At 43.2% G+C, this 72,089-nt stretch overlaps 1 protein-coding gene and 1 pseudogene across 1 annotated transcript; one reads left to right on the top strand and one right to left on the bottom strand.

Annotated features, from left to right (window-relative positions):
* Positions 1 to 23,748: 23,748 nt before the first annotated feature.
* On the top strand, positions 23,749 to 29,820 carry LOC109939765 (uncharacterized; annotated as a pseudogene).
* Positions 29,821 to 31,230: 1,410 nt separating this feature from the next.
* On the bottom strand, positions 31,231 to 46,594 carry LOC100284233 (26S protease regulatory subunit 6B-like protein). Its single transcript, NM_001157128.2, has 6 exons — positions 45,922 to 46,594; positions 42,618 to 42,848; positions 41,678 to 41,836; positions 41,232 to 41,384; positions 39,607 to 39,690; positions 31,231 to 32,010 (listed from the first exon to the last, which is right to left on the bottom strand). The coding sequence occupies exons 1-6, from the start codon at positions 46,420 to 46,422 to the stop codon at positions 31,876 to 31,878; spliced, it is 1,263 nt and encodes a 420-aa protein (NP_001150600.1). The 5' UTR covers positions 46,423 to 46,594; the 3' UTR covers positions 31,231 to 31,875.
* Positions 46,595 to 72,089: the final 25,495 nt, after the last annotated feature.

Below are 72,089 nucleotides of genomic sequence, written 5' to 3'. Positions count from 1 at the left end.
ATCATGTTATTATTTTAGTGTTGAAAGTAATATTTATGAAGCTTTTGCATGAGTCTGTATCAAGAAGAACATTAGTTTTCTTGTCATTATCCCTCCATTGCTTTATGAGTGTTGCACATTTTATCTCTTTTGAGAGGAGAGAAAAAAAGACATTATATGGCATGAGCACCATTTGCTTCACGTCAACAGAATAATTTTGGAGATTTCTAGTAGTTAGATTCTAGTGTAATAACAACCATGTTTTATAGTGCTTGAGACAGGTATGTCAGGTGTTTCATACATTGTCGATACATGGATGTTTGACCTTAGTGGCATTAACAAACGAGGTTGTTGAATTTGTTGATTGTTGTGCTTAGTGTTCTAATTAACCTCTTTGGTAGAGTGATATTTAAAGACTTTGTGGAGTTAAATCCCAGTTTGGTAGTGGAAAATCCTAGTGTTGATTGCACCTGTCAATGCCTTGGGTTTTCATTTTATATTGTTTTTTTATTGTTGTTAATGTGTTGTTTGGTTTTGGTAGGCATTTTAAATTAGTTGGAGGCTGAATAAGGCTTCACTTATCAAGAATGTTTTGTAGTATGTTTCTTCATCTTTCCATAAGATGCTTAATCACCCGGTTTGGTCTCCACACAATTAGGTGTCTCTTGCTTTACAATTCACTTAGAAGGTTGAGAAAGAGATGAAGAAAGCACGATTGCGAAAACCAAGCAACAACAGCGACAAATAACACACGGGTCACACTCTCTCAAATCACTAATGATCACTTGTCTAAATTGTGGAATGTTGGGGACTTGTTCTCAAATGCTAAGAGTTAAGAACAAGGCAACATAAAAAGTGTTAAGTGTTAAAGTCCTTCGTCCTTCGAAGCATTATGTCCCTTCGGGAAATAATGAGTTTCGGACGAAGGTCATAAGAGACATACCTTCGTAAACATAACAAGTAATGACGAAGGATTCATATAAAGCATGAAATATAATATAAGCATCATCATAGAATCATTTCTATTTTATTAACATGGAAAAATAGAAATGATTTCAAATTACAGATGTACCTTCGGTCCTGAGAGAAGGTAAAAAGTACAAGCGTGACGCAAAAGCAAATGCCAAGTCAGCGTGAACAGTACGGGAGTACTGTTCATCTATTTATAGACGCGGGACGCAGCCCACGTAAAATTACATTTATGTCCATTACATTTGTCAATGACTTATGGAAATCTGACAAGGCCCACGTAGTCTTTTCATCTTTAAGTCGGTTCCCCTCTCTGCTATCGCGACGAAGCTTCCCTGCGCACAGCTTCGGCTGTGCACCATCCTTCGTGGAGCTTGGTAATCAGCCCGTCCTTCGTCTGGTTCAGGCTTCGTCTTGACCGCACTTCATGTTCGTAATTCTGAGTCCGAAGGTACCTGTTCACATAATCCACTTGGAAAACATTGTCAAATCATGTTTTTGAGGACCTTCGGAGGACGAAGGCCCCCAACAGTAGCCCCTCGCAATATTAATTTGTTAATGATAAATTCAGATTGCGAAATGGACGAAGGCCTTGAGCCGAAGGTCCGAAAAAACACCTTCCCTTTGCTAGAATAGCAACTTTCACTGACAAGTGGGGTCTTTCAATTTTCAACGCCCTGGGCGTATAAATAAGATCATACCACAAACTCATTTGGTACGCACACTTGCCATCTGCTTCGGCCCACTAAATTTTTAGCTCTTGTGCACTAAGATTTGCTGATCTTTTTGATTTTGAAGCTTCGGCCTTGAAAACAGTTTTTTAGTGTTTCCGAAGATGTCTGAAGCTGCTAAGAAGGCTGCTGCTGAGATGAAGCTGAGTCTTGATGAAGAGAAGAACTTAGGGTTTCTTATAGCAATGTCGAAGACCAACACAGAAAAGATCACCAGGGAAATTCTGGAAGGGCTGTCTGAAGATACTGGTGACAGTGAAAGTTATGATGTGGACAGCGGTGGCGAAGACTCCGAAGATCGCCCCTGGCGACCAAGCCATTCAGTTTATGGTAAATCAACTATCAAAGAGAATCATCTTGTTAATATGAGAGGAAGGTATTTCCGGGATCTGTCCATTGTGAGGGCGGACGAAGGGGAAAAAACTTGTCCACACCCTGAAGAAAATGAAGTTGTGGTGTACCGAAGCTTTTTGAAAGCCGGATTGCGATTCCCCTTGAGCAGCTTCGTCGTGGAGGTGTTGAAAATCTTCGAAGTCTATCTTCATCAACTTACTCCAGAGGCTATTATAAGGCTAAATATCTTCGTGTGGGCCACGAGAAGCCAAGGTCTGAAGCCTGACGCAAGAAGCTTCTGTAATGTTCATGAATTATTATATGAAACAAAGCCTTGGGGCAAAGAACAGTACCATAACAACTTTGGCTGCTACAGCTTCGTCTCTCGGTCCGGGACAAGCTGTCCCGTACCAACCTTTCGGAAGAGATGGCCCGGGGATTGGATGACAGAATGGTTTTATGTGAAGAATGACTTATCAGCACGAGAAGACATCAAAGGTATAATTATGCGTCCTATTTGGCAAAGCTTCGGCCTTCGGAGGCCGAAGGTTGAAATGAACGAAGCCGCCGAAGAGTGCCAAAGAGCCTTCGGCGTTGTCTGCTCTTTTATAGGAACAAGGGACTTAGTACAAGAGCATATTGCCTTCAGGGTGTGGCCGCTTGCGGAGAAATGGGAAATGCCACAAGAAATCGTTAAAGAGGCCGACGAAGGTGGACTTGTCAGGTTTAAGTACACTTTTAAATTTGAAGATAAATTTATTGAGCCAGACGATGAGTGGTTGAAAAGCATTGACAATTTAAGTGATGAGCTGCTTGGGACATACTTGAAGGCCGAAGATACTGCAATGTCAGCAGCCTTCGGAGGCCGAAAAAAGAAAAGGCTGAATCGGGTATTTGATGCCATCGGGTTTGTCTACCCTGACTATTGCTACCCCATTCGAAGGCAGAAGAGAAAAAATACAACCTCTGCAAAAGAAGAAACTGCAGCTGCTCCTAGCGAGCCAGAACCGAAAAGGAAGAAGATAAAGGTTCTTACTTATCGACCGCGTTATATTGAACCAGCTTCGGTGCCTGAGTTTACCGGAGAGACTTCTTCGGCCACCGAAGCTGAAAAACCAGCCGAGCCAACTTTGCTGCCAGAAGTCACAGAAACAGCCGAAATACCAACGAAGACAAAATTGGAGCAATCAAAAATTTTGTTATCAGAAACGAAAGAGAAGGCCGAAGCGCCATTCACAGAAAGAATGGAAGAGGTAAAGGAAGCAACCGAGGACTCCAAAACATCAGAAGTTTTGAGTCCTGTGGCAAACATTGAAACAGTAAGTAATCAAAAAGTGCCAGCAGTGACTCCGAAAAGAAGGAGAATGGCTAATGTGCTAGATGTGCTGGAAACGATCAAATCTTCAAGCACCCCTCCGAAGAAGGCTGCCGTCACTCCTGAAACAACAGTCGAAGCTTCGGGTTCTAAAGCTCCAGAGCAAGATACTGAAGCCGAAGCTGGGCCCTCAGAGCCCTCAAAGGCAAAAACCTTGGAAAGTGAGGCAGAAAAAATAACGAAGCCAACTTTTGCTGAAGGAACTGGTGTTGTTACCCCCGAAGCATCCAAAATTCGTGATTATATTTTTCGTCATGCTTCGGGGAAAAAATTAACAGAAAAAAAAGAACAAGAGGCCCAACACTATGCCCAAAAGTTGAAATATCCAAAGGGGGCGTTGATATTTAATGGCAGTGGAGAAGAAGATTTCTTGTATTGCCTCCCCGACAGCAAGGAAATTTCTGTCTGTCGGGAGATGAGCAGAAGCTTCGGATTTCCAACTTTAGAAGACGGACTTTCGGTGCTGTCAAAGAACGATCTGGCTGACAGCCTAGCTTACAACAGTTTAAAGGTGCGACAAATGGAATTCTTATATTTTTGTTGAATTCAAAATTTTTCGTTTGTTTAAAACTATTGACACAGACATATTCCTGTCTGCAGGGCCTGATACTCAGCAATGCCCTCAGAGCACAGAAAGATGCTGAGGACGAAGGATGTACTATAGCCCTGAGCAACCTTCGTTCCGAAGTAATTGAACTGAGGAACGAAGGTCTCGAAAAAGACAAAATATTATACTCATTGATAGATAAAATAAAGGAGGACGAAGCTGCTTTCAAAAGTCAAGCTGAAGCTCAGAAACGCGAAATTGAAGACCTTCGGAAACAACTGGCCAGAGCCAAAGAAGAACGTATACTTGAAGAAACAAAGCGTGAACTCAGCGATCAATGGGCAGATCATCTAGAAGTGACTGTTGAAGAGCTTCGTTCGTCTAAAAAGAAATGCTACAATAAATCTGTAGATTGTGTTAAAAAATTAAAGGCTAGCTTCGCCAAAGTCGGCGCATTCTCAAGTGAAGAAAATTTTTTGAGGGGCAATCCCGAAAGTGTCATTGAATGGATTGACCACGAAGCTGAAGCCTTCGAAGAAATTTTAAATAGCCGAGGAGATATATGTGCCTTCTCTGGCGCCAGAGGGATTGCCACCATTTTAGAGAAGAAGGGCTGTGAGCATGTGAAAATTTTAGCACAGTCCGAAGCTGCTTTGTCCTTTGAAGATACAAAAGATCCTTCGGCCGAAGCTAGCATAATTGGTGGAAAGTTTTTTACTGATATCTGGGATAACGGTGGCCGAGAAATGGCAAGAGAAATTATTCAGAGAAGTGAAAAGGGCATCCATGATGCTAGAGAAGTAGCCGAGGCTGCTGAGAAAAACGCAGAGCCCGAAGGGCAAATAGGTACTAACGAATAGTTTTCATTGCATTATAACTTTTAATTTTATAGTTCGTTCGCGATCTGTAATAATGATGTAATAGTATCTCGTCCTCACTCAGATCCTACTAAAGCATCTTCGGGCCCTCAGCCTAAAGATGACGACGAAATTAAAAAGATGGCCGAAGCTATCATGGATCAGGTTGTCGATCAACTGCTGAACGAAGCTGCAGAGATAGAACTTAGGGAAGACTAAGTGCTATTGCAAAAAACATTTGATATATGATTTGTGTAATATTCTGTAATCCTGTATGTAATATACTTGTTTTATGATTCAATTCTTTACGATGCATGAAACTTTAAACACGTACCATTTTTGAGTCTTCGACGAAAAAACACCTTCCCTTCTTTTCATGCTTCGTGAAGAAGAATTTATCATTTATCACGACAATATCCATAGTGTTCTGATAAGAAATATCCAAGCTTCGTAAAAATAATCTCCGAAGCTATACCTCGAAAATCAATATTGTTTCTCCCTGTAACTTGGCATGATTTGCCCTTTTTCAAAGCATTTTCCGAAGATCGATAACATGCCCCCTTCTTGTGCCACATGCAGCATGATGTATGATGATTATGCTATGCAAAATGATGTGATGATGTTATGTTATGCAAAATGATATTTTGTGCCGAAGATACGCACATTCCTGCAATGGGGCACAATCTTTTGTATCAATACTGACTTTTTCATTATAAGCCTCCCTTAGGAGCTTCTTCGCCTTTTACTTCAGCGGAATCAGCGTTTATTTTTCGCTGTAAGTTCTGCATCCCCTTAGGAACGTCTTTGGAACTTCTTCGCCTTTTACTTAGGCGGTATAAGCTCTGCATTCCCTTAGGAACGTCTTTGGAGCTTCTTCGCCTTTTACTTAGGCGGTATCAGCGTTGACTTTTCGCTGTATGCTCTGCATTCCTTTTGGAACGACTTTGGAGCAGAAAACTTACACTGCGCTCCCTTCGGAACGACTTTTTGTGACTTCGTCAGACTTACTCTGCGTTCCTTAGAACGACTTTTTGTTGCTTCGAAGGATTTTCGATAGTCCGAAGGTCCTTTTTATTATCACAAACCTGTGAAGAAAACATATTTTTCTTGTAAGAATCAACGAAACTAATTACATGAAACCTAAACAATGTCCTTTATTACAAAAAATAAAACTGAATGAAAAAGATTGCTATTAAGGTAGGATATTTGTCAATAGATGTGTTTTGACTCTGGCACGGTGCTGTTGACCGTGCGAGCTTCGGACTGTTCTCTGAAGTCCCTTTGATGTGGAGCATATTGGCTCCCTTCTGGCTGCTGGCCTTGTTGCAACGGAGGTGGAGGCGGGGGCTGTTGCCAGGAAGCTGAAGGCTGACTTGCCGAAGCAGCAGAGACTGCAGGATGGTTGCCCACATATTCTGGGATGTAGGGCGAATGATACGAAGCAGTGTGCATGACCTGCTTCAGCTGAGCCTGTTGCGCGGCAGCTTCGGCTATCTCTTTTTGCTTCTGAATGGTAACATGACACATCCTGGTAGTATGACCTTTGTTTTCACCACAGAATAAGCAAAATATTCTTCTGGGTTGATCCCCGAATCTTCCGCCGAAGCCCCTGGCGCCTCTGCCTCTTGGAGCTGGTGGTCGGAAGGAGCTTTGCTGTTGCCCCGAAACCTGTGAGGAGTACTGTGGCCTTTGCTGCTGGCTCCCCTTATCATCATTTTGATTGGAATTATGAATTGATCTGACATGCCTCGGATAGAATCTTCCTCCGAAGCCCCTGGTCATCTCAGAAAATCTGAAGGCCTCCTCCCTTCTTTGGCGAAAATCATTGTCAGCTCGAATATATTCATCCATCTTCTGGAGCAGCTTCTCCAGCGTTTGTGGTGGCTTCCTGGCAAAATACTGCGCTGATGGCCCTGGCCGAAGCCCCTTGATCATGGCCTCAATGACAATCTCATTGGGCACTGTCGGCGCCTGTGCCCTTAGACGCAGAAACCTTCGGACATATGCCTGAAGGTATTCTTCGTGGTCCTGGGTGCACTGGAAAAGGGCCTGAGCAGTGACCGGCTTTGTTTGAAACCCTTGGAAACTAGTTATGAGCATATCCTTCAGTTTCTGCCAAGAAGTGATTGTCCCTGGCCGAAGAGAAGAGTACCAGGTCTGAGCAACACTTCTGACGGCCATGACGAAGGATTTTGCCATGACTGCCGTATTGCCACCGTATGAAGATATTGTTGCCTCGTAGCTCATTAGGAATTGCTTCGGGTCTGAATGGCCATCAAATACGGGGAGCTGAGGCGGCTTGTAGGACGGAGGCCAAGGTGTAGCCTGTAACTCAGCGGACAGGGGAGAAGCATCATCAAAAACAAAATTCCCACGATGGAAATTGTCATACCAGTCGTCTTCGTTGTGAAAGCCCTCCTGATGAAGGTCTTGATGCTGAGGCCTTCGGTGCTGCTCATCCTGAGCAAGATGACGAACTTCTTCAGAGGCTTCATCTATCTGCCTCTGCAGTTCAGCTAGCCTGGCCATCTTCTCCTTCCTGCGTTGAACCTGTTGCTGAAGGATTTCCAGATTCTGAATCTCCTGATCTAGATCATCCTCCGGATGTGTTGGACTGGTAGCCTTCCTCTTCTGGCTTCGTGCCTCTCTGAGAGAAAGGACGTCTTGATTGGGGTCCAGCGGCTGCAGCGTGCCAGCCCCTGGTGCTGAAGCCTTCTTCGGCGGCATGACGAAGCTGATGCTTGCCGAAGGTGTCGAAAAGCTCAGGAAATGGAAGTGAGTTCACCGGAGGTGGGCGCCAATGTTGGGGACTTGTTCTCAAATGCTAAGAGTTAAGAACAAGGCAACATAAAAAGTGTTAAGTGTTAAAGTCCTTCGTCCTTCGAAGCATTATGTCCCTTCGGGAAATAATGAGTTTCGGACGAAGGTCATAAGAGACATACCTTCGTAAACATAACAAGTAATGACGAAGGATTCATATACAGCATGAAATATAATATAAGCATCATCATAGAATCATTTCTATTTTATTAACATGGAAAAATAGAAATGATTTCAAATTACAGATGTACCTTCGGTCCTGAGAGAAGGTAAAAAGTACAAGCGTGACGCAAAAGCAAATGCCAAGTCAGCGTGAACAGTACGGGAGTACTGTTCATCTATTTATAGACGTGGGACGCAGCCCACGTAAAATTACATTTATGTCCATTACATTTGTCAATGACTTATGGAAATCTGACAAGGCCCACGTAGTCTTTTCATCTTTAAGTCGGTTCCCCTCTCTGCTATCGCGACGAAGCTTCCCTGCGCACAGCTTCGGCTGTGCACCATCCTTCGTGGAGCTTGGTAATCAGCCCGTCCTTCGTCTGGTTCAGGCTTCGTCTTGACCGCACTTCATGTTCGTAATTCTGAGTCCGAAGGTACCTGTTCACATAATCCACTTGGAAAACATTGTCAAATCATGTTTTTGAGGACCTTCGGAGGACGAAGGCCCCCAACATGGAACTTTGAGAGATTTAAAGCTTTGAGTGTGTTTTAGAGTGGATTGCTAGCTCTTGTATTGAATGTGAAGGAGTGGAGTGCTTGGATGAAGTGAATGGAGGTGGTTGGGGATGTATTTATAGCCTCCAACCACTTCCTAGTTGTTGCTTCTTTCTTGCCGACCGTGGACGGTCTACGCCCCTGGTCCAGATAGTCCACCCCTGCACATCAATGGCTGAAATCGCAACGGTCAGCAGTAACGGCTATATCAATGGCTATAGAGCATTTAATGCGTCGTAAGAGATCAGATAAAGCAGTCGCGAACAGTCCGGTTGTGCACCCCGGCCGGTCCGCGAGGATGCTAAAAATACATTTTACTGAACCCGTCACCTTCAGGTTTTTCTGGTTTTTCACCGACCGGACGGTCTGCGCTGGAGGCCGGACGGTCCGCGCTGGAGGCCGGACGGTCCGCGCTTGGTCTCGGACGGTGCTCACATCTCCATCAGACAGTTCGTAGTGTTGACTTGCATTTTTGCAGTGTTCCTGTCTGAGGCACACCTTGGTGTCGCGGACGGTATGCTGCAAGGGCCCGGACGGTCCACACATAAGTATTTTTCCAAAAATCTTCTCCTGTCCGGAATAATCTACGATATTCTGGACAGTCGACTTAGAATAGTTGTAGATGAACTTATGCACCTGAGAAATGATTAACTAGGCAACCTGGTTAGTTCACAAGGTTTGTGATGGTCGTCAAACACCAAAATTGATTATAGGAAATATTGAGGCTATTTCCCTTTTACTATCAATAGCCATCTGGTGACAACCTGCTTTCCTAGGCTCGGGCGAGAGTAGCTCAGTCACCACTTCTTCTACTAGTGGGGACACCAACTTAATTGTCCTCTTATCACAGCTGATAACTACTTGGTACTTATCTAGCCAATTTATCCCTAGGATAACATCTATTCCCTGAGTACCCATTACTATGAGGTTAGCGGGAAACTCTATCCCCCTTATTTCCACATTTGCATTCAAGCAAACACTATCGGCTCGAACATTACCACCGGCTAAATCAATTTGAATTGGTGTTGACATGGTGGTTGTTGGAAGATTATGTGCTTCTACCCAAGATGCAGTAATGAATGAATGTGTTGCTCAAGTATCAAATAACACTTCTGCAATATGGAATTCGACTGGAAACATACCTACTATCATGTCTGGTGTTTCCTAGACTGCTTCAGCCTCCAAATGGTTCAGTCTCCCATGGTTGTAACGTGTCTGGGCGTGATTGTCTGCTCCTGGCTGAGACACATTCTGCTTTGCTGGGCACTAGGGCCATACTGCTGTTGAGCTACCTTCTTTGGACAATGCATCACCCAATGGCCTTGCTCTCCACAATAGAAACATGCTCTACCTCCGCCTTGCACTGGGGCTGCTTGACTGCTCTGGTTAGTTGCTAGGGCAGGAAGACGAGGTGCCTGCTGATTCTGCCTCTGGACTAATTTCCTCCTGACTTACTGTTCTGACAATTATGCTACTGATGCTAAGGGTATTGCCTCTGAAACTGCTGTTGTGGCGGGCGCTGATTTGCTTGAACTGCTGAGGTGGGTTGCTTGAATAACGGGTGCGATTGCTGCTCCCAGGCTGAGGTCCACCAATCTTGCGCTTGTGATCCTCCATCTCCTTGCGCTTCTTCTCTGTCATGATTGCTCTGTCGATCAGGTGCTAAAATATGGGGAAGGTATGGTTCATCAACTAATAGTGCAGGGGATTAACTAAGCCTCTTAAGAAACAATATTGCCTCTTGGCATCTGTGTTGACATCTTTAGGAGCATAGCAGGATAGCTGCAGAAACCTATCTCGATACTCACTGACTGACATCGGCCCTTGCTTGAGCACCAGAAATTCCTCTTTCTTCATTGTCATCAGACCTGCTGGAACATGATACTGACGTAAAATATCTCTGAATTCCTCCCAAGTGATGGTGTCAGGGTTGGCGTGGGTGGCGAGGTAGGACTCCCACCAAGACTAAGCTGCTCCCCTCAATAGACGGGGACCATACAGAAACTTCTCTCTGTCGTCACACTGAGCGGTGTGCAACTCCCGCTCCACGGTACGCAGCCAATCTTCAGCATCCATGGGGTCAGCAGAGTGAGCGAACACTGGGGGATGACCTCTTATGAATTCAGCACGCTTGTCTCTGGGCATCTATGGCATCTACACTTGCATCTGAGGTTAAGGTGGGGGGCTGATACTGCTGCATGGTGGCTAGAGTCTGACCACTAGCTTAGACTGCCTGAACCTGCATTAGAAACATCTGCTCTATTGTCATCGGGGGCGGTGGTGGCAACTGCTGCTGAGGTGCCTCATCTTGTGGTGCTTGCTGCTCCTGCTGAGCATACCTCCCTCCTCTGCGCCTGTTGTCTGACATCTGCGGAATATAATCACACATCAGAACTGATCTTGCAAATCTTGCAGCATAAGAAAAGAGTATAGAATTCTTCCACAATGCTGAACAGATAAGCATCTTCAGTGACTCCCAACACAGGCAAACACAGCTTCTCAGATAAAGAGGGAAGTAGAATAAAAGGCTTCCCAACTAGATAACTAATTTTATTAACATTAACAGGTAAACCAAAGTGCAGGGTACCCACACTCTGGTGACAGTCATTACAAATGTGGCGGAACCGCCCGATTTATTCCAACGTAAGTGCCTAAGTCCCGCCCTAGAGGCTAGACCACACTTAAATAGAAATAAAACATCAGTCCCTCGGATCTAGTCTGACAAGGCCACTAACAGGATCAAGTACCACGTACTCACTCGAAGGTGAGGCACAGAGCAAATACAATAAAACATAAAACCATACATTAAGGGGTACTTAATTTATTACAACATCATCTGAGTTTATCAAAAGTAGTGATCATTGTTCGGAATGCAGCAGAATATAACTAACAGAAATCAAACGGAGGGATGGGGAAGCCTGGCCCATCACTCCTCATGCTCCTCCTCGGCTGAGGTAGGGTCCCACTCGACTGTCCAGCCCGGTGGCAAGATGGACAGCCAAGTCACTCCAGCAACCATATCCTCCAGAGAACCTGTAAAAATTATGCCACAAGCAAGGCTGAGTATACTAATACTCAGCTAGACTTACCCGGTGTGAGGAGTCTACTCCTCTACCTCTAGACATGCAGCTGTTTGGCTGAGGGGTTTGGTTTGCCAAAAGCACTAGCTGAGTCTAAAATCAAGTTTTACCTTTTCAAGTTTTAGTATGATCCTTTTTAAACTAGATGAGTACCTAGCTATTCATACATGGTATCAAACATTTTATCAATCAACATCTTTTGCAAATCAACACATTTCCACTTATTACTCAATGCAGTACAATGGATCAAGCAGTCTCATTAGCTGCGAGAAGCAAACGATTCGAATCGAGTTTTTATCCTTGCAAGGTAAACCTAAACACACGACGTGGCGAGGCACTCCGTCCCCACACACATCAACCATCCCCATCGATTCCCTGTCAACAGATCAGGGCTCACCGCCTTGGCGTATAATGCCTCACTGACCCTGACTGCCGTCGTGCAGTGACCGCACTTGTACCCACCATAATCGGAATGGGAGACCACGTCTCAGGTCGCGTGAGGGGTAAAGTCTGCGACCAGGTTCACTCATGTACTAGGCTTACCGATTTACCATATCTCTCGGCATGTGCTTAGTACGTTCAAACGCTTGACACAGGTATCCGCACGTTAATCCTTATTCCAATTTCCGTCTCGTAAACAATGAATCCCCATGGATTCGTGTCCACAGACCATCATCATTCTGTTATCAAAGTGGATACAACCACCTCGAGCGAGTGCTAGAAAAATCACTCAACTTCTACCGAGATCCCTAATTAGCAAAGCAGCTACTCGACCTAGCATACTAGTATCCATCACAAAGGAAATCCTGAGTTCATGCAAATAAGGTTTCAGTCAACTTCTACACTTAAGTGCACAGTATAAGCCTACAAACATTAAGTGCAGTAAAATAGCATATAAAGTTGGTTATGCATAAAACCGGGGCTTGCCTTCCAAAGCTGGGGCAGGCAGATCCTCGATGGCAGGCTCTGGTGCTGGCTCTAGGACTACCTCCTGAGCAACTCCTTGCTCCGGAACGAGGATGTACTCTCCATCAGCGAGATTACAGTCTATCAAATGCAATGAGTAAGATATATGCATATTAATAAAAGTGCATTTTGTAAACACTAAGCATAGGGAAATAGTACTAAAATAGTGGTACACTAGGGTTTCCTTTGTTGGCCTTAAGGGTTTCATACATTCATTTTTTTTGGGTCTTGAATGCACTTAACATTTCAGTTATCCCTTGGATGTTTGTTTTGGCTCTTGGAGGATTTGAATTTTGCACACCACTAATTTCTCCCAAAAATTCTCATTCTACTTTCTATTTTGCCTATTATTAAGTGCTTTTGAACTATCCTGGCAATTTGGAATTTTCTAAAAATGTTACAAAAATTACAGTGGGTAAACATTGACCTCTGGGGTTTATCCTAAAAATTTGAGGTTGAAAATAATTCAGATACTCCTTGTGCAAAAATGACAAAAGTAAGGGTAAAAGGGCACTTTATACTATAGCTCTGATTTAGGTGAGGTTTCTGGACTAAACTTTATTTTTGCTAAGATCCATAGGTGATAATAGGCCTTTGTGCTAAAAATCACAGAAAAAGACCCACTGGGTATTTAGTTGTGATTTTCTAAATTTTAATGCCAAAAAGGTACTTATAACTAACTTGTTATTTGAAAAATGTCAAACAACAGAACTTATATTTTTCCTAGATTCATATCAGCATTTTATTAGCTATCCCAAGGATTGGGGTGGGTTCTTCTTAGGATTATTTTTATAGACATTTTCTAAGTTTTCCTTGTTTTCATGAAATAAAATGTGGTGTATTTCTTTTGTATTAACAAAGGGCTTAACAAAATTTTCTAATGAACTATGTTAATAAAGTAAGCTAGCAAAAATGTGGTTGCCCCTGGTTCTTATTTTAAACTCCCTTTTCTATTTTCTTTTACTTCGAACCAAAGTAAGTTTAAATGGTAAACCCTTCCCTAATCTGGTGTACTGAGGGGTTTATTATTTTTAAACAGGCTAAATAGTGGTTAAGTACCTCTCTAATTTTTCTTAACCCCAGTCTAAAAGTGTAGCTATTTTTCCCTTCTTTATTTAGCTTTTGCTTAGTTTACTATTTAAATCAAAACTTTAAAATATCTTGCAGTACTTAGGGTGTTTGGCATTTTTTCTAAGTAGTTCGTATTATTTAGAACCTAGCAAAATTAGTTTGACCAAATTTGGTTGGATAAAACTGAAGTTATGAATTTTACAAGCTCTATCTACCATTAAATGAATAATGTTTAAAAGGTTTTATGAAAAACCAGTTTACACCGAGACCCCTGGGCTTTTCCTTAACTAAGTCTTTAAACTATACCCCTGCAGGACTATTCATCTGAGTCACTAACTGTTCAAAAAGCCCCTCGGCTTCTTCTTCTTTTCCCCCGAGCTCCCTCCCCCTTTGAAACAGTAACCGCGGGGAATAAACAGGGTGGTGCGGCTTACCGGCGGCGAGGAAGGTCCGGTGAAGGGCGGGGTTTGCTCCGGGAGGTCCTGGCGGTCACGTCGAGGTGCGGCTTGTCGACGGTGATGGCCAGAATCGGTCAGGCCACGTACGCAGGCGGTCGGGCTCGTTGGTGGCGTATGCTCCAGCCTGCTCACGACGGTATTGCTCAATCCAATGGCATAGGAAGCTCCACGGGGTGCTACAGATGTTACTAGTGCAAGGAATCGAAGAAAGGCTCACCGTGGAGCTCGGTCTACGTGCGTCGGCAGTCGGGTGAAGTCCGGTGATGTCGATCTGGTGTCTCCGGTGAGGTAGAGTTCAATCCCCGGCTCTGGAAGCTTCACCGAGGTCCGTAGAGGCTATCCCGAGGGTCGGACGAGGCAGGGAATGGCTAGGTTGGCCGGTCTACGGTGGTTGTGGCTTGCGCGGCCGTTGGCACCTTGCTCACGGGGCGAACTCCGGCGAACTCGAGCTCGGGTTGGGTCAGTGGCGCGCGGGGATGTACAGTCGAGGCCGAGATGGCTTTTATAGGCACAGGCGCGGGCATGGACGCAAGGTTGGCGCGGCGCGGGGCTGCGTGTGTGGGCGGAGCGCCGAGGGCGTGCTTTGGCGCGCCAGAACGCGTCGAACACGTGGGTGTTTGTTTCTGCCTCTGCTCAAGCATTTGCAGAGATCACAAACGTACGAATCTTGCCAAGGGTCTTGTGCAAATCTCTTTCTGGCACCTAGGGCTAGCTAGTTTGTGTGAGTTCCAATGGGAGATATGCCCTAGCTTGTGAGATATGCGGGTGCCAAGTTGGGTCTGTCGGCACTGTTCAACCCGAGACCAAACTGATGTCAAACCTTGTCAATTGGTCTTGGTTTCGGTTCAAATTTTTCCAGGGCGTGCCTTAGGTAGTTTGGCCACTTTTTGTTATTTGGACCAAGGGGTTTTGGCGCCAGCACAAAGGTGAACACCTTTGATCTTTAGTCTAGGGTGGTTTTTGGGACTTAAAGAGATTTTTAAAGGCTCAAGTGTGCTTTCCACTTGTTGAACTATTTTGAGGTTTTTGTTGGGCCTTTTTGCAATACTTCTCTTACTAAATTTTGTAGCTTTATTAATATTCTTCATCTTTAGTAAAGGTTTCTTTTTATGTTTTGATCATTTGCCCACTCTTTCCCTTTTAATCCCATGGTTAGGGTTTAAGGGCTCAAGAAGGAATTAGGGTTTTAGAATCTTGTTTGTGGGTGAACATTGTATGAAGGATAGAATTTCTTTCTTGTTATGGTTAATGCTTAGCTTAGCCATGATTCTAAAACTTTTATTGCCTTCACTCTCCATTTTAGCATAAAGTTTAAGTAGGACCTAATGTGCTTCTTTGGCCAGGGCTTTGGGTAACACCAGGGGTGTTACAGCCCTCCCCCTTAAAGGAATCTTGTCCCGAGATTGGGTAGGGATCCTTTAGTGGGGTACCAAGTAGGTGTGTGTTGGTGTGTTGCAGTTTCCTTTAAACAAGTTTCTCTAGTTAACTGCTCTTCGAATGTCATTCTCTTTGCAACTTCAGAGGGAAGTCCTTCTAGGCTTATTTTCACAACTTACTCTACTCTTTTTAACTAGGTTTCTCTTATATTTAGATTCAAAGGGCAGGTGGGGTGGGTGTTTTTGGGTTACGTACCGACTCCTTTAGGCAGAAAGTCGGGGAAGCGAGAACGTAGAAAATCCTCAGTCTCCCACGTGGCCTCTTCTTCTGAATGGTTGCTCCACTGAACCTTATACATTTGAATTGACCTTGCTTGAGTTGACCTTTCCTTTTGGTCCAATACCCTGACGGGGTGCTCTTGGTAAGACAAGTCTGGTTCTATTTCCAATTCTGGTTCAGGTAACACTTTCGTGGGTAAGCGGACACACTTCCGTAGCTGAGATACGTGGAACACATCATGAACTGCTGACATATGAGGTGGTAACTTCAATTGGTATGCTACAGGTCCACAAGTTTCTTTGATCTCATAGGGCCCAATATAGCGAGGATCTAACTTGCCCTTGATTCCAAACCTCTGAACACCTTTGGTGGGTGACACCTTAAGATATACATGATCTCCCACTTCGAATTGTAGAGGCTTCCTTCTCTTATCATGATAGCTCTTATGCCTGGCCTGAGCAGCTTCCAAGTTCTTCTGAATGACTCTGACTTTATTCTCGGCTTCAAGTACTAGTTCATGTCCAAATATTTCCCTCTCTCCAGCTTGTGACCAATTTAGCGGTGTTCTACACCTTCTCCCATACAAAGCCTCGAAAGGTGCCATCTTTAGGCTGGATTGGTAGATGTTGTTATACGAGAACTCCGCCAAGGAAAGGCACTTATCCCAATTCTTACCATAGTGTAACACACAGGCTCGCAACATGTCCTCGAGAATCTGATTTACTCTTTCTGTCTGACCATCTGTTTGAGGATGGTACGCTGAGCTTCTAATCAAAGTGGTTCCAAGTGACTTTTGGAACTGCTCCCAAAAACGTGCCACAAACAGTGCTCCTCTATCAGACACAATAGTTCTCGGAATTACATGCAAACGCACTATTTGGTCAATATAGATTTCTGCATATTTCTCTGCCTTGTGGGTGGTATGTACTGGCAAGAAATGAGCTGTCTTGGTTAATCCATCCACAATGACCCAAATAGAATCATGGCGTCGGGAGGTGTTGGGCAATCCCACAATAAAATCCATGCAAATATCCTCCCATTTCCAAGATGGTGTGGGAAGGGGCTGTAAGGTATCGGCTACCTTCAAATGACTAGCCTTGATTCTTTGGCAAGTGTCGCATTCAGATACATACTTCGCAATTTCCCTCTTCATTCTGGTCCACCAATACAAAGATTTGAGATCATGATACATCTTGTTACTGTCGGGGTGCATGGAAAATTTGGAAAGATGAGCTTCATCCAATATTTTCTGCCTGAGGAAACAACTTCCATGTTCAACTTGCACAACTCGTCACACAGAGTGGCGATCTTAGAGTCCATAGTTACACAGTTGCACTGGGCCTTTTGACTTAAGGCATCTGCCACGACATTGGCCTTGCCCGGATGGTAATGCACCTCCAAATCATAGTCCTTGATCAATTCCAACCATCTTATCTGCCTCATATTAAGATCAGCCTGAGTGAAAATATACTTAGACTCTTGTGGTCAGTATAGATATTACAATGAGCTCCCATTAGATAGTGTATCCATATCTTCAGAGCATGAACTACGGCTGCTAACTCCAAATCATGTGTGGGGTAGTTCTGCTCATGAGGCCTGAGTGCTCGGGATGCATAGGCAATAACTCTGTTGTCTTGCATCAAGACACACCCCAATCCAGTGCCTGAAGCATCGCAATAAACATCGAAAGATTTGGTGTTGTCAGGCTGTGCTAGCACGGGTGCTGTTGTTAGATGCTGCCTCAATGTATGAAAAGCATCCTCACATTTCTGACTCCATTCATAATTTACTCCTTTCTTCAACAATTCAGTCATTGGCTTGGCAATCCTGGAGAAATCCGGAATGAATCGCCGATAATACCCTGCCAATCCTAGAAAACTCTGAATCTGCCGCACGGTGGTAGGAGGCTTCCAATGCATCACCTCTTGCACCTTCTCAGGATCAACTGATATCCCATCCTGAGAAATGGTGTGACCCAAAAATTTAATTTCCCTCAGCCAGAAATCACATTTGGACAATTTAGCATACAAGCGATGATCGCGCAGTCTCTGAAGTACTGTATGCAAGTGCATAGTATGCTCATGTTCATTTCTTGAATATACCACCCTTTTCTACGAGTGACTCTACCATGGTGAGGGCACAAGAATGGGTACAACCCTGGTTAGGCAAGTACAATGTGATTTCTCCACAAAAAGGTGAGTGTATCTTAATAGCCCTTGCTGCTACATCAATTATTGCCTGATGCCTTGATAACCAGTCAGTTCCTAAAATGATGTCCACACTATCCAATCCCAAGATAAGGAGGGTGGTTTTAATTACAAGACTACCAAATTTTATAGGCATAAGCCTGTTGATTTGATAGGTGGCAACCCTACCTCCTGGTGTTGAAATTGTAATGCCCCCATTTGTGTGATGAAAAGGTAACTGACATTTGGCACTAAATTTTGCACTGATAAAACTGTGTGATGCACCCGAATCAAAAAGAATGACTGCAGGATAATTCAAAACGGAAAAGATACCAGTCATGACGGGTGCTCCCTCTGGAATGTCAGCTAACGTGGTGAAGTTCAGCCTGCCTTGCCTCACTTGCACCTTCTGCCTCTTGCCTTGGTTCTGATTTGAATTCTGCCCCTTCCTCTACTGGTTCTTGGGGCAATTCTTGGCGTAGTGTCCAGTGCTGCCCCAAGTGAAACATCTGTTGTCATTGGCCTGACGGTACTGCTACTGTGGCTGGTTGTTGTTCCTCTGAACTGGGGGCTGAGAGCGCGGTTGGGTGCCTGCTGCTATTGTTGTGGTCGGATCACCCACCGTCCTTGCTGCTAAGGTCCCCTACTCTGAGTGTCGGACACAATCCTGAAGCGCTGAGGCTGAGCTGAAGGTCCTGCCATCGGGTTCTTCCTCTTCTTTTCTGCCTGGCGGGCTGTGATGTAGTCTTCTTGAGAAATGGCCATGTTGACTAACTCATTTTAGCTATTGGACCTGACAGTGTTGAGACGGTCGCGGAGCTTAGTACTAAGGCCCCTCCTGAACCTGTCCCTCTTCTTCTCGTCCGTGTCAGCATGATAGCCTGCGTACTGACACAGGTCACTGAAGGCTTGGGCGTACTGTAACACTGTACGACTCCCCTGAGTAAGTGCCAGAAACTCATTAAGCTTGTGGTCCATGATGTCTGCTGCTATGTGATGTCCTCTGAATGCTGCCCTGAACTCTCCCCACTCAACCACGTGATCAACCAGCTGCATAGCGAGGAAGTGATCCCACCATGTTCGCGTGGGTTCACGAAGCTACTGGGTGGCGAAATGAACCTTGGCCACATCTGAACAAACTCCATTAAGCAGTGGGAATTTGGATTCCACCACCCTGAGCTATACATCAGCATCAAGTGGATCCTCTGCCCGAGTGAACAATGGCGGCTGAGTGCTGAGGAACTCCTGATAAGTGGACGCTGCTAGGGGACGCTGATGGTGATCACCACCACCATAGTGCTGGGGTGGCGGCTGACGCTGAACTAACTATCGCAGAATCTCATTCTGCTGAGCCATTAGTTCTTGCATGGTAGGAGGCGGCGGCGGTGGCAGAGGAATGTGTTCATTCTGGCCACGGCGCGCTCTTCCTGCCATCTAAAAATTTAGGATGCTCTTAGTATCATACTTTGGAAATCAGGGGTTGCACATGGTAAGAGATTTTAAGGACAGGGTTGTAAAATGCCAAACATTTCCTTGCATTTTCATAAAAGTTACCACATGACATAAATTTCCTCATAACTTAAAATAGACATCATCCATCAATCCAAAAGAGTTTTCTAACGGTTACAGCAGTGTTCAAAATACTCGACTCTCTCTAGCCTAGTACCCTAATGGGGCAAAAGCTAAGCTAGTTTTCGAGGAGTTCTACTGTTGCACACTTCTAAGCAGTAGTGTGAAAGCTAGTTTTCGAGGAGTTCTACTGTTGCACACTTTTAAAATAGGCACTGAGCAGTAGTGCGAAAGCGCACGCCGTGCGGCATCTTGTATGGCTGCCTCAGCTGAGTCCCTCTCAAAGATAGAATAATGCTCCGAGCAGACCTCCACACCCCGGAGACTATCCTCCAGACGGCGAACCAAACAAGTCGCCTCCCAGCGGTCCGGGTAAACCCCACGACTGTGCTGGAAGACAACACAGCGATACTCGATGGACCAAGTGCGTCGGTCAAGTGCCTGGCGTAGCAAGGTGTCGAGCGCATCATGGAAGTGACACCCGCGAGCGGCATCACGAGTGATGGGCCGAGCAACCCATCCCTCCAGCTCCTGCTCCTCTAAAAAGGCGGTGCTATAGCTCGAGCTATTGTCATCACCTCCGTCGTCGAGGTCTCCTCCAACAGCTACTCCAGCGGCTGGGACGCCCAGTGGTGGTGCAGGGGGCGCCTCACAGGCTCTACCTCCTGCTGAGGCGAAGAAGAAGAGCCTTGCTGCTCCAACTCCTGTCACTGACACTCCTGCTCCCCGTGCAGTCGGTGGTGCAGCCTCTCCAAATGGCTAGACTGACCAGTCATAGGACGGCGAAGCAAACGCTCCACGAGACGAGAAGGCGAGAAAGGAATGACTGACTTTTGTGCGGTGTGTCTAAGACGAGCCATCTACAAAGACACCGTAAGCATAAGAGTGAGAACAGAACTAGTATGACCAGCAAGTAGACCATAAGAAATTAGGAAAAAGAATAAAAGAAAATTTTTAGCAAGGTATAATATACATAATAAAATATAGAATTGGTCGATATGACCAACTTTTGAAGGGACAATTATGGGTTTAGGTTAAGGTGAGAATAGGGGTCTATAGTCCTTAGAATGACCATTCTACTCTAGGTTAGCGGTCCTACAGTCAGCACGGCTTTGATACCATTTATGTCACACTCGATTTTAGAAGGCAAACCAAATGTGAACCATGTACGTGCCAGGATCAGCAATTCACGTACACAACAGTTACATAACCGGACATCATAACACAGTGCTCAAATAATAACATAAAAGAGGATAATAGTTGATTACATCATGATGTCCGAGACATCCACATAGTCATTAACAATTATCGAAGTGCAAAAATGAAACGTAGATAAACATGGCCTTCACAGGCAGCCGACTGGGGGTTTGCCGCTAACCCACGTCTAGAACTCATCATACTCTTGGAACTCCTAGAAGTCCTCCACCACGACTTCATCTTCTCCAGAGTAGTGGTTGCAACGTGGACAACTTGGGGGTGGTGTGTAAAGCAAGGGTGAGTACACATCAACATACTCAACAATTGCCCCGTTTGGCTGTAGTGGACTAGCTTTATGTGGGGTTAAAGTCAAGCAGTTGCTTTTAGTTGATCATGTTATTATTACTAATAGAGAGCCAGGTTTTAGCATTAACCCAAGTTGTTAACCCAAAAGTACCCTTTCCAAACGGAAAGAATACCAAAAACCATAATCATAGTCACAATAGAAACCAATAATATCCTCATCATCACCTGTAAACAAAGCATCTCTGATCAATGTTTCTCTAATCAGTGGAGCTCCCAAGGCCGCTCATAACCGCAAGCACGGCTGATATATTAGTTTCATAACACTCTGCAGAGGTTGCTCACTTTACCCATAAGTCGTGATTCCCTTTTGCCTAAACATAACCATATTTTGACAATCACGCTATGCATAAAATAAAGTTACGCTACGCGTTTAAATATTATAAATAATTCAAGGTAAATTTAAAAGGGTTGTCGCGCGTCGAAATGCATAACGGCACACGCGAACTAAACCGAAAATTGGGACGAGTTACCGCTCGACGAAGCGCGCGACAGCACGCACGAACTAAGCTAAAAATAAAATGAGTCGTCGCGCGGCGAAACGTGCGACGCAACACTTTAGATAATCTGAAATTAAAATGAATCGTCGCGCGATGCAGCACACTAATAAATCTGAATTTAAAATAAATCATCGCGCGACAAAGCGCGCGACACAACACGCTAATTAAACTAAATTTAAAACTAATCAAACTGAATTTTAAACGTCGCGCGCGCTAGGGCTGCACGCGGGGACGAGACTGCACGAGAACGCGCTGCGCGCGCCGGGGGCGAGCCACGCCGGGGGCAGGCCGCGACGGGGGCCACCGGGCGAGCCGCATCGGGGGCCACGTCGGGGTTGTGCTGGGGCCGCACGGGGAGGGCCGGACGGGGGCCACGCGAGGGTTCAGGGGCGCCGCCGGGGAAGGGCCGGACGGGGCCGCGCGAGAGGAGGGCAGGGGGCGCCGCCGGGGAGGTTGGAGGGGACCACGCCGAGGAGAGGGCAGGGGCACCGCCGGGGCCGGACGGGGCCACGCTGAGGGCGAGCGGGTAGGTGCGCCGCGGGGGCCGGACGGGGTCGCGCCGAGGGGAAGGGTGTAACACCCCTGGTGTTACAAGAACTAAAACTTGGGCATGACATCATATGCATTGACATTTCATTATGTATGTTACACCTAGAGTGCATCCACTAGGCTAAAAGTTCAAAACAAGTGTGATGTGATGATTTGAAGTGATCATTAACCCTAGGGTAGGGTACTCAACCAAGGGATAGAGGTGTGTGTGTGAGTATGATAACAAATTGAGTTTTATCTCAAAAGTTAGTGGAGATGTTCATAGGATACTAAACTTGGAGAGTTTGAGTGGCACAAAAAACCCTAGAGCACTCAAAACCCGAATAAGAACCCTAGAAACCCTAATTAGAACCATATAAGGTTATTTCAATTTCTTGGCACTTTTGGACCAAAGTGCATATATCAAAGTGGTAGAGTATCAAAAACTAAGCAACTTTTACATTGGAAGATTTTCAAGTGTTGTGGAACAAATTGGAGTAATTTGCAAAAGTTCCCAAGGGCACCCATGTCTTAACTCTGAAAAATAGTGTAATTGGGCTGACTTTGGGACCCTGTATCTGTTAATCCATGAAGATTTTGCTATAGGTCACTACAACAAATTTGCAGAGCTACTATAGGGGTACAAGTTTGATTAAGTAGTTAAGCCCTAGAGCTACCCAGAAATTGGAATAAAATGCCCTAGAAGTCGGATTGTCAGACAACTTCAGTTCTGAAAATTGGAAGTTCACTGACATTTGGTCAACTTTGAAGACAGTTTGTGACTAATTCAGTAGAATTAAGACCAGGGTCACTGTGGCAAAATTGAAGCCCTAATATTAGTGAACAAACTTGTTATACTGAGCTTGGCCTGGTGCTGTACAATTTTTGGAGTAAATTGCTCCCAATCTTGGTCTGTCAGGCAGCTCGGGATGGCGTTCAGTGGTGAACAGTGGACTGAACAAGATCGCCCGATTCAGTGAATTTTGCCGTCGGTGATCTTCACGCCGTGATCCGCGCCGGTGCTACATTCGTGCTCTGTGGCGAGTGGATAGTCGCGGGGGGGTAAAAAGATCTGAAGGAGAGTGGATAGAGTCAGCTTTGCCGTACCCACTTGCCCCGCGGCGTGGCCGCGCGGCCGTCACCGTTACCCTAGATACGCCACGCTACTGACCATGTTACCACGTCGCAATGTGTCGTGTGAAATGGTTAGTTACCACCCCAGGACTCTACCCTAGTGAGTGCCACGTTGAGCGAACTCCGGTGACTCACCTTCGCTCCGGCCGCAAGCTCATCCATCCCAAATTCTCGAAACCCTCGAGTGGTCTCTATAAATTGAGTGTTCGGCCTACTCCGCTATCTTGTTATGAAGCCAGTGCACCGCTCCTCACCGCCAATTAGCCACCACCGCCCCTGAATTCCTATTTTCCCCAATTCGGTTAGTCGCGCCGCCGTGAGACACCTCATTGTGGCCAGCCGATCTCAGGTCCGTTCATGTCCCTCTGACCCATGTTTCTGCCTCCTCTGATGCTAGTGAAGCTCTCGGTCTCGGTCGATTGAACGCCACCACATCGTAGCTTAGGGAACGTCGCATTAATGTCCAGGAACGCCATCGCGGACATGGCTCACGTCGACCGGCCGTTCCTGGTAGTCTTTGTCCAAAATTGTGCGAGCACCACAGCCTTGGTAGGTCCCTAGTTTGTGCTGCATCCTTGAATTAAGCTAGACCGGTTCGGGTAGGACGGTACTGGCATGGCAGCGATTTGGTTCCGCCATTACCGCAGACAGCTAGATATTAGCGGTGCTCAGGTCAAATTAAGCGTGTAATTGTGTTTGGGTCGCATCTATGGGGGTGTTCGAGCGCTCGCCCCCACCGGATCGGGTCACCGCCGGCGAGTACACACGATTCTGGTCGGGTATTCGCGCGGGGGATGGCCAGGGTTGTGGTTGGTGAAGAAACATAAGTAGAAGGGCTTTTATGCAACTATCAGTGAAACAGATGAATAGTGTTGGGCTCTTTACCGGTTATTCAAATGGTCAGGGACCTTTGCGCAAAACCAATCACGTGAGCGCGGACGTTGGCGCGTTTCCCTGTTCGCGGGTCGACCCGGGCTGATCTTAGCCCATCACTATTCATTATTTTTCCTTTTCTTTTTACTGCTAGATTAAGAAATTTGTAGAAAATAGTAGAAAATTGGTAAAATCATGAGACCAATTTTGCTAGACTCCTAAAATCACATAGTATTTGATAAAAATAACTCCAAGATTTTTATCCCAAACCTAGAATTATGTAGCCTTTAATGGTGTTCAAACCAAGCCTTTTAGAATTTTAGAAATAATTTAATAGCTCCAAAAATGGTAAAACTTTTTGGGTAGGCTTAGTATGATGATTGAAGACCTTGGATGAAAATTGAAATGATTTGGACAATGTTTGGTCACAAACCAATAAACTAGCCTCCTAGGGTTAAGTTACTTAATGCTAATAGAATACCAACTTAGGAAACTCTAGTGATTAGTGTATACCGTGAAGGAAAGTTGTATTCAATATACAACTTAGTATGTTTCTATTATGTAACTGCATATTCATGACATCACATAAGCAATCATGTACATGTATTGTCATGTATAGAAAACGAGGAAGAAATTGTGGTTGAAGAAGAAGTTGTCACTCAAGCTGAGAATCCTCTAGCCGAGAATAACTTCTACTTCGACATCTGTGGAGTAGACCCAGAACCTCCTGCAACACAAGGCAAGCCCCGGTGCATTATCCTTTTCCTTGTTGTTTTAAAATCTTTATCACCTTATATGATGCATTAGGTGATAGGAGTTGTGTGCTAAACAATTGATGCATTTCCTTCCTTGCAAAATTGATTACCATTCCTTGATACCCTTTTATGAAAAGGATTTTTATGATGCTTAGCTTTGCTTTAGAAAACAAAATTTTTTGTTTTAAACAAAAAGGTGATGCTTCATACGGGATATGGAGTTTTACAAAGAAAAGACTTGTGATGGTGAATCCATCATGGCCATGGAGGGTTCAACATCTGAAAAGATGTACCTCTGTCAGGTACCAAACTTTGGGTTGAAAATGATAAAGACGAGACTGAGCAGGTGACTTGCACGAGAAGGAAGTCTCGGTGTAGTGTCTCCGTCTGAGTCGCTTAAGGACCGAGCTGATGTAGACCTACTGACAAAGGACCTTTTAATTGGCCATATGCCTCGTCATGGGTAAGCTTTGCCTCAGTCGGACCAATACCAGAAAGGCCACCACGCAATGGGAGTGGAGAGATGGCGAGAGTAGCGTGTACCCTCCGCGGCAAGAGGCTAGATGGTGGTGTATCTGTGCTCTCGATTGGCGTGAACCCATTCTGATCTTGAGAAACCCGGTGGCGAGTTGACATATGCAAGGATTAAGTGCTACATATGTCGTGTGGTTGGAGATCCCCAGTTGGGTATTAATCGATTCGGATCGACGTTACTTCTCGGACATGAAGATTTGGTCACTGACTTACACGTAGCAATCTAGTGAACTGAAGAGATGATAAAAGATGGCTAGCATAGGCCAAGTGCCTGATCTAGGATAGAGAGAACTCTAGATGCAGGTAACTTCTTAACCTGATAATAAAAATGGATTTTAAGGATCCACTCATAGTAAGCTTTTCTGCAAACAGAGTGGAGGCCCTCTAGGCAAGGCAGCTTAGCCAAGTCTACGTCCCCATGTTAACGTGAGCTGCCACCACTGCCGACCCCCCCTCTTGCCCATAGTTCAGGAAAGGTTGCTAGGTACTAAGCGTATTAAGCTAATTACCAAAGCCAGAGCCATGATAGCACTCGTGCTTGCACTGTTATCCTAGGTGGTCACTCCATGTTATATTTAATATGAAATGATCTTGTTTAACCATCGGGTTTACATCATAATACAAACTTCATTTTTAGAACAATAGTATCATTAAAGAGTGACATCATAATTATCAAGTTGAGCAGTAGCACAAATTGCTAAGCATAGTGTTTATCCCAGAGTAATCAAGGAATAGGATTGGTATTTCTAGGAAATCCTATTTAGGCAAATCCCATCAAATTTATGCAAATATCCAAAAGTAAACATTATTATATGCATTTTTTGGGTACAAACAAAAATGCATAGGGAGAATCCACTTGCCTTCCTCAAACGTGTCATGTGGGTCGCCTTCGAACGTATTCGGTTCTTCTACCACACAGTCGGCTTCTAATATAGATTCGCATATCGTACATACAAAAGAAAACATTCACCAAATAAATAATCATACACCATTACAGGAATAACATTCACCATTACATGAACAAACATATACCATTACATGTATAGACTTATGCCAAAAAACCATACTTATAAAAGGGCCTAGAATAAAACCTAATGCATACTCACTAGTGAAAGTTATATGGACATTTGACTACGAAAGTATTTTACATAACATAGCTTATATGTAATGACTTAACCAATTCTACAGAAATAAATTAATTATCAATTAATTATTTCTACTATGAACAATGATTTCATTATAATAATCAGAGGTCAAAACATTTTAATAATAAAGTACCACTGATTAGACTATAATATTTGAAATATTATGAACTCTATACCACTTTATGGTTGACTTATAAACTTCTAGATTAGAAAATGTTATTTAAATTATTATAAATTTCGTGCTAAGAAAGTTTCTATTATTTATTTAATGGGTCTAAATGAACCTATAATTATAAACTTCTAAATTAATTCTAAATTTATCATAAACAAAATTAACTGTGAAATTACTTATCTAGTGTTTTATTACCAACACGTGGTCTACCAAATTTTGCCATACTTCTTTCAATTCCCAAATTCTAAAGTAATCGTAAACCAATATTATGTCTAATAACAATTCACTAATTCATCGCATATATACTTAAAATCAATAGTTCACATACACATGCATTCCAAATCATAATATTCCCAAATTACAACAATAATTACAAAATTCATGAAATAATTCAAAATGTGATTTTGAAAATTAATGAAAATCTGGGTTGTCTTCAACATTGGATGAAAGGACAGTTTTGGTCACAGCGAGGCACGACCGGGACGACGGACGGTGGCGGCGGATGGTCCGGCGAGGCAAGGGCTTAGCGCAGGCGTGGCCTGGACGGCGAGGGCTCGGCGCGCGGGCGCGGTCGAGGACAGCGGGGCTCGGCGCGGCGAGGGAAGGAGAGCTCAGCAGGGGAGGGAGAGAGGAACTCGGCTGCCTTTTATAGAAGCAGAGGGGGAAAGGAGAGGACGCCAGGGGAGAGAGAGGGGTGGCGGTCGGCTATAACTCCATTGATGGCGGGAGTTAGAGAAGGGGAGAGGGTGGGGGAGAGGAAGGGGAAGGGGTGGCGGCCGTTACAGGTGCAGGGGAGGTGAGGGGGCGCTGGGGCACGGTCGACTCGGCCGGGGCAGGACGGCGTGGCCAGGCGCGGTCGCGCGGCCAAGGCGGCGGCACGAGGAAGATGAAGGGGGCGGTGGGGCCCGCGTGTAAGTGAGAGGGAAGGGGAGGGAATGAGGGCGCGCGGCTGGGCCCTAAGTGGGCCGAATTCGGCTAGCGCTAGGATTTCGAAATATTTTTTCTTTTCCAATAAAAATATAAATAAATATATTTTTAAATATTTCTACAAATCTTAATAATTTTACCAAACATATTTATATCTAAAATATTTATTTTTGGACCAATGTTTCTATACTAATTAATCGGGTTTCATATAAAAGACATTTTATAAAAACAATCATCAATCAATTATAAGAAAAATTCATTCTAAAGATAAATAAAATCAAATAGTTGATTTAAAAAAACTTTATTATACTCTCTACTACAATTTAAAGGCATTATTTTTAATACCTTCTTCTTTGGTAAGCCTTACACTTCACATGAGCCCCCCACCGTAAGTGAGCACATGCACATTATTCCCCACAACTTGTTGAGCGATGAACGTATGTGAGCTCACCCTTGTTGTACTCACATGCCCCCAAGTCAAGGATAGGTACCACAAGATAAGGAGCATAAAGGATGTTGGATGAGTTCGTGAGAGGTCTAGGCCATCGTGTCCCAGTCAACTATGGTTGCGGAGGATCGTTGTCTTTGTATGATGTAAATATTTAGTTATTTTGTACATAACTTCTATTATATAGTAAAGATGTGACATTCGTTTCTGTACCATGAGTCATCATATGTGTGAGACTTGATCCTAGCACACATTTGATTCGCGCCTGGATTTTCCCTTAAATCCGGTGTGACATCCAGGTCGTGGACCATTCGGATGGGGTCACCGGAACGTTCGGGGAAAGACGTCGGACCGTCCGACAAAAGCAGAAACGTCGCCTTAGTAAATTCAGCTAACGATATCGTCGATGTAGTTGATTGGGGAATGCCTTTGATTGTATACCTACGTAATTGAGATGTTAGGACAAATAGGAACATTCGACGGATAGCTTTCAGGTATATTTTAATTGATGATGAACTTTATCGCGAACTCATAGTGATGTCGTTCTTAGTGCATAGGCCCTAATGATGTTATATTAGCTATGGCCGAAGTAAATGAAGGAATTTGTGGTACTCATCAATCGGCTCCAAAGATGAAGTGGCTCTTGAGGAGATCTGGGTTTTATTGGCCTGATATGATAGTCGATTGTTTTAAGTGCAACAAAGGATGTCAAGTATGTTAGAAGTTCAGTGATATGTAATTAGTTCCTGCCACCGAACTTCATCCTATCACCAAATCTTGGCCATATAGGGGATGGGGTTTAGACTTTGTAGGAGAAATCCACCCTTCGTCATTAAAAGGTCATCAGTTTGTGCTAGTTGCCACAGATTATTTTACCAAATGGACAGAAGTCGTTGCTTTGAGAAACATGACACATAGGGAGGTAATTGAGTTTGTAACTAAACATTTCATTCATAGATTCGGCATTGCCCAGACTTTGACTACAGATCAAGGGACGTCTTTCATATCAAAGGAGGTATGTGAGTTTGCCGAATTATATAAGATTAAATTGCTCAACTCATCTCCATATTATGCTCAGGCCAATGGTTAGACCGAGTCTGGTAATAGGACATTGATTAGTCTTATTAAAAAGAAGATATTTGATCATTCTATGCATTGACATAAGGTTTTGTCTGAGGATTTATGGGCTCATAGAATATCTAAGCACTGTGCTACTAAAGTTTCTCCTTTTGAGCTTGTATATGGACAGGAAGTTGTTTTGCCTGTAGAGATAAGTCTGAATGATATCAAGTGTGCCAGGCAAAATGATTTAGCTATCGGTGGCTATCATGATTTAATGATGGATAATATTGATGAGGTGACCGATAAGAGATTTACAGCTCTGAGAGAGATTGAGAAAAACAAGATCATGGTTGTCAAGGCCTACAACAAGAAGGTAAAGGCTAAATCATTTCGAGTTAGAGATCTAATTTGGAAGACAGTCTTGCCATTAAGAAGCAGGGACCGGAAGTTTGGCAAATGGAAATGGTCACCAAGCTAGGAAGGGTCTTACAAAGTTAAACAAGTCATATCTGGTAATGCATACATGTTACAGACACTGCAAGGTGATGAGCTACTTAAGGCATTAAATGTTGTTTTCTCATGCAATATCATCCTAGTGTATGGCAAGATGCTTAAAGAACCGATGAATTTACATCAGGTTATTTATGGCTTATACCAGGTGCTTTTGGTTCGCTTAACCTTACCCAAAAGGTAGGGGCATGTGTTGAGCACCATATATGGTACCAGGGAAGGCCGGACGGTCCACGCCCGGACAGTTCGCAGGTAGCCCAGACGGTCCGCGATAGAATTAACTCAGGTGAGAAAACCCTGTTTTCCATGCGTGCTTATCTATCTAATCACGCAGATTCTGTTGAGGAACGCCTAGAAACGGGTCCTGACCTCCCCCTATATATATGAAGGGGTATGACTGATTGCGCGCACCTACAATCGGACCAATCAACCAAACATTATACTTCCTTTTCTTTCTCGTCCTAGGAGTAGCAGCAATCTAGTCTTAGTATTAGTCTTGATCGACCTATTTCTTCATCCCTAGACGACTCTACATCGTCTGGGGATGCCCCGGGTGACCTGCCGACCCTAGAGCACCCCTAGAACTCTCCTCTCTGATGGGTCCGGGAGGCGAGATCTAGGGTTCTACGTCGCCAGAAGACGCTCTTTGCCATCACAGACCGCTTGAACCCTGCGTGCGAACCGTCTGGTGTGAGGTATGAGGAGACGCTCCTGCGTCGAGGTCGTGTACCGTCTGGCTCCATACTAAACCGTTCGTGCTCCTTAAGAGAACACCGTCAAGAGGTACATCCGTACATCCCTAATGCTTGGCCCCAAATCGAAGCCAACAATCACATTTTGTATTACTTTTCTATCTTCTCCCTTTAGTTAAAAGTTAAGTGTGAAGAAGAAGATTGATTCATTTGTGTTGTCATGTTTCTCCTTCAGGTGTAAAAAACGAGTGTGGTTCATATTCACTTGATAGAAATCAAAAACACGCACTACTGCTACAGTGCTACTAGATGTTACATTCATAAACCAAAAACACGCACTGCAGCTACCAGGTATTACGTTCGTATCAGTAGTACGGGTAAATGAACCGACGAGTTAGTCAAAAACAAACCATTTGCCAGTATAAGAAAATAAACCAGCAAGTTAGCAAAAACTTTTTAAGGAAAATAAAATAAAGCAAAGTCAATTATATAGCCTATATATATTAACTATTAAGATTCTAATATGAGCACCTGGTACTACCATGCCTTCATCTTTCACTAACACTCTATCCATCTCACGCGTCCCGCCTCGACACCGTGACCCTATGGGCCCATGCCCATCGCTCTCTCCGGCCTCAGCTACTTACGCCTTTCCAATAATTATATAAAAAATAAAAAATAAAATTTAAAAAACACTCGAATCCACGACTCATTGCTCCATAAATATGAGGCTAACCATCAAACCACATGTTTCTTAGTGTCTAAAAATACACAATAATTATATTTTAATAAATATTTTAATAACTATTTATATGATATACAAAAATCGTAGCAAAGCATGGGCAACTAGCTTTAAGTTATAAGCCTTTATATTTCTTCACCGTTTTAAAAGTACGTTTGGCTTGGCTCAGCTGTAGATTCTTAAAATTTTAATCTTAGCAGTGATGAAAAGCTAAAATATATATTAGGTAATATGTTAGGTTCAAACAGCTGTTAAATATAGATTCTGTAAAATATTGATACTTTGGTAACATAGATAACAAAAATCTAGAAACCTTGGGAGTAGAAAGTGATTCTGAATTGAACTATAAAAATCTATAGATTTTCTATACAATCTATCCTGCCATTGTACTTGGTTCAGATTGTAGATTTTTAGAGCGAACCTAGTTCAGAAATCTAAACAAAAAAAACATACATAGTCTTTGTTATCTAGTTCAGAAAGCTACACACACACAAAAAATGCTGAGCTCGTTGATTGCACTCTTCTCTTCTAACCTCTACAACAGCATAACTCTCTTCTCACCTCTACCTTAGCATCAACTATATCACTATTACACTTGCTCTCAGTAATAAATGAACAGGCAAGCTTAGAATACAAGATCTGCGCAAACGTAGTTTTTCTATTGTCTTCGGCATAATTTGGTTGAGACAGACCAGATCTGCAGGTATTAGTATCACCAATGAGACATCACATCTGGTGATTGATTGGTAAGATTGGCTTAATGCCAAATCCAAGCCCCACCGTGTCGGTAAAAGGTTAATCCACCCTACATAATCATAACTTCCATAACACCGCTGTACCTTCAAGTAAAAAGATTGACTCAAGCATTACAGCCATCAACTTCGACATTTGATATTGGCAACTATCCTGAAACTCATCTTTATGCTAAAACATATTCAATTGATAAACAAGAAACGAGCTCAACACTCAGGTTGCCTCATTTGTAGAAATCGAAGTCCGTCTCAGGCTTTTTCACGTTGGTTCGGTAGCCCTTCTCAAAGTCCTTGGGGAGGATGACATATCGGTTTTTGCGGACAGCATGCATGCCAGCTTCTTGACAGATAGCAGCAATCTGTAAAAACATAATGCGAGGAGCATTCAGGGTGAGGAAAAAAAGGTTACCTAATTTTACATTGTCAGGTCAATAACCAATAACTAATGCAAGGAGCATTGAGGGCTATTGTGATTAGCATAAAAGTATTAACTATTTCAAATTACCAGGTGCTCTAAGTATATATACCTACTACTGTAGAAGTGAAGAGGAAAACAATTTACTAATATGTGCATGGTTATAAGGCGTCGCCTAGGCGTCCAGGCGCCGAAATCTCCTGGATGTCGCCTCACCTTGCCCTGAACGAGTAAGGCGTCCGCCTAGGCGCTGTAGGCGTCGCCTGGATAACTTAAGCATCAATTTCGACCGCCCTACCATGGATGCCTTGTCTCCAAAAAAACTGGGCGCGTAACCATTGGCGCTATTTCCTTAGATGTGCGGGAGGATTAAGGAAAGGAGAAAGAGAAGAGAGAGGGGTATGATCTTTCCTGTTTTGTTTCCTGGCAGCTCGTCGCGGCAGAGCACCAGCAGGCGGCGGTGCGGCAATAGCAGGGTGCGGCGCAGCGAGCCAGCGGGGCGGCGCAGCGAGCCAGCAGGCACGGTGCGGCTTCCTCTCCTCCCTACTTTCTCCCTTCTCAATCTGTTGTGCTTCCTCTTGTCTCAACTCTCAATCATTCTGCCTCCTCTGTTGGTATGGTTTGTGCAGAGAAGAGTACAGACTGATCCCAAGACAGAGACAGGCAGATAGCACAATGGCATCTCCAATTGCAAATGCAACTTCTGAGACTGGTGAGTACGTGACCCGTAGAACGATCCAGACCAAAAGCCACAGAAGTCAGCTGATCCAGGATGGAAGTACGGATTTTAGCCAGATCTTCAAATCAAAGAAAAGGTGGAATGCACCCTGTGTGGTCAAGTTGTTAGTGGAGGGATAAAAGAGGTTGAAGCAACATTTGGCAGGGGCAAGGCTAGCAGTGGATTAAGGAGATGACAAGTTATTTGGAGGCAAACAAGAGGAAAGACCAATGTTTCTAGATAAAGATTAAGTGGTGGAAGTGGCAGCAGCAGATGAAGAGAATGATGCATCTGTTGCGGTGGAGTCTCAAGCATCCAAGGTGCAGCCTAAAGCCCAGTTCTGGTATAGCAGCCAAAAGAAAGACAGTCAACCTTGCAATTCAAGGCAAGTAGTAAAGCACAACCAAGGACAAACAAGTATGTAGTTGAGATGTTGCGGAAAACACCAGAAGAGGTGGTGGATAAGAGATTTTCAGTCTCTTATCAGCCCACAATCATGGCTAGTGCAAAAGGTAAGGAGGACATGCAGTGGGCTTTGTTCTTTTATGAGTGCGGTGTACCTTTCAATGCTACAGCAGCTCAGCAATTTCAGATTGCAATTGAGGCCACATCACAGTTTGGTTCAGGGTATAAGCCTCCAACACTTTACCAACTAGGAGAGCCATTGCTTCAAGGGGTTGTAAAGTCAACAAATACAGTGAGGGAGGAACATGAGTGTGTATGGAAACACTATGGCTGCAAACTCATGTCTGATGGATGATCTGATAGGAGGGGACGCCATCTGATTAACTTATTAGTGAACATTCCGGAGGGCACTTACTTTTTAGAATCCATTGATACATCAAGTGAAGTACATGATGCATACATGCTTGCTGATTTGCTAGAGAAAAAAGTTAACGATATTGGGAGAGACAATGTGGTACAAGTTGTTACTGATAATGGTGTCAATTACAAGACTGCAGGCAAGCTTCTAATGGAGAGGATTTTTATATTATCTTGGAGTCCATGTGTTACACATTCCTTGGATCTAATGTTGGGGGACATAGGAAACTTGAAGGAATTCAAGAAAGCAATTGCGCGTGCAAGGCGTGTGACAACTTTCATAGAGTAATGGGAGAATCCTTGCTACCATGAGAGAGAAAATTGGTGGGGCAGATCTTGTGAGACCCGTTGACACTCGTTTTGCTACTTTCTCACATTAAAGAGCTTGTACAAGTACAAGGATGCTTTGAAGTCTTTATTTGGAAGTGCTGTTTGGACTGATAACAGATTGGCAAAGACTAGTGCGGGAATGGATGTATATAACATTGTCTTCTCCAATCTCCACACAATTTTGGAATTCAGTAGAAGATTGCCTTAGAGCTTCAGGATCACTACTTATTGTACTTAGGGTGGTAGATGGATATAAGAGGTCCACTAAGGAGGTCCAAACATTAATGAAAACATGCAAAGGAAAAGATCAATCGAAGTTTTGTTGTCCAAAGCAAAAAGAGTTTCTCAAAAGCATCATGGCTATAATTGAACGACATTGGGAGAAACAAATGGATCACCCACTGTATGGGGCTGCAATGTATTTGAACCCAGGAAAGTTGCATCCTCTCATAAGAAATGATGATGATGCTACTGTTGGGCAGCTAAGAGGTTGCTTTCTTGATGTGCTTGCAAAAATGGTAGATGATGAAGAAACAAGAGACAAGATCAATTCTCAAGCAATGGATTGAGTATCTTAGAGGTGCAGCTTTTTCAAATAAGATAGCCAAAGATAACCTTCAAACTATAACCCCATGTAAGTGTTGTTGACTGCTAGTAGCTACTGTTTGTGGCTGCTAGTACCTGCTAGTTGCTAGAATTCAACCTCATGTTGGTTGAGAACCCTAGCAGCTGCTAGCTACTGCTCTTGGCTTGCTAAATTGTTGTGTTGTTGCAGTTGAGTGGTGTCGTTCGTATGGTGGTCGTGGTATTGAGTTATAGAGATTTGCTAGGTGTTTGGTGAGTCTTTATGCAACATCATTCAGATGTGAACGCAATTGGAGTAGCTTTGTATTTGTAAGTTACTATGTGTGTCTCCTCAAGTCCTCATCCACCTACTTGGCTACTTTTGTAACCAATATTTCAGGAATTAGTAACTAGGTGTTTTCTGATTTTGTAGATCCATACAACAACGACAATAAAGCCTTTTTGTCCCAAGCACGTTGGGGTAGGCTAGAGATGAAACCCCATATGAAAACCTCAGAGCTCAACCCCCAAAGAAAAGAAAAGGGAGACAAAGGCAAAGGAGAACCGAAAAACGACGAAACAGGGAAACACATAAAAAGAGATAAAACCCACAACAACCAGCAAGATCTAAAGGGGCACAAGAAAAGGTCAAACGATTAAGGAGGAAAAGCGAAACTACAAATCAGGGTTCTGGCACGTGAATTGCACACTTCCACCCCTTCCTATCCACAACGAGCTCTTTATCAATATTCCACTCCTTCAGGTCCCTCTCCACAGCCTCTGTCCACGTCAAGGTTGGTCGACCTCTACCTCTCTTCACATTCTCAGGACACCTAATTATTCCGATATGCACCAGTGCCTCTTCAGGTCTTCGTTGGATATGTCCAAACCATCTCAAACGATGTTGCATAAGCTTCTCCTCGATTGGCGCCACTCCTACTCTCTCTCGTATATCATCATTCCGTACTCGATCTCTCCTTGTGTGGCCGCATATCCAGCGCAACATACGCATCTCTGCCACACTTAGTTGTTGGACATGTCGTCTTTTAGTGGGCCAACATTCTGCTCCATACAACATAGCCGGCCGGATTGTTGTCCTGTAGAATTTGCCTTTTAGTTTGTGTGGCACCCGGGGGTCGCATAAGACAGTCGCAGCTTGCCGCCACTTCAACCATCCAGCTTTAATTCTATGACTGACATCCTCATCGATGTCTCCCTCCTTCTGAAGCATTGATCCTAAGTAACAAAAAGTGTCTTTCTTGGGTACCACTTGCCATCAAGACTAACATCGCCATCCTCATACCCCATGGCACTGAAATCACACTTCATATACTCTGTTTTAGACCTGCTAAGCCTAAAACCTTTTGCTTCCAGCGTCTGCAGCCACAATTCTAACTTTTGCGAAACACCACTCCTACTCTCCTCAATAAGTACCACATCATCGGCAAAAAGCATACACCACGGTATATCTCCTTGTATGTCCCTTGTGACCTCATCTATCACCAAAGCGAAAAGATAAGGGCTCAAAGCCGACCATTGATGTAGTCCTATGTTAATTGGAAAGTCATCGGTGTCTCCATCACTTGTTCGGACACTTGTCACAACATTAGTGTACATATCTTTAATAAGATTAATGTACTTTGTTGATACTTTGTGTTTTTCCAAGGCCCACCACATTACACTCCTAGGTACTTTGTCATAAGCCTTCTCCAAGTCTATGAAGACCATATGCAGGTCTTTCTTTTGTTCTCTGAATCTCTCCATAAGTTGTCTTGGTAAGAAAATGGCCTCCATAGTTGATCTCCCAGGCATGAAACCAAACTGATTTTGGGTCACGCTCGTCATCTTCCGTAGGCGATGTTCAATGACTCTCTCCCATAGCTTCATTGTATGGCTCATGAGCTTAATTCCACGGTAATTAGTACCACTTTGAACATCTCCTTTGTTCTTGAAGATTGGTACTAACATACTCCGCTGCCACTCGTCGGGCATTCTGTTTGTCCGAAAGATGGTGTTGAAAAGCTTAGTCAGCCATACTATCGCTATGTCTCCAAGGCATCTCCATACCTCGATAGGGATACCATCAGGGCCCATCACCTTTCCTACCTTCATCCTTTTTAGCGCCTCCTTAACTTCATATTATTGTATCCTTCGTACAAAACCCCTGTTGTTGTCATCGAATGGTTCGTCCAATTCTATTGTAGAACTCTCATTCCCTCCATTGAACAATTTGTTGAAGTACTCCTTCCATCTGTTCTTGATCTCTTCATTCTTCACTAATAGTTGGTTTGCTTCATCCTTGATGCATTTGACTTGGTTGACATCCCTTGTCTTCCTTTCACGAATCTTGGCGTCCTATAGATATCCTTTTCTCCCTGCTTTGTGTCCAACCGTTGATAAAGGTCGTCATAGGCTTGACCCCGGGCTCTACTAACCGCTCGCTTTGCAGACTTCTTCGCTATCATGTACTTCTCTATGTTGTCTGCACACTTGTCATGATGTAAGCGTTTGTAGCAATCTTTCTTCTCCTTGATAGCCTTTTGGACATCTTCGTTCCACCACCAAGTGTCTTTAACTTCCCTTCTGTTTCCTTGACTCAACCCAAACTCTTCTAAAGCTATCTTTCGGATGCATGTCGCCATCTTCCTCCACATGATGTTTGTGTCTCCCTCTTCTGCCCAAGGGCCCTCCTCGATAACTCTCTCCTTGAAAGTTTGGGCCACATCCCCTTTAAGCTTCCACCACTTTGTTCTAGTGACCTTGTTATGCTTATTCCGTTGCAAACGAATCTTAAAACGGAAGTCAGCTACGACAAGCTTATGTTGGGTTACCACACACTCTCCAGGTATAACCTTGCAATCTAAGCAAGCATGCCTGTCCTCTTTTCTCAAGAGGACGAAATCAATCTGGCTAGTGTGTTGTCCACTACTGAAGGTCACCAGGTGGGATTTCCTCTTCCTAAAGAAAGTGTTTGCTATAAACATGTCATAGGCTAGGGCAAAGTTCAGGATTTCCTCTCCTTCTTGATTCCTAGTCCCAAAGCCGAAGCCTCCATGCACACCCTCGAAACTGGTGCTAGTGTACCCACATGGCCATTGAGATCTCCTCCTATGAAGAGCTTCTCGCCAACTGGCACACTACTAACCATGTCCTCCAGGCCTTCCCAGAACTCCCTCTTTGAGTTCTCATTAAGGCCTACTTGAGGAGCATACGCGCTGATAACATTGAGAACCAAGTCCCCAAATGACCAACTTGACTAGGATGATTCTATCTCCTAGCCTCTTAACATCTACTACCCCATCTTTAAGGCTCTTGTCGATCAAGACGCCAACTCCATTCTTGTTTGTTGCAGTCCCCGTGTACCACAACTTGAAGCCTGTACCTTTCACTTCCTTCGCCTTCCGTCATTTCCACTTGGTCTCTTGAACGCATAAAATATTTACTCGTCTCCTCACCGCAACGTCGACTATTTATCGTAACTTACCTGTTAAGGAACCTACGTTCCAACTACCTACACGGACCCTAGTTGGCTCAACTAGCTTCCTTACCCTTCGCACCCGCCGAGGAAGATGCAAAGACCCTTTGCTCATTTTCCACTACACCCGAGCGCCGATGTAGCGCGCCACTAAGGATGCGACGACCCGATCCTTGCTCACTTATCACCGGCTCCAGATCAAGAGACAGCGCGTCACTTAAGGGGTGACGGCCCGACCCTTGCTCATTTAACACCATACCCGGGTTCCGATATGGCGCGTCGCTAAGAGGGTTACTCCCCAACGATTTTCTTTGTGGTTTCATCTCCATAAGATTTGGCTGGTTTTTACGTTGATTTGCCGGACCTAACACAACCCTCCTCCTTTATCGGGCTTGGGACCGGCTATGTTGAAACGACTCAAGAAAGTCTTCCAATCAACATAGGCGGAGTGGGCTGATTCTTTGCATGTAGGCCCTAAAGGTGGGCGTGGATGTGAGTGTGACACTGTGACCTTACATGTGACTTTGTGGATAATGCCATTGGAGCATCATAAGCACTTTGTGACCAAAACTATCCAAGAAGAGCCCATAATGTGTATTCAAGAAAAAAAATCTGTTGTTGCACAAAATGTGTCAGAGTCTGAAAAGGAAGATGAAGAAAATGATCCACATGATGATGCATAAATCACAGATTGTGGAGATGAACCTGATGGTGGAGAAGGGGAGGCACCCAATATCCCAAGAGAGTTTGATGATGATTTTTGAGAGATGGGAAAGTAGCTATTGCTAGAATGCATTAGCATATTTACTGCATTAGCAGCTGCAGCTAGTTACTATTAATTATGCCATTTTAAACTGTCTATGTTGCTATTTCAGATTTGATATTGTGTTGTTTTATATTTTGTGACTTCTATTATTCCTTTAGAGACTACTTTGTGGCTATTTCAGATCCACTATTGTGATGATTTATAGTTTATGAGCTGCTGGTAGCCAGGTTGCCTGGTTGTATATATTGGCTATCAAGGTGTCGCCTAGGCGCCCACCTAAGTTGCCTAGACGTCCAGGCGGTGGCTGGGTGCCTAGTTCCGGCTTGCCGCCTTCAAAACCGTGAATCATAAGCATTACCAATGTAATGCAGTTTGGCGACCTCCATTACAAAAAAAAACCATTGCATTGTTGGATCCAGAGATTACTGGATATAGATTTTTCTTAATACTATGTTACTTTCAATCTTTCAAAATGGAATGTGACCTAGAAGCGGTGCAGTCTCTTAACAACACAATTTGAACACTAGTATCTATTATATTATTATAATTCTAATAACTATGAAATTGATATCATATGAAAGTGCTTTCAATATTAATGAACAATAGTAAATTTGTATGGTACAATCTAAAAATCATTGGAATCCTGTGTTGCTCAAACACCTTTAAAAATTAAAATAATTAAAAAAGGAGGGAGTATGATACAAGTGTACTAGCTATGCAGTAGAAACCGCAGGAGCACTCAATTACAGGTCAAAAACTATGGGAGAAAGTGGCATGGGATGCAATGCAACAGTGTACTCCAGTAAATGAATTTAAAGTGTATTTGTATTATTGATTTAAAACGCCACAATGAAACGAGACTCACATCAGCAGCACTGATCTTATCCGGTCTGGAAACATAGTCTTCCAAATCAACCTCGTCACTCAGGTTCATTTTGGCAGTGCAGACCTGAAGAATTAGATGAGCATCGAGTGTGAAAAAGAGAGACACAGAAAACCAAAACCAAACAGCTTGAATTGACAAAGGAATTTGTAAAACAGAATTGTAACAAGGAAAGTGGAATTGTTTGTAAATCCTAGATAGATGCACCATAACATAGAAAACAAATAAACTGTTACTTTTTATAGCATGAAGATAATTTAAAGATGGTACATTATACATCACAAAGCTGTGGTTGGTATGGCAATCCCACTGCATGTACAATTATCACATATAGAATATAGAATAATGAACAATGCTACATTTACAGCCCATAACGCAGAAGGCAAATAAAACCTTCCCAGTGCAAGGTTCTATTACACTGTTTCAAAGGGTGAGGTGTGGGTGCTTAAATGAAATAAGACCCACAATGCGCAGTTTCATAAGCCTTATGTATTTAAATGTTGCGTATTTTTTAAAAATGAAATGCTCGCGCTGGAGATCCGCATTTTCCAACGTGTGGGTGAAACAGACTCCCCCCAGTAAAATTCCTAATGCATTGGAAATCATGTGCACTGAGTTTCATCAATCTTCTCTCATAATTCCCATGCCACATCATCATTTTTTCGGATGTGTCACACTGTCACTTCATTAAATGGGAATGAAACTCCCACTGGAACTGGCCTAGCAGTCTCAGAAATCATCCACACGGGATCACCAATGAAGCAACTCTAGCAATCGTATCTAGGACATGTAATAGAATGCATGGTTCCTTCCACAAATAATCCCTTAGGGTGTGTTTGGCATGGCTCCAGAGCAAGACTCCAAGGAGGAGCTGGCAAGAGACTGCCAAACACCCTAACTCCGGAGTTACAAACTCTATGGAGTTTTCAGAGCTGCAGTACAAATATTTGGAGTACCTCTTTTGCTGCTCCGAAAATTCTAAAAATCAACCTAGACATGGAGTTCAGAGTTATTTACCCGCCACAGGTTATGAGACAACAATTTAAACTCTGGAGCAGCGCTGCTCCACCCAGAGTTTTGGAGTGGAGCAGAGTCATGCCAAGCACGCTCTTAATATAGCTATTAACACTAGGCAACTCATACAACTGCAGTGCTCAAAGTTGGTTGTGTATCCAAAAGAAACCTTTATTCCTTATTAAACTTATGTTATACCTTTGAAGAGTGATATGATCACATCTGATCTGAACAACAAGAACCAAATAATTACATAGTACTCTACAATACAACAAATCTCTATAACTCAGCTCTTGCAACATCCTCGTGAAACATAAGGGCAACTACAAGAGGCTCTTTATATCCTTACTAATTTATAACAATAGAGATTTTGGTGGTAAAAAAACCTCCAACATGCTCTTTAAATGGATCTTTGAATATAGACATCCTTCATTCCATATTTCTCAAAATGGAGAGAGGATGGCTCTCTAGAGTGCACAGGCGCACAAGATATAGAGAAGTTGTTGGAGGATACAAAGATATAGAACTCAAATGACACTCCAAATGATGATTTAGAGAGAAAAAATAGAAAGACTCTTGGAGATCCAACTTACTTGGAAAACAAGCCTCTTCTGACGCCGGTCTGGCAAAGGGAACTCAATTTTCCTGTCAAGTCTACCAGGACGCAACAGAGCAGGATCTAGAGTGTCTGCCCGATTAGTTGCCATTATAACCTTCACATTCACTGTTTGATCAAACCCATCCATCTGTAACATAGATAACAACATTACTAATAAGAAACAAAAAGAGCTAGTAGGAACTATAATCTAGAAAACTGTTGGAACTCCAAAAGTTTGCTTTTAGAGATAAGAACTGTTATCTAAATTCATTTCACATTGTTCTCTTTTCCAACAAATCTCAAATCGGAATAATATAATTAAAATTGGTTATCTTAAATTGCAAATAACAACTTCAATGTTTGAGGCCTGTTGCTAAATATTTTCTAACATAGTAATAAACCTGTTAACCCCTAAAAGTTCATCATGTAGCTAAGCTTTACCTGATTGAGTAGCTCCATAAGAATGCGTTGAACTTCTCGGTCAGCACCAGTCTGAGCATCAAAGCGAGCAGTGGCTATAGCATCAACCTCATCAATGAAAATGATTGCTGGAGCATTCTCCTTAGCCAAACGGAACACATCACGCACCATTCTAGGGCCCTACAAAGGAGTTAAGAATATGACTGACTAATGTTGAACAGCCGAAAAAAGGAACTGCAAATTTTTATGTCGACAACATATATCTACGAATAACCACTAATCATACAAAAAATAAGACATGCATAATGCTTGCACTAGTCAAACATGATACAGGAAGATCAATAAAATATTTAAATATTACTCTGTTCCAAATTGTAAGTCGTTTTTCTAGATGCGTAGTTTTTGCTAGGCATCTGGATATTGTCTAGATAAATAGTTAGTTGTGTAGCTATAAAAGCCAGAACAACTTACAATTTGGAACGGAGAAGTAGGTCCAGCAAGTAGCAAGCATCAATGGCTGGGTGTGGCCGGCAACGCGGACGCAGGCGACGTGGCGGCCGGGTGCATGAGCGCGAGCGCGTGGGCGCAGGCGAGGCACAGGGGGCACGGGGCGAGTGGGCAGCCTGGCGGGTGGTGGCGCTAGCAGCGGCCGCGGCAGCAGAGGGAAGAAGAGAAAACTGGGCAGATAGAGCACAAGGCAGGCCCATTGACGTCCACTTCAGCAGCTAGGCGATAGTGCTGCATCGCTTGGGAGCCTGCCTAGCCGTCATGGCATCGTCTTAGGCGACCAGGCGCCCTATGACTGGGTTCAGGTGAGGCAACATAGCATGGTGTCTGCTGCTGCCCACCTGAACACCTAGTCAGGACCTAGGCAACGCCATACCTATGAATTCACTACATTTTATATCCAATCCAAAAGAATTCATATTGGCATTATAATAGCTCCCATGTCCCAACTTACCTCGCCCAAGTACTTCTGTACAAACTCCGAACCAACGACTCTGATAAAAGCAGCGGTGGTATGATGTGCGACTGCTTTGGCAAGCATGGTCTTGCCAGTACCCGGAGGACCATACAGAAGCACCCCTCTTGGAGGATCAATACCAATCTGCTTGTACAACTCATGATGAGTCAAGGGTAACTCAACCGCCTCCCGTATTTCTTGCTTTTGGATGTCGCATCCTCCAATATCCTGCACACCATAAGAAACCAATGAAAATTGTAATGCACTGATACTAAATGCATAGGTGTACTTAAAGAAATTAGAGCCAATTCCTTACAAACCATTAGAAAAGTTCCCAATTCCGTCTAGATGACCACTGAAAAAGTTTGTGCCATTATGTCATCATTTCATTTTTTACACCCTCCTATGCCACTGTTGTCTTGTACGATAGTTGAAGATGCCATTACGACACGTGGATGTCAGTTTTTTTCTAAAATGTCTATTTTACCCCAGCTATGGCTGGAGACCAAGAGTCTGTTTCACCTTCACTCGTTTCTCATCTTCCCCACTCCACCTCTGCTCCCATCAATCTGCCATCCTACCTGCTCCGCCTGCACAGCGCGTGCTCTAGAGATTTGAGATGGAGATACGCTTGAAGAAAGTGAGCAATGTGTAAGAGGCCAAGGAGCAGCTCTGGGGTCACCCTGCCCGATTCACACACTCAACAAGCAGCATAAGCGGACGGGCAAGACCGCTATGTCACATAGCCATGTCATGCAGGACAGTGAGTTCTTCAACATTGGGACTGATACAGTCATACAACAGCAGTGTCTACAACTTGCTTCTCCTGTTCTTGTGGTCGTTCATGTTGACCATGAATCACTAGTCTTATCAGTTCTTGCTTCTACTGTTCGCTGGTACTTAACGGTGCCAACAATGAGCTCAGACATCCATGGCCTCATTCATTTGAGGGTAAAATCGGCATTTCGTTCTTTAGCTAGAAACCTTTACACTAGCGCATGATGGCAGAGGCATAGAAGGGTACAAAAAATGAAATGATGGCACACAAAACATTTTTTTTCAGTGGTCAAGCCAGAATTCAAAACTTTTCTAGTGGCTTGTGAGGAATTGGCTCAAGAAATTAGATACCAAAACATAACCACAAAGAAACATGTTTTGTTTCCTATTCAAATAAATTCTTAAAACAATTGAAGCACAGGTCCAACATTAATGTGGCACATAACCTTAAAATCCACTGAGCCTACAAAAAAGACGAAACCAATATGGTTCCCATTGCAGCAAAACCATAATAGTTTACATAAAAATTGAACCAGATTCTGCACAAATTTCCACCATTTTCGATAACTCATCTATTGAGATCGTAATAGAACCTGCTAGTATCTACAAATTCGCACAGAACCAAGTGAAATCATTCCCGTTTTGTTGTTTGAGGGCATGCTCAAACACTTGTTTTATGTGGTGTTACATGTTGACTGATCTGATGTCATAACTTCAGTGATTCTTCAGTCCAGTCTTCTTTTACTCCCCACAATGCCCTTGCACTTCTCATGTTCTCATCTGGGACAAGACTCATGACCCTTGCTTTTTTTTCTCGAACAACACAGGAGATCTGCGTGTCATTGCATTAAGAGAGGAAGTACCACATACATCAAACGACCGAAAACAACCAAAACCACAAGACCTTAACCCCTACAGCTAGGGACTAGGCAATTAAAAGCTTTGGCTGTTGCTGTTACAACGGTGACACACCTAGACCATTTGAATACAAAAACCACAGAGGGGTAGGCCATCAAGACCAACACATTCGTAGCTCGTGCCCAGACCAGGAACTCTTGCAGTTTGGAGGCCCCAGCCCACCTCCAAAGCCGACATTCCTCAACAATCCTTGTGATCAAAGTGAGTGTGTTAGGCTCTGAATTCTCAAAGACACAAGAATTCCTGTGCTTCCATATCTCACAGGCTGTTAAAATGATAAGGGAATTCAGCTATGGCCTCCTTTCTTTTGGTACTAGCTTAGTAGCTTGACCACCTTCTTCCACCACTCAGGAAAGGAAGTTTCAGCAATGTTGGGTGCCAGCTCTGGCATCTTTATAGCCTGGAAATATTAAACCAGAGTTGCCTGGAGAAAACACAACCCACTAACAGGTGCTGAATATTCTCATCCTCTTGATCACAAAGGGGACAGGCATTGGGATGGGGCAGCCCTCTTTTAGCCAGATTGTCTGCAGTCCAACATCGTTTTTTAAAACACCAACCAAATGAAGAATCTGCAGCGCAGGGGCACCCAACTTTTCCAAATCTTTTTCCATGGGGCATAACGAATTGATCCCATGAAGAAGGCCAAATAGGCTGACTTGCTGCTATAATCCCCTGATTGTGTTAGTTCCCACCTGAAAGTGTCAGGGTTTTCAGGCTGTAAAATAACTCCTTCCACCTGGTCCCATATCATAAGATACTCTTGTAAGACTTGGACAGTTAAGGCCCCTTTTATATCTGATATCCATCTCCTGTTGTTCAGTGCCTCAGCAACTGTTCTCTTGTTTACGGTTCTTTTGCCAATAGTTGTGATCAGATGGGGTGCTAGTTCAGCAATGCATGACCCTTGCTTATACAAGTCAGAACAGCATGTGTTCTTGTGTCCAATGACAGTATGCTGTCAAATTCTAGTACATACTCCATATGTCCCTTTTTAAGTATAGATATGGTATTTTGCTAGTCAAACTTTCTCAATCTCAAGTTTGACAAGGTTTATAGAAAAATATTAGCATCAATTGTATCTCCAAATAAGTTTATTTTGAAAAAAGATTCAACAATCTATCTAATGATAATAATTTGTATGTTTGACTTCTTGGGAAGTGGGAACAACAGTTAAAAATGGATGTAGGGTGTATTGATGCTGTGTCCCTTATATACATATATAAGGGCCACAAGTCATACAGGTGTGTGCAATAATGTGTATTCAGCTGCATAAATGGACACCAATTGCTAGTAATGATAGGAAAAGATGCAGCCTTTTGTAGGTTGTAAAGAATAGATTTCGCCTATTTGTATACCATAATAAGGAAGACGTTCAGTGCAATCAATAACATCGACAGATATGGGAGCCTGCCAAATGAAGAAGCAGAACCCTACACCAAATGGAAGCATTCTAAGGCCCAACCTGAATGCTATATAATTTATAAGGACATTATGATTCGGGATAACAACGTAACGACACAATAATTTATCATCAGATCCATAATAAGAAATCAAATTAACCAATGACTTCATGCGGATCTGGCAAATTCAAGGATAAACTTACGTTGTAGGTGACGTTGGGCTTCTCCGACGATCCCAGCAAGGAGATGCTGGAGTCGGCCTCGGGCGGCAGCACGTCGACTAAAGCGTTGGAGTGACGATGCAACGCGACAGATGCTGACGGCTTGAGCAGCTCGCGGTTGATGGTGCTGAGGATCCGCACATAGTAGTTGCTGCCCGTAGTAGAACCCACGATGCCGTTGTTGCCGTCGACCATCTCCATAAACTGGCCGATGACGAGCGGTACGGACTGGATCCGCTTGACCTCCTCCTGCGCACGGAGGAGTTCGCGCTTGAGGTTCTTCTGTTCGTCTTTAACGTACTCCTCCTGGATCTCGACGAACTCCATGTGGCGCTGGAGCGACTTGAGGCGGCCATAGAGGTCGTCCTCTTCCTCGACCGACGCGGCCACGGAGGCGGAGATCGTGGAGGAGGCCGGGTACGACGGAGGCGGCGCCATCGGGGTGGCCACCGCAGGGGTTGGGGCGGTTGTGGCGGCCGACATCGAGAAGGCCGAGGTTAGGGTTTCGACTTGGGTTCGATTTTGGGGATCGGGGAGGAGTTGGATTCGAAGAAGAGCCGCAGAGGCTTGGTTAGGTTTGCTTGCAGAAGGGGGAAGCGTGAACGTGGCCGTGATGTATACATACGCATGTGGCTGAGCATTCATACGTGCCAATAACACAAGTACCTCGTTTGGATATATATATATATATTAGAGCATCTACAAAAGACTATTCATTTTTTCTCTCTATTTGACTATCTATTTACGTTTTCATAAAGATTACACTATATATATAGCATCTCAGTCCAACAGACTATATATTTAGTTTGGTAGTCAGGTGGCTAGCCAAATTTAGCTAGTGAGAGAGCCAATTTACAGAGTCAGATAGCTTACGAGTCAGATAGCTAGTCTGTTGGAAATTTAATTTACTATTGAGTAACTAAAATTTGGCTTAGCGAGTCATCTAGCTAGTCTCTTGAAGATGCTCTTAGAGCATAGAATTGCAAAATTGAAATCAGTTTTTCTAAATTCTGTTGTTTAGACACAAATACCTCATTTGGATATATATATATTAGAGCACAGAATTGCAAAATTGAAATCAGTTTTCCTAAATTTTGTTGTTTGATTGTACGTAAAATTAAGATTTGAAATTGGAGGTCCAATTTCCTAGAATTAAACTATATAAACTCATTCTCCCACTACAAAGCCTCATTATTGCGTAGAATTAGACCGCACAATTGCAAACTACAATTTAGTGATATCCAAACAATAGAATTGAAATTACATCTCATTTTAATACTAAGTCTGATTTAGTATTTAACCCGATTCAATTCCATTCTCTCCAATATCGATATTCAAACGGAGCAAGAAGGCTTTGGAATGGAGGGGATTTTAAGTAATAAATAAGTCGTATCATTGCTCCTAAATAGTTCCAAACCGATTTAAGTTCTCGTTGTTATGCTATCTACAATGTTGTGCATGAAAACTTCAGCTAATTGTTGAAGTTTGTGGATCTTTTGGTCTACCCTTTGTTCCTTGTCATTTCCGTGGTGCTGTTATCTCGCATATGAGGCTCGAGAGTGGGACCTATTTATAGTGCTGAAAAATATTTCACACAACCTATATTCTAAAAATCTTTCGACTCATGTACGGTACCATCAACCACGATCAGATAGGCCAGTTACATGAGTTTAAAATATATTAGTCCCTAGCACACATGGGTGAGTTATGTGTCATAATTAGACCGTGTAAATATGAGATTTATTCCAGTCTAATTATGTGGGGTCGACAACTCGTTGAGCTGATCCTACAAAACAAAACCCAGCTATTCCGTTGTGCTGTACCCGGGTTAAAAATGTATGTATGTATATAACAAATATTCATATATAACAAATATTTCAGTAGAATTAATCTCGTTATTCCTCTACTGTGTTCCAGCACAAACGTCCTCACCGCCTTAAGTACAAAATTACTTGGTGGGGCGTTTAGATCCCTTTATTTTAGAGAAATTGAAATTTAATCAATAAAGTAACTTATTTAGTTTCAAATTTGACATTTCACTAATTTCCAAAGTTCAGATATAAATCTATCTAAAATACATGGGGTGGAGAATAGGAAATGATTTTATGCATTAGTAGAATTTGCTTCTACTCAGTGACTTAAATGTATTCTTCGTCTTACTTCTCTATAGTAAAAATGTAGCACATAAATATTTTCGACATCTTGCTAATAATAATATACAAATATATTTTGTATAAAACTGAATTAGCTTAATTGATATATACTAAAATTACTATTATTAGAATGGAATTCAATTCCAATGATTCAAACGGGGTGTGAGTTAAATTCTGCATCAATAATTCCCTGTCGCTTGTACTTCCATATTGAATTGAATAAAGAATAACCATAATGTATAAAAATGAATGTTGACAGGCACACACATATATATAAATCCAACATCTCCCACTTGGCTGAAACATTTCATTCAGTAACATGAAGTCCCATATTTCTAATATGCTTCAAAAATAGTTCCTAACTAAGGGATGTTTGAATGCACTAGAGCTAATAGTTAGTTGCCTAAAAATTACTAGTGGAATTAGCTAACTAACAAATAACAATCTAACTATTAGCTGATTTGCTAAAAGTAGGTTGTTTAGATGCCTCTAACTAAATTTAGCAGCTAATTATAGATCTAATGCATTCAAACATCTATTAGGCTTTTTTTTGATACTTTAGTATTGATCAATCCACGTGTGTTGAGGTGGATTGAGATGTAAATTAGATTAAGTTACACTCCAATCTACCTCAATACATGTAGATTGTGCGTAATACTAGAGTATCCAAACTAGACTCTAAATGGCCTAGTCAGTGGATCATCAACCATACTAGTGCTAGGCAAATAAACCATATAAATAGACTTAAGTATATATATTACATCACGAATATAATGAAACCTTCCCTCAATATGTTTAATTTTACTATGAAATTTAGCATCTTTGGAGACCTTGATCGCCGCCATGTTATCACAAAAATTAGTGACGGGTAATAGGTAATGATGGGCTTTCCACGACCTTCACGGCTAGTTTGGGAGCCACAAAATCGTAGGAGAGTAGAGGGACTAAATTTCCCTTCTTATTTAATTTTAAATAAGAAAAGGAATTTAGTTTCTCCAATTCACTCTGGTTTTCTCGCTCCCAAACTAGCCCTCGAAGATGCAATAAATCCATTAGCCATACACCTTCCTTTGGTGCTTAAGATGCAGCAATATACTCCGCTTCCATGGATGAAAGAGCCATTGAACTTTGTTTCTTGCTACACCAAGATATAGCACCTCCTGCCAAAGTGAAAATATAACCGGACATCGATCTACGACCATCCAAATCTCCTTGCCAATCAGCATCAGTATAACCCTGCAGCTGAAGATTGTGACCATTAAAACCCAATGAATAATCCAATGTTCCTCTTACATAGCGCAATACATGTTTAAGATATTTCCAATGCTCTTTTCCATGATTCTTTTGGTATATCTACTAAGAATTCCGATAGCATGGCTAAGGTCAGGTCGTGTTAAGACTACCCAAAGCTGAAGCATAAGGAATATCTCTCATTCTTTGTTTTCCTAAGGAGTACTTGGACACATTTCCTCACTGAGTTTAGTTCCCTTCACTAGAGGGACATAAACAGGTTTGCAATTTTTATAGAGAATTGTTTTAAAACTCTTTGAAGATACGACTGTTGGGATAAACCAAGAAGTCGTTTGTTCCGATCTCTATGTGTTTTTATCCCTAAAACATATAGGATGCTTTCCCCGTATCTTTCGTTTCATATTTAGAAGACAACCAACCTTTAACTTCCGTCAATGTTGTCTTATTATTAGAAGCAATAAGAATATCATCAACATATAAAGAAAACAGCACAAAATTACTACCAACTATTTTAGTATATATGGAGTGTTCACCTTTCGTCATTGAAAACCGATATGACGTGATATCATTGTCAAAAAGAATATACCATTGACGTGAAGTTTGTTTGAGACCATAAATAGATCTATTTAATTTACAAACCAAATTTTCATTCCCTTTTTCTCTAAATCCTTCTCGTCAAAGCATATATATTTCCTCCCCCAAATAGCCATTCAGAAAAGTAATTTTGACATCCATTTGGTAGAGTTCAATATCATAAAAAGCCGTTAAAGCACTAATAATACGGAGTCTCACCAGCGACCTGCTCAGCAGACACCACAAGCTACACCGCAGACTCCGCGTCCTCGTCAGGCTGCTCCCATTGGCACCCTGCGCGAGACCTGCTGGCCAGAACATCACTACAGGAACCACATGCTTCAAATGTGGTGAGGTTAGACATTATGCTAATGTCTGTCCTAAGAGGAACCCCAACACACCGGCTCGTGGTAATACTTAGGGCAAGCAGACACAGACTCCAGCCAGCAACCGTGGTTATAGCATCGACAAGGTTAATCAAATCAATGTTGAAGCTACTGAAGATGGTTCTAACATCGTCACTGGTACGTTCTTCATTAATTCCGTGACAGCTGATATACTTTTTAATTCTGGAGCTTCACATTCATTCATATCTGCTCGTTATTTTCATGCAAATAGTCTACCTTACCTTGCTATGCGCATACCTATGATAGTCATTACACCTAAAGGGGTTTATTAGGCAACATATATGAGTCATAGAATAGAAGTAACAATTATGAGAAGAAAGTTTTGGGCTATGCCTATAGTTCTAGAAGGAAGTACAATAGACTTAATTCTTGGCATGAACCGTTTAAAACAGTTGAATGCAATAATACATTGTGCTAGAAGAACAGTAGAGCTTTCTAGTCCTGATGGGGATAGATTTGAAGTCACAGTTGCACCACCCACATCTAACAGATCTGCTATATACATGATCAACGATAAATTTGTGGGAGATCACATCAAAATTGTTAGGGAGTTCCTAGATGTGTTTCTAGAGGAGTTACCCGAAATGCCACCGGATAGGGAAGTTGAGTTTGTTATTGATTTTTTACCTGGGACCGCTGCTATTTCTAAAAGGCCATACAAAATGTAGGTGGAAGAATTAAAAGAACTTAAGAAACAACTAATAGAGCTATAGGAGTCAGGGTATATTCGTCCGAGTTCCTGACCTTGGGGAGCACTGGTTCTGTTTGTTCAGAAGAAGGATGGTTCCCAGAGGACGTGTGTCGATTACAGATCACTTAATGATGTCACAATTAAAAATAAGTACCCCTTACCCTATATTGAAGATTTGTTTGATCAAATGAGAGGTGCCAGGTGAAAGGGAAATGTGCCCTTGGGCCATTTCCATAATGTTTTGGTGATTAAAAGCCCAACACGATTGATTAAGTTCTTATGTGCTAAATAAAGAGAGAAATACAAATCATGTTACAAGGTATGTTTCTAGACTCAGTACATTGTTTTTTAATACTAATGTGTTCGTATAAGTGCTAGAAACAATGACAAAAGAAGGAGAAAACAAATGGGAAAGAGTTGGCTGTGTGCAGCTAACCCCAGCTCGGCCTGGCACACCGGACTGTCCAGTGGTGCACCGGATAGTGTCCGGTGCGCCAGGCTGGCCGACGGTGAACTAGCTGCTCTCGGGAAAACGACCGAGGCGTACGGCTAAAATTCACCGGACTGTCCGGTGAGCCAAAGGCGCTCGCGGCCAATGGTCGGCTGCGCAACCCGCGGGCGACGCGTGGCCCGCAACAACGGTCGGTTGGGCACACCGGACTGTCCGGTGTGCACTGGATAGTGTCCGGTGCGCCAACCAGCCCCGAGGAGCAACGGTCGGATGCACCCGATATGGAAGGAGATCACGCACCGGACATGAACAGTGGATGTCTAGTGGTGCACCGGGCACCACTCGACAGAAGGCAGGAATTGCCTTCCAAGTTGGTCTCCAACGGCTCCTAGCTGCCTTGGGACTATAAAAGGGACCCCTAGGCGCATGAAGCAGAATACCAAGAATTCTCTAAGCATACTAAGGCATCCAGACTCTGCTCCCACGTATTTGCTTCGTCATGTTAGTGATTTGAGCTCCATTCGAGTTGTGAACTCCCTGTGTTGTCCTTTGAGCTCAAGTCTTCACTTGCGTGTGTGGTTGTGCTACGTATTTGAGTCTTGTATGTGTTGCTCTCCCAACCTTACTCTCGTACTTTCTTTGTGATCTATATTGTAAGGGCGAGAGGCTCCAACTTGTGGAGATTCCTCGCAAACGGGAGAAAGACTATAAGGAAGAAAGCTGTGGTATTCAAGTTGATCATTGGATCACTTGAAAGGGGTTGAGTGCAACCCTCGTCCATTGGGACGCCACAACGTGGAAGTAGGCAAGTGTCACTTGGCCGAACCACGGGATAAAAATCACGTGTCTCGTGTGTTGCTTCTTGTGATTGTTTTGTTCGCACGAACGTGTTCCATAGCCACTTGATTTAACTAACACTTCAACAATCAAGTATGTGGTTATTTAGTGTTTGATTTTACAGGATCACCTATTCACCCCCCTCTAGGTGTTCTCAATTGGTATCGGAGTCGTACTCTTCATCTAAGGGACTAACCGCCCGAAGAGATGGATCCTAAGAGAAAGGGGATGGTGGTCAACGACAAGGAGAAGGAGTCCCTCTTCAACGAGCCAAGAGATGACAAGCCCACTGACTCAGGCTCGAGTCACAAAAAAGGGACGGGAAAAAGAAGAGACGCATCAAGAAGATCATCTACTACGACAGCGATGCATCTTCTTCTTCACCAAGGGACGACGACGATGACTCCTTGTCCAAGAAAAAGACGGTTAATCAAAACTATTCTTTTGATTACTCTCGCATTCCCTATAATTCAAATGCTCATCTACTTTCAATTCCCCTTGGAAAACCTCCACACTTTGATGGAGAGGACTATTCATTTTGGAGTCATAAAATGCTTAGTCATTTATTTTCTCTCCATCCTAGCATTTGGGAAATTGTAGAAAATGGGATGCATTTCGATAGCACTGATAATCATGTGATCATTAATGAACAAATTCATAAGAATGCCCAAGCCACCACTGTCTTGCTAGCTTCACTTTGCAGGGATGAATATAATAAAGTGAGTGGCTTGGACAATGCTAAACAAATCTGGGACACCCTCAAGATATCTCATGAAGGAAACAACGCCACTATGATCACAAAGATGGAACTAGTGGAAGGCGAGCTGGGGAGGTTCGCGATGATCAGGGGAGAGGAGCTAACTCAGACCTACAACAGGCTCAAGACTCTGGTCAACAAGATCTGAAGCTATGGAAGCACAAGATGGACGGATCATGATGTCGTCCGACTCATGCTAAGGTCATTCACTGTAATTGACCCCCATCTCGTCAATCTTATTTGTGAAAACCCCAGGTACACCAAGATGGCGCCCGAGGAGATCCTTGGAAAATTTGAGCGGGCGCATGATGGTGAAGGAGGCACGATACGTGGACGATGCGCTAAATGATCCACTGCCCATCTACAAGTCGCAGCCTGTTGCTCTCAAAGCAACGAGCAGCAGGGAGACACTACCGAGCAAGGTAGCACAAGTGGAGGCTACCGGGCTCAACGAGGACGAAATGGCGCTCATCATCAATCGCTTCAAAACCGCCTTGAAAGGACGCAAGGAATACCCCAACAAGAATAAAACAAGGGGAAAGCGCTCCTGCTTGAAATGCGGTAAGACTGGTCATTTCATAGCATAGTGCTCCGATAATGATAATTACCAGGGACAAGAAAAGCACGGGAAGAGGGAGAAGAAGAAGAACTACAAGAAGGCGAAGGGCGAGGCGCACCTTGGAAAGAAATGGGATTCTAACTGCTCTTCATCCGACTCCGACGATGAAGGATTGGCTGCCTCGGCCTTCGACAAGTCTTCGCTCTTTCCCAACGAATGCCATACTTTCCTCATGGCTAAGGAGAAGAAGGTACGTATTCGAGATTCCCCTAAGTACTCTTCTTCTAGTGATGAGGATTCTTCCGATGATGAAGTAGACTATACTGACTTGTTTAAAAGACTAGATAAAGCAAAGGTAGACAAAATTAATGAATTAATTGATGCTCTAAATGAAAAGGATAGATTGCTAGAAAAGCAAGAGGACATTTTGTATGAGGAACATGACAAGTTTGTTAATGTTCAAAAATCTCTTGCTTTAGAAATTAAAAGAAATGAAATGATATCCTCTGAGTTGTCTGCTTGCCATGAATCTGTCTCTAGTTTAAAGAACTTAAATGATGAATTAAATGCTAAGATAGAGGAAGTTAATAAAGCTAGTTCATATGTAGAGCATGTTGTTATTTGTAATAGATGTAAAGATTTTGATGTTGATGCCTGTGATGAACATCTTGCTTCTATTACTAAATTAAATAATGAGGTGACAAGTCTAAATGCTCAACTTAAGACTTGCAAGGCTGGTTTTGATAAATTGACATTTGCTAGGGATGCCTACACTGTTGGTAGACACCCTTCAATTAAGGATGGACTTGGTTTTCGAAAGGAAACCAAGAACTTAACAAGCCAAAGGACTCTCGTTCTCAACAAGGAGAAAGGGAAGGCCCCTATGGCTAGTAGTCCTCAAAGGAACCATGCTTTTATTTATGATAGGAAAATTGCTGGTTGTCCTCATTATAATAAGAGTTATGTTCATGCTGCTTATAATGATTCACATGCTATGTTTGCCTCTAGCTCCACTTTTGTTCATGGTAGAAGTAGGCCTAGGAGAAATCATGTTGTGTCTCATGCGCCTAGGAGAATGTGCAATGAACCTTCTACCATTTATCATGCTTGCAATACTTCATTTGTACTTTTATGTAAGAACACAAAAGTAGTTGCTAAGAAGTTGGGATCCAAATGCAAGGGAGACAAGACTTGTATTTGGGTTCCAAAAGTTATTGTGACTAACCTTGTAGGACCCAACAAGAGTTGGGTACCTAAAACCCAAGCTTAAATTCCTGGCAGGTTTATGCATCCGGGGGCTCTAGCTGGATTATTGACAGCGGATGCACAAACCACATGACGGGGGAGAAGAAGATGTTCACCTCCTATGTCAAGAACAAGGATCCCCAGGATACGATCATCTTTGGAGATGGGAACTAAGGCAAGGTCAAAGGCTTGGGCAAGATAGCCATCACTAACGAGCACTCAATATCGAATGTATTTTTAGTAGCGTCGCTTGGGTACAACCTTCTATCTGTAAGTCAATTGTGTCACATGGGTTACAATTGTCTGTTTTCAAATGTTGATGTATCTATCTTTAGAAGGAGTGATGGTTCATTAGCTTTTAAGGGTGTATTAGACGACAAACTCTACTTAGTTGATTTTTCGAAAGAGAATGTTGGTCTAGATGCATGCTTAATAGCTAAGACTAATATGGGCTGGCTTTGGCATCACCGTCTAGCACATGTTGGGATGAAGAACCTTCATAAGCTTCTAAAGGGAGATCATGTGTTAGGACTAACCGATGTCTATTTTGAGAAAGATAGACCTTGTGCAGCATGTCAGGCAGGAAAACAGGTGAGAAGCACACATCACGACAAGAATGTGATGACAACATCAAGACCACTGGAGCTCCTTCACATGGATCTCTTCGGACCCGTTGCCTATATAAGCATCGGGGGAAGTAAGTATGGTCTTGTAATTGTTGATGATTTTTCCAGCTTCACTTGGGTGTTCTTTTTACAGGATAAGTCAGAAACCCAAGGGACCCTAAAACGCTTCTTAAGGAGAGCTCAAAATGAGTTTGAGCTTAGAGTGAAAAGATAAGGAGCGACAATGGGTCCGAGTTTAAGAATCTACAAGTTGAAGAGTTTCTTGAAGAGGAAGGCATCAAGCACGAGTTCTCCGCTCCCTACACACCACAACAAAACGGTGTGATAGAGAGGAAGAACAGGACGCTTATCGACTTGGCAAGAACGATGCTTGGAGAGTTCAAGACGCTCGAGCGGTTTTGGTCGGAAGCTGTGAACACAGCCTGCCACGCCATAAACCGGCTCTATCTGCATTGCCTCCTTAAGAAGACCTCCTACGAACTTCTTACTGGTAACAAACCCAATGGTTCTTACTTTCGTGTATTTGGGAGCATATGCAACATTCTGGTGAAGAAAGGTAGACACTCTAAATTTGCTCCCAAGACTGTAGAAGGGTTTTTACTAGGATATGACTCAAATACAAAGGTGTATAAGGTCTTCAACAAATCATCAGGATTAGTTGAAGTCTCTAGCGACATTGTATTTGATGAGACTAATGGCTCTCCAAGAGAGCAAGTTGATCTTGATGACATAGATGAAGATGAAGTTCCGACGGCCGCAATGCACACGATGGCGATAGGAGATGTGCGACCACAGGAACCGCATGAAGAAGATCAACCATCTTCCTCAACAATGGTGCATCCCCCAACTCAAGACGATGTACAGGTACCTCAAGAAGAAGGGCAGGATCAAGGGGGAGCACAGGAAGATCTAATGATGGAGGAAGAAGCACCACGGGCCCCTCCAACTGAAGTCTGAGCGTCGATCCAAAGACATCACCCCGTCGATCAAATTCTGGGTGAAATCAGCAAGGGAGTAACTACTCGCTCATGTTTAGCTAATTTTTGTGAGCATTACTCATTTGTCTCTTCTATTGAGCCTTTCAGGGTATAAGAGGCCTTGCAGGATCCGGACTAGGTGTTGGCCATGCAGGAAGAGATCAACAACTTCAAGAGAAATGAAGTCTGGAGCCTGATGCCACGTCCAAAGCAAAACGTTGTGGGAACCAAGTGGGTGTTCCGCAACAAGCAAGACGAGCACGGAGTGGTGACAAGAAACAAGGCTCGACTTGTGGCAAAGGGTTATGCCCAAGTCGCAGGTTTGGATTTCGAGGAGACTTTTGCTCCTGTGGCTAGGCTAGAGTCAATTCGAATATTATTAGCCTATGCCGCTCACCATTCTTTTAGGCTATTTCAAATGGACATAAAGAGTGCTTTCCTCAATGGGCCAATCAAGGAGGAGGTATACGTGGAACAACACCCTGGCTTTGAGGATGACAGGTATCCTGACTATGTGTACAAGCTCTCTAAGGCGCTCTATGGACTTAAACAAGCCCCAAGAGCATGGTATGAATGCCTTAGAGACTTCCTTATTTCTAATGCTTTCAAGGTTGGGAAAGCCGATCCCACTCTTTTCACAAAGACATGTAATGGTGATCTCTTTGTTTGCCAAATTTATGTCGATGACATAATATTTGGTTCTACTAATCAAAAGTCTTGTGAGGAGTTTAGCAGGGTGATGATGCAAAAGTTTGAGATGTCGATGATGGGCGAGTTGACCTACTTCCTTGGGTTCCAAGTGAAGCAACTCAAAGACGACACCTTCATATCCCAAACGAAGTACACTCAGGATCTTCTCAAGAGGTTTGGGATGAAGGACGCCAAGCCCGTGAAGACACCAATGGGAACTGACGGGCATGTTGACCTCAACAAAGAAGGTAAGTCCGTTGATCAAAAGGCATACCGGTCCATGATAGGTTCATTACTTTATCTTTGTGCTAGTAGATCGAACATTATGCTTAGTGTATGCATGTGTGCTAGATATCAATTCGACCCCAAGGAGTGTCACCTTATGGCCATTAAGCGAATTCTTAGGTATTTAGTTTCTACGCCTTGCTTCGGGATCTAGTATCCAAAGGGGCCTACCTTTGACTTGATTGGATACTCAGACTCCGACTATGTCAGGTGCAAGGTTGATAGGAAGAGTACATCAGGGACGTGCCAATTTCTAGGAAGGTCCCTGGTGTCCGGAAGTTCCAAGAAACACATATGTTGCCCTATCCACCGCTGAGGCCGAGTACGTTGCCGCAAGATAGTGTTGCGCGCAACTACTTTGGATGAGGCAAACCCTCCGGGACTTTGGCTACAATCTGAGCAAAGTCCCACTCCTATGTGACAATGAGAGTGCAATCCGCTTGGCGGATAATCCTGTTGAACACAGCTGCACTAAGCACATAGACATCCGACATCACTTCATGAGAGACCACCAGCAAAAAGGAGATATTGATGTGCATCACATTAGCACTGAGAACCAGCTAGTTGTCACACCCGGTTTTAGAAGGCCAACCGAATGCGAACCATGTACGTGCCAAGATCAGCAATTCACGTACACAACAGTTACATAACTGGACATCATCACACAGTGCTCAAATAATAATATAAAAGGGGAATAATAGTCGATTACATCATATGTCTGGGACATCCACATAGTCTTAAACAATAATCAAAGTGCGAAAACAAAACGTAGATACATGTGGCCTTCACAGGCAGCCGATTGGGGGTTGCCGCTAACCCACGCCTAGAACTCGTCGTAATCTTGGAACTCCTAGAAGTCTTCCTCCACGGCTTCATCTTCTCCTGAGCAGTGGTTGCAATGCGAACAACCTGGGGAAGGGGGGGTTTGGTGTGTAGAGCAAGGGTGAGTACACATCAACATACTCAGCAAATGTCCTGTTTGGCTGTAGTGGAATAACTTTATGTGGGGGGTAAGTCAAGTAGTTGCTTTTAGTTGGTCAGATTATTATTACTAGTAGAGAGAGCAAGATTTTAGTATTAACCCAAGTTGTTAACCCAAAAGTACCTATTGGGGACTTGTTCTCAAATGCTATGAATTAAGAACAAGGCAACACAAAATGTTAAAGGTTAAGGCCCTTCGTCCTTCGAAGCATTATTTCCCTTAGGATATAATGATCTTCAGACGAAGGTCATGAAGGACATACCTTCATCATTGCAGTATACATTAATGAAAGAAGAAGCATGTAAAACATAAAAACAATATGAATGACTATGTAACATTATTAACTCATCTTCTATTATATTATCATGAATAAACAGATATAATGCAAAATTACATTTGTACCTTCGGCTTGACAGAAGGAGATGGTACAAGTGTGATGCACAAGCGAGTACAAATCAGCGTGAATAGTACAGGGGTACTGTTCATCTATTTATAGGCATAGGGCGTAGCCTGTGTGAAATTACATTTATACCCTTTACAATTGATTACATTCATGACACAAACTATCATGGGTCAATCTGTCTTTTCATCTTTAAGTCGGTGCAACCCTTCGTCTTTGACATGTCGTTATGCCGAAGTTCCCTGTAAGGTAGCTTCGGCGTTATTTCCATGCTGATCTTCCGAAGTGTTTTTTCTTACAGGACCTTCGACTATGAAGCAGACCCCCAACAGTAGCCCCTTCGTGATGCTAGATCATTTTTCGTAACGAGCTTGATCCGTGAAAAATTGTCCTAGGCTTCGGAATGCCGAAGGTCCGAAAAACACCTTCCCTGAGCTCGTTGCCGAGAAATGATTAAAATAATCCGAGTGCGGGGTGGTCGCACCATGCAACGGGTATGCACGATCTGCCGATTCATCTTGCACGCACCGTGGTCCACCGTTCAGTGAGTACGGGTGACTGTTGAGCGGGTACTAGCGACTTGACGATTCACCTTCACACCTACAACACTATATAAACAGACGGGTAGGTGTGGAGTTACCACAGCATTCATTACCATTGCACTGTTGTGCTGCTGAAAAATTTAACCATAGTCAAAGCTTTCTCATCGCATTCTCAAGCAAAGCATCATTTTGAACTAGCTTCCTCATAAGAGAAAGCTTCGTCACAACCATAAAAATCATCAACATTCATAAGAACTGCAAGTAATTCAACACCTGATGGCTAGAGTACGTTCAACCGCTAGAGTGACCCGCGACGGAGAAGAGGCCGAAACTACAGAGACTGCTCCGATCTCTGAAGTGATGAAACAATCGGGAATGGTTGTGACAGAGGTAGCTGCTGAGGAAGGTGCACCTGCTGCCGAAGCTGAATATGCTGACATTGAAGAAGATGTTGTTGATGAAGAAGAGGAAGATTATAATACTCTCATGCCAGCCAAACCCAGTCACTTGGACTTTGGAAAATCTACCGTTTCTGAGGCTGATATGCCTATGATGGTGAAGCTAGGATACTTCGGAGAAGCTGAGAAGAAGCTGATTCGTTTTGGCAGAGAAGAAACCACTCCGACACCGGAAAAAGATGAGGTGGTAGTTTTCAGGAGCTTCTTCAAAGCAGGATTCAGGTTTCCTTTGAACGAAATGATTGTAGAAGTTTTGGAAAACTTCGAGATCTATCTTCATCAGCTGACTCCTAACGCTATCGTTAGGCTCAGCGTCTTCATCTGGGCTCTCCGAAGCCAGGGAATAGACCCGAATGCCGAAGCCTTTCTGCCGAGTGCATGAGCTCCATTATCAGACGAAGGCCACATAAGATGGTCTTCATGAGAACTTTTGTTGTTACAACTTCGCCTACCACAAAGATATGAAGACTCTGGTGGTTAGCTATCAGACCAAGTGGCCAACTGGTTGGAAAAATGAGTGGTTTTATGTGAAGGCCGATGAGAAGAAGAGGGAGAAGCTCAAGACGCTAGTACTGAGCCCTCTGAGCTTAAGCTTCGGGCTGACTAGGCCGCTGTGTCGTATGGAGCCAGGGTCACCATGCCAACAAGCTGTTGCAGAATTCCGGGTGGTAGCCGAGCAGATCGGGACCAGAGATCTAGTCCAAGAATATCTGGCCTATAGGGTGTTCCCGACGCTGAGTGAATGGAACATGCCGAAGCTAAAGGGGACAAAGGAGAAGAAAGAACTTGTGCGACTACCTTATAAGTTCAAATTCGAGAAACAATTCAAAGGGCCATGTCAAGAATGGTTAGAAATGATAGAAACCATGTGCAACGAAATTTTGGGAAATTACACTAAAAAAGAAGATCAGCTGATGATTGCAGCCTTCGGCACAAGACCGAAGCGAAGGTTGAATCGGGTGATGGATGCCCTGAACTTCGAATATCCAGATTATGAGTGATTGAACAAGGGTGCCGAAGGGCAAAAAAGAAAAAGGATTGTCAGCGTTCTGAGCAGATAGGCTGCTAGAATGGTGAAAGAAGATGAAGAAATTCCGAAGAGGAGAAAATCGAGCCCTGTGCCGAAAGTAGCTGCTCCGAAGAAGAGGAAAGCTACGGCTCCGAAGCCAAAAACAACTGAAATAGAAGAAGAGGCTCCTTCAACACCTTCTGCTGCCGACGTGGAAGAAATTATAAAGGTAATGACTGAATCCTTGCCTATCAAGCTAAGTCCACTGGGGCCACATCTAACGAAACTTTTACAGAAGAAGGGGGAGCTCTCGGCAGCGAAGAAGTCTGCTGGAGTGAAAAAGCGGAGGGTTATTACTGTAATCGAAGCCATTGAAGAAACACCACCGCCGGCCTCAGCGTAAAAAACACTAGGTGCCGAAGACGCAACTACCGAAGCTGCAACTGCCGAAGATACAAATCTGGAGGGCACATTTTCTGATATTGATAAAATACTTTTAAATATGGCCGCAGAAGAAGCTGCTACAGCTGCCGAAGAGACCTTGGCCACAGTGCCTGGAAAAGAGAAGGAGATCGCCGAAGATACTTCAGAGGAAAAGGATTTCAATTTTCAAAACATAATTGGTCAAAAGCTATCTAAGGATGAAAAAGAAGAGCTGAGAGATTATGCAATATCATGTGGCTATCAACCAGGAGCATTGCTCTTCGGCGACATTGACGACGAAAGCTTAGGATGCCTCCGAGACCGAACTGGAGCGAAGGTTATCAGTACTCTATCGAAGAGTATTGGTTTCCCGAAGCTTGAGACCGACATCAGCCGCTACCGACGACAGCATATCGTCAGTAGTTTATTCTATTCTAATTTCAAGGTAAAAATTTTTCTTCGGCTTTTCATTGTTTTAACGACGAAGGTGCTTTCTGACGAAGGTTGTTTTTGCGCAGAGCATGCTATTCAGTAAAACCTTGAGAATGCAACAGGACCTTGAAGATAAAAAACATGAGGTTATAATTGAAGGCTTAGAGAGAAAAATAAAAGATCACGAAGCTGCTCTTGAGAAGAAGGATTTTGAACTTCAATCAATGGAAGGCTTACTGGCGGAAGCCCAAGCTAGAATCGCTAAATTGAATAGTGAACTCCTCGCAAAGACAGAAAACTTCGAACAAGAAAAGCAGAAATTTGATGCGAAGTTTGAGGCTGAAGTTGAAAAAAGTTCAAATTTACAGAAATCATTGAAAGAGCTTCAAGATAAATGTCTAGACTTCGGCAACCGATGTGTGCAGAGGCTGAAGCAGGTCTTCAACTCAATCGGGGCCAGTTCTGAGAAGTTTGAACCTTCAGTTGAAGACCTGCCAGGGACCTTCGAACACATTGAGGGCGAAGTTGATGCTCTTGACGAAGTTATAGCTAGGCACGATGATTTCTGTGCCCTGCTAGCTTCTTGGGGCACAGCTGTTGCCTTCATGAAAACTAGTTGCACGCATGGGAAGATCGTTAATAGACCAAACTTCAGTTTATCACCAACAGATTTAATTGATATCCCTAGCCTAGCTTGAAGCATAGGAAATAGATTCATAACACAGATCTGGACGAAGGGTGGGCGAAGCTTAGATGGTGACGAAGCTCGAAGTCACCTCAAGCCAGTAATAAAGTCATACCTGATGCTTACCTTCTCCTTGAAACTTGAGTTTACCTTATAACGCTTTGTTATGTACATGATGACGAAGCCAAAGAGCAATGATCCAAAGCTTTGCGGATGGTGATGAAGCTGAAGACATTGCTATGAAAAAACTCTAGAGAAATTCTTGAATTATCCTTGTAAAGAATATTGTAATTTAAGAATCAAATACTACTCTGTAAATTTGTCTATATCTTGTAATATATTTTTACCTTTCCATCCATGTGTGAACTGCTTTGATGTGGACGAAACTTGTATTTTTTGAGCCGAAGGCGAAAAACACCTTCCCTTCTTTTCGTACACAACGAAGCATAAATCTGCTTCTTTTTTCCTCTCGCCGAAGCCTTGTCATTAGAGCCGAAGCAACTGTCTGTACTTGTATGTTATGATGACGATGATCCTACGTAAGTCTAAATGAATGTATATGAATGCAATGAATGATGTGATGTATTGTGCAAATGAATGTCCAGACACACGCTTACAAAGCCACATCCAAACTTTGCATTCCCTTGGGAATGGCTGAAATCTTTTTGCCGTTTATTTTTCGGCTGCACCACTTATTTTTCGGTGTAAGTTCTGCATCCCCTTAGGAACATCTTTTGAACTTCTTCGCCTTATATTTTGGCGGTATTTGGCTCTGCATTCCCTTAGGAACGACTTTTGAGCAGAAAACTTACGCTGCTCTCCCTTAGGAATGACTTTTTGTAGCTTCGCCGTGCTTTGCATCCCCTTAGGGACGACTTTTGAGCTTCTCCCTATTTTTTTTCTACAGTCGATGGTGCCTGCTTAGATGTTACATTTTACATTCTTTTGGGGGATTTTGCTCTCGTAGAGCTGAATAAGAAAAGAAAAATTACAAGCTATGGCCCCATTAAAAACCTTTCTCCCCCTTTGGAAAGGAAAAGGGTGCCATAGGAAAAATGAAAAAAGATTACATCAAATTACACATAAAATCGTCGAAGCTTATCCGCATTCCAAGATCTAGGAATGTCGTTGCCGTCCATATCCTTCAACCTGTAAGAACCGGGCCTTGACGAAGATACCACCAGAAAAGGTCCTTCCCACTTCAGCTGTAGTTTGTCTACTGTGTCCGGATTAGCCACTCTCTGAAGCACCAAATGCCCTGGCTTGATATTTTTCAGTCGAACTTTTCTGTCGCACCATTTTATTGTTTCGGCTTCATATTTATTGATATTTTCCACAGCCTGAAGTCTGGTCCCTTCTATAGTGTCTTTTGCCACGTGATAACCAGCTTCGTCTTCTACCGAAGCTGTTGTTCTTATTGACCCCACTTTAGCTTCTTCTGGGGTTATAGCTTCGTCACCAAATAATAACTTGAATGGCGTAAAACCTGTTGATCTTGATACGGTCGTATTGTGGCTCCACGCCACTTTAATCAACTCATCTGGCCACTTTCCTCTGGGCTGATTAAAGATTAGCTTCATTATTCCTGTCATTATAATACCATTTGCACTTTCGACAAGTCCATTTGACTCTGGATGTCTGACTGACGCAAAATGAATCTTCGTGTCAATTTGATCACAGAATTCCTTGAAAGCTTCGGCATCAAACTATGTTCCATTGTCCACAGTTATAGCCTTCGGCACGCCGAAGCGACAAACAATGTTTTGCCAGAAGAATTTCTAGACTGTGACCGAAGTTATTGTGGCCAAAGGCTTTGCTTCAATCCACTTGGAAAAATATTCTACAGCCACCACAACATATCTTAAATTGCCTTGTGCTGGTGGAAGTGGACCTAACAAATCCAGGCCCCATCTTTGCAATGGCTAGGTTAGCTGTATTAACTGGGTTAGCGACGAAGGTTGTTTCTGGTCTCTTGCACATTTTTGACAATTTTCGCACTTTTGAACCAGATCTGCTGCATCCGAAGCTACCTTTGGCCAATAAAATATTTGTCTGAAAACCTTCCCCAGCAAAGGCCTAGACCCAATGTGAGATCCACACAAACCTGCATGTATTTCCTTCATTAGCTCTATACCTTCGGTTCTGGATAAACACTTGAGAACTGGAGAGCAGACTCCATGTTTGTATAACTCCCCTTCTATTATCACATATGGTCTTGTTCTTGCATCCATTCTCTTATTATAAGCTTCGTCATCTGGAAGACAATTACCTTGGAGGAAAGATATAATTTCAGTCCTCCAATCTTCACTATGTACCGGAAAAATAGTAAGCACTGCTCTCTCCATGAGTTCAACCGAAGGTGCCTTTATTGTTTCAAAAAATACTTCTGAAGGTAGAGGGAGCCCCTAGGCCGCCGATTTGGCTAGTAAATCTGCGTGCTCATTTTCACCTCTTGGAATATTCTTAACAGAAAAACCTTCGAAGGAAGCCTCCAAGCTTTGAACTGTATCCAGATATCTTTTAAGCTTCGGATCTCTTGCCTTGCTACTTTTGTCCACATGGCTAGAAATAACTTGAGAATCAGTTTTTACAATGGCCCTTCTTATTACCATTGCCCTTAACTTTCGAAGCCCCAACAGAAGTGCCTCGTACTCAGCAATATTATTTGTGCAACTGAAATCAAGCTTGGCTGCATAACATGTTTTGACTTTTGAAGGTGCCACTAGGACCGCAGCCGCTCCTGCACCGAAGGTTCCCCAATAACCATCGCAGAACACTATCCAAGCTTCGGCATCTTTGTTTACTTCTTCTTCGTGAGCCCTGGTGTCCAATCAGTGATGAAGTCTGCTAACGCTTGGGACTGAATTGAGGATCTATGCACATAGTCAATGGTGAATTCGTTAAGTTCTGTAGCCCATTTCCCAATCCTTCCAGTAGCTTCTCTATTCCTCATAATATCCTTCAGTGGCTGTGACGAAGGAATTATTATGTGATATGCTTGAAAATAATGTCGTAGCTTTCTAGAGGCCATTAACACAACATATATCACCTTCTCCAATTTTGTGTAATTTTTCTTTGACAGACTCAAAACTTCAGAGACAAAGTACATTGGAGCTTGCTTTTTGACTTGGCCATCTAGCTTCTCCTGTACAAGTGTCGCACTTACTGCAGAATGTGAAGCTGCGACATATAAGAGCAATGGAGCCCCTGACGAAGGTGGAGTTAACGTTGTTAAATCAATCAAATATTGCTTCAACTCTTCGAAGGCCTTTTGCTGAGCCGGACCCCATTGGAAGACTTCAGCTGACTTTAGTATTTCAAAGAAAGGCAGATTTCTTTCTGCTGATCTGGATATAAATCTGTTAAATGATGCTAATCTACCTGCCAGCCGTTGAGCTTCTTTCTTTGTGCTTGGCGGTTCCATACGAAGGATAGCTTCAATCTTGCTTGGGTTAGCTTCAATTCCATTTGTTGATACTAGACAGCTAAGGAACTTGCCCTTCTTTACCCCAAAAACACATTTTTCTGGATTTAACTTTAAACCAGCTTGCCTGAAGTTGGCAAATGTCTCTTGCAAATCAGCAATGTGATTGTCTTGCTTCGTGCTTTTAACTATGATATCATCAACATAAGTCAACACATTCCTGCCTATTTGAGAATGAAGGACTCTGGCTGTCATTCTGCTGAAGCTTCCTCCAGCATTTTTGAGCCCCTCAGGCATCCGAAGATAGCAATATGTGCCACTGGGGGTTATGAAGCTAGTCTTCGGCTCATCTTCCTTCTTCATCCAGATTTGGTGGTAGCCTGAGTAACAATCTAGTAGACTCATGAGCTCTGACGAAGCTGCTGCATCTGCTAGAGAATCTATTCTTGGCAATGGGAACTCATCCTTTGGACAAGCCTTGTTAAGATCTATAAAATCAATGCACATTTTGCATTTGCCATTGGCCTTCTTCACCATAACAGTATTGGCTAGCCACTTTGGGTACTTGACCTCTCTGATAACTCCAGCGCTAAGTGTAGGATTACGGGGAGGCTACGCTAGCGCAAAACAAAATTTTCAACCCCATAATACCAAGAACTACTGCGGTTATAGGTCATGGAATTACCACTAGACGCGCAGAGCAGCGGAAGACGTCTCGATGTAGACGAACGCGTCGAGCAGTGCCGTGCAGTCGTCGGCGTCCTTCACATCCTCGCACGGTTCGTCCCAGTGCTCCAAATGCACCACCTCCGAGGTATCCACACGTACAGGGAGGAAGCGCCGCGTACCGAACTGCTAGGTTCGCGACGGCGGCTTGGCGAGGGCGAGAGGTGAGCGGCGGCTGCTCGTTTGCAGGTGGCGAATTAGGTTAAGCCTAACCGCGCCCCCGCCCCTCATTATATAGGCGTTATGGTGGGCTTCTGACACCGAGGCCCATCATTAACCCTAAAGCCCAGTCTAATTTCGGATCTAATCCGAATTAGGCTTCCTTCCCCTTAAGTGTGTGACCCTATAGGTTCACGTACAAATAGACATAGCCCGAGTACTCTTACTTGGCCCAATAATTGACAGCGGCCTCTAGCAAGACATGTCAACTCCTATGTGCACGTAAAGATCATATCAGACGAACCATTGCGACATTACGTACATGTTGTTCCCTTTGTCTCACGATATTTGGTCTGGCTCTAAGCTGACCTCTCTTTCTCGATACTGTGAATTGGAATCCTTTCAATGGTTAACTCTTAACCCTAGCACGACCATGCATTTCTTGATCCAATCACTCGAGGGGCCCAGAGATATCTCTCTCACAAAGAGAGGGACAAATTCCATCTTGACTGACCATGCCTCACAACATGCTTCCTGACAAACCCAAAACTACCTTTATAACTACCCAGTTATGGGATAGCGTTTGATAGTCCCTAAGTAAGTCAATTCACATCTTGAGAACATGCGACAATCTCAGGTCTAAGGATACAATATTCATGTTGCAAGAAGAGAACTATATTACAATATCTCACGTTGGGTCAGTCCAGCCTCATGTCATACATGCGCCCACATTATTAGTTTAACATCTCCATGTTCATGACTTGTGAAATGTAGTCATCAACTAATACATGTGCTAGTCATCGACTCTGACTAGGGACATCATTTAGAATAACCATATAAGTAAAGAATCTCACAAACAATTCACATAATTGCTAATCAATACAAGGTGCCTTCCATGGATATTCAATTAAGCAATATATATATATCATGGATACAAAGAAATATGCTCATCTCTATGATTATCTCTAGGGCATATTTCTAACAGTCTCCCACTTGCACTAGAGTTAATCTAGAAGATATCTAATACCCATAGATCTCACGTGTGCCTCATGCTTAGGTTGTGGAAGAGGTTTTGTCAAAGGATCAGCAACATTCAAATCCGTATGTATTTTGCATATCTTTATCTCACCCCGCCTAATGAATTCCCGTATGAGGTGAAACTTCCGCAGTACGTGTTTGTTTTTCTGGTGGTTCCTTAGCTCCTTAGCTTGCGCAATAGCCCCATTGTTGTCACAGTAGAGGTTCAATGGACTAGAAGCATTAGGAAACACACCAAGCTCGATGAGGAACTTCCTTATCCAAACACCTTCCTTCGCAGATTCAGAAGCTGCAATGTACTCGGCTTCTGTTGTAGAATCAGTCACAGTCTCCTGTTTGGAACTCTTCCAACTAACAGCACCACCATTTATTGTGAACACAAAACCTGATTGCGATTTTAACTCGTCTGGGTCAGTTTGGAAGCTAGCATCAGTGTAACCAGTTACAACGAGCTCCTCTTTACCCCCATATACCAGGAACATTTCTTTAGTCCTTCTTAAGTACTTAAGAATGCCTTTTACCGCTGTCCAGTGGTCCTCACCTGGATCAGCCTGGTACCTACTCGTAGCACTTACAACGTATGAAACATCTGGGCATGTACTTATCATGGCATACATGATTGAACCAATTGCTGAGGCGTATGGTACCTTACACATGCGCTCCCGCTCATTAGCCGTCGCAGGACATTGCATCTGGCTAAGGTGTTTACCATGTGACATAGGTATGAACCCTTTCTTGGACTGTTCCATGTTGAACCGTTTCAAAACCTTGTCAATGTACGTATCTTGACTTAATCCTATAAGCCTCTTCGACCTATCTCTATAGATCCTTATGCCCAAAATATATGCTGCTTCCCCTAAGTCCTTCATAGAAAAACTCTTTTTCAGTGAAGCCTTGACGGACTCCAGCATAGGAATGTCATTCCCAATCAATAATATGTCATCCACATATAAGATCAGAAATACAACAGCGCTCCCACTTTCCTTCTTGTAAACACAAGCTTCTTCTTCATTCTGATGAAAACCAAGCCCTTTGATCACTTCATCAAAACGAATGTTCCAACTCCGAGATGCTTGCTTCAACCCATAAATGGATTTCTGAAGTTTGCATATCTTTCCAGCATTGATCGGATCGACAAAACCCTCGGGCTGTATCATATACACGTCCTCATCTAGGTTTCCATTAAGGAAAGCTATTTTGACATCCATCTGCCAAATCTCATAATCGAAATATGCGGCAATAGCTAGAATGATCCAAATAGATTTAAGGATCGCTACTGGCGAGAATGTCTCGTCATAGTCAACTCCTTGAACTTGTCGAAAACCCTTTGCAACAAGTCGAGCCTTATAGATGTGAACATTTCCATCCATGTCTTTCTTCTTCTTATAGATCCATTTGCATTCTATGGGTCTAACACCATCAGGCGGGTCAACCAAGTTCCAAACTTGATTTTCTCCCATGGAATCTATCTCGGATTTCATGGCGACATGCCATTTCTCGGAATCTGGGTCCATCATCGCTTCTGAATATGTTGCAGGTTCGTCGTTGTCTAACAACAACACTTCCCCATTGCCCAACAATAGCACTTCTCCTCGTGCCTCGCGAAGCCTTGCTGACCTTCGTGGTTGTGGTGGTGATTCTCTTGCCATAGACGTCTCAACTTGTTCTGCTACATTAGCATCACTTGTTGAATCTTGTCCCACTGGCTCATCCTGAACTTCTTCAAGATACACCTTTTGTTTACTTTTCTCTCTTTTGAGAAACTCTTTCTCTAAGAACACACCGTTCCGGGCGACAAACACTTTGCCCTCTGACCGGTGGTAAAAGTAATATCCTAAAGTTTCCTTTGGATATCCCATGAACATGCACTTGTCCGATTTTGGAGTGAGTTTATCCGACTGTAGTCGCTTGACGTAAACCTCACAACCCCAAATCTTCAGAAAAGACAAACTAGGAGTCTTCCCAGTCCACATCTCATATGGTGTCTTAACTACGGACTTAGACGGTACCCTATTTAGTGTGAAAGCTGCTGTTTCTAGAGCGTATCCCCAAAACGACAAAGGTAGGTCCGACTGGCTCATCATTGATCGAACCATATCCAATAAAGTCCGATTACGTCGCTCAGACACGCCATTCCTCTGAGGCGTTCCAGGCGGCGTAAGCTGTGGAACAATTCCACAACTCTTTAGATGATTGCTAAACTCATGACTCAAATATTCACCTCCACGATCTGATCGCAGTGCTTTAATTTTCTTGCCACGCTGATTTTCTACTTCATTCTGAAACTCTTTGAACTTTTCTAAGGATTCAGACTTGTGTTTCATTAAGTAGACATACCCATATCTACTAAAATCATCAGTGAAGGTTATGAAGTATTGGAATCCTCCCCTAGCTGTCGTACTCATTGGTCCGCACACATCAGTATGTATGAGTTCCAATAAATCTAACGTCCTCTCCGGTAAACCTGTGAAAGGCGCCTTGGTCATCTTACCAAGTAAGCAAGCTTCACATGTCTCGTATGATTCAAAATCAAACGAAGTTAAAAGCCCATCAGAATGAAGCTTCTTCATGCGATTCTCACTTATATGACCCAAACGACAGTGCCACATGTAGGTAGGACTTAAATCATTAGGCCGAGGCCTTTTAGCACTAATATTACAGATAGGTGCATCATCAAGATTTAAAATGAATAACCCATTCATAATGGATGCAAAAGCCACAAACATGCCATTCTTAGAGATCACACAACCATTGTTTTCACTCGCAAATGAATAACCATCCTTCATCAAACATGAAGGAGACATAATGTTTCGACTCATACTAGGAACTAGATAACAATTATTTAACTCCAAAATAAATCCTGATGGGAGGTGGAGTTGCATCGTCCCGACGGTCAACGCAGCAACTCTTGCATTATTGCCTACCCGAAAATCAACTTCTCCTCTTTTCACGCTTCTACTTCTTATCATTCCCTGCATCGAATTGCAAATATGGGCAACCGATCCGGTATCAAATACCCAAGAATTAATATAAGAATCAGCAAGAAAAATTTCTGTAATGTGAATAGCAAGTGTACCTGCTGCGGCTGTACCCTTACCGCCGCGATCCTTAATAGAGGCCAAGTACTGCTTGCAATTCCTTTTCCAGTGACCAAGTTCTTTGCAATAAAAGCACTCTGGATCTGCAGCTGGTCCAGCCTTGGGCTTTTGATTTGGCTTGGATACTGTATCCTTTGCCTTGCCCTTCTTCTTTTGAGACTTACCCTTCTTCTTAAAGTTGGGTTTGTTTTGGACCGCCATCACATGGCCGCTGCTGCCAGCGCTTTTCTTTATGTCCCCCTCTGCTGTTTTCAGCATGCCACATAGTTCATTGAGGCCCCTCTCCGCCCCATGCATATGGTAGTTCGTGATGAAGTTTCCATAGTTGGGCGGAAGAGATGCCAAAATGAAGTCAGTGGCCAACTCTTGGCTTTGGGAAGCCTAGCTTTTCCAACCTCTGACTGTAACCAACCATTTTGATTACGTGTGGTCCAACAGCTGCGCCTTTTGCTAGCTTGCATTCCAGAAAGGCTTTGGACACATTGAACCTTTCAGTCCTAGCCTGAGTCTGGAATATATCCTTGAGCGCCACGATCATATCGTGCACCTCATGGTTTGTCTCAAACTGCATCTGGAGCTCAGGCTCCATGCAAGCAAGCATTAGGCAACTCACTTCAAGATTAGCATCCATTGCTTTCTTGTAAGCGGTTTTAGCTGCAGCAGTTGCATTTTCACCAGGATCCTCTAGCAGTGGGGTGTCTAGAACGTCTTCCTTTTTTTCAGCCCTGAGAACAATTCTCAGGTTACGAATCCAATCCGTATAGTTTGTTCCATTTAACTTATCCTTTTCAAGAATTGATCGCAAAGTAAATGTTGGTGTGCTAGGTGCCATTTATCTACAGCAAAATAATGCAAAATACTAAGACAAAAATATCCATGACAGAGTAAATCATACTAAACATTTAATAGTCTACTCCCACTAAAATCAATATCCCTCTATTGATACTTAGTGATTCAGAACCCACAACTAACAAGTCTACTAGTGAGCTTTAGCATCACCGCTAGAAGACAAGGTAGATCGGTAAGCAACTCCTTGCTAATCATATCATATATATGACTTATGTTGTTGGGTGACATCTCTATGTCTCGGCTCCCAACCATATGCCCTAAAGTCCTTAACCATTAAGCTGACTTTTTTAAGTTAACCAACCCTTTCTGCAGTTCGTATCCGATACAAACCTATCTAGTCAAGGAAAACTGGTGGCACCCTAATTTCATAGACCCACCACCAATTGTACAAGACTTATGATAGTGCAAGGTTTGGAGAGGCAT

This window comes from Zea mays, chromosome 5 (genome assembly GCF_902167145.1).
Source record: "Zea mays cultivar B73 chromosome 5, Zm-B73-REFERENCE-NAM-5.0, whole genome shotgun sequence".
NCBI lineage: Eukaryota > Viridiplantae > Streptophyta > Magnoliopsida > Poales > Poaceae > Zea > Zea mays.
The sequence above is the reverse complement of the archived record's forward strand: the minus strand, read 5'-3'. Positions and strand labels throughout refer to the sequence as shown.

Bases quoted from the DNA above. Each gene is read 5' to 3' on its own strand.
- LOC100284233 (NM_001157128.2), bottom strand. From the start codon at position 46,422: ATGTCGGCCGCCACAACCGCCCCAACCCCTGCGGTGGCCACCCCGATG. The intron at 41,837-42,617 runs GTAAGTTGGGAC...ACTCCTTTGTAG, and splicing joins TACAGAAGTACTTGGGCGAG to GGCCCTAGAATGGTGCGTGA. The intron at 39,691-41,231 runs GTAAGTTGGATC...CTAATTCTTCAG, and splicing joins AGAAGAGGCTTGTTTTCCAA to GTCTGCACTGCCAAAATGAA.